The sequence below is a fragment of the Dipteris shenzhenensis genome, chromosome 8 (genome assembly GCF_047967505.1).
Source record: "Dipteris shenzhenensis isolate YYH24624 ecotype China chromosome 8, Dip_SZ_1.0, whole genome shotgun sequence".
Taxonomy (NCBI): domain Eukaryota; kingdom Viridiplantae; phylum Streptophyta; class Polypodiopsida; order Gleicheniales; family Dipteridaceae; genus Dipteris; species Dipteris shenzhenensis.
In genome coordinates, this window is record NC_141603.1 from 56,104,304 (window position 1) to 56,159,505 (window position 55,202).

The 55,202-nt window shown below is 43.2% G+C and overlaps 2 protein-coding genes and 1 pseudogene across 3 annotated transcripts; 1 reads left to right on the forward strand and 2 right to left on the reverse strand.

Moving 5' to 3' along the window:
• The first annotated feature begins 942 nt into the window (after positions 1-942).
• LOC147899704 (uncharacterized) lies at positions 943-2,349 on the forward strand (annotated as a pseudogene).
• Positions 2,350-4,544: 2,195 nt separating this feature from the next.
• LOC147899705 (septum-promoting GTP-binding protein 1-like) lies at positions 4,545-8,480 on the reverse strand. Its single transcript, XM_087378348.1, has 5 exons — positions 6,948-8,480; positions 6,592-6,712; positions 6,371-6,467; positions 6,056-6,095; positions 4,545-5,106 (listed from the first exon to the last, which is right to left on the reverse strand). The coding sequence occupies exons 1-5, from the start codon at positions 7,380-7,382 to the stop codon at positions 4,858-4,860; spliced, it is 942 nt and encodes a 313-aa protein (XP_087234474.1). The 5' UTR covers positions 7,383-8,480; the 3' UTR covers positions 4,545-4,857.
• Positions 8,481-9,125: 645 nt separating this feature from the next.
• Positions 9,126-53,792, reverse strand: LOC147899706 (pentatricopeptide repeat-containing protein At2g33680-like). 2 transcript variants are annotated; one of them, XM_087378231.1, is made up of 4 exons: positions 53,527-53,792; positions 50,401-53,445; positions 50,226-50,297; positions 9,126-9,297 (listed from the first exon to the last, which is right to left on the reverse strand). In XM_087378231.1, exons 1-2 carry the CDS (start codon positions 53,780-53,782, stop codon positions 50,843-50,845), a joined length of 2,859 nt encoding a protein of 952 aa, XP_087234357.1. In that variant the 5' UTR covers positions 53,783-53,792; the 3' UTR covers positions 9,126-9,297; positions 50,226-50,297; positions 50,401-50,842. The 2 variants fall into 2 exon arrangements, with proteins under 2 accessions (XP_087234357.1, XP_087234356.1); XM_087378230.1 differs by lacking the exon at positions 9,126-9,297 and adding an exon at positions 17,291-17,641.
• Between the last annotated feature and the right edge of the window lie 1,410 nt (positions 53,793-55,202).

Sequence of the window (55,202 nt, forward strand, 5' to 3'; positions counted from 1 at the left end):
TCTCTCTCTCTCTTCACAGAGGCCCTCTCTCTATCCCCCCCACCTCTCTCTCTCTCTCTCTCTCTCTCTCTCTCTCTCTCTCTCTCTCTCTCCCCTCAGCATTTTTAGTATAAACATGAGTAATTCTTTTTCTAAATAGGAACCTTTGCATAAAACATTTGTCAAAGTGAGCACCCGAAAGGGGGCCGGGTCCCTCTTTCGGGCACTCGGTTGGAAAATTTTTTTTGGCCATCTCCACCTCTTCCCCACTTTTCTGTCTCTCTATCTTGTCCCCCGCTCTCTCTCTCTCTCTCTCTCTCTCTCTCTCTCTCTCATCATTTTTGCTACCACCCATCTCTCTCTCATGTAATGATGGGTTTTTTTGTCGTGAATGCAAGCGTTAGAGTCTTGTGCTTTCAAACTATTGACCATACCCTAAATCTGCATCCTTGCAAGAATGGAATCACACTCATTTAAGCGAGATGATATCGTCCTCTTGTATGATGACAAACACAATCCTGTTACTCAAGAGCGAGTATGACAGACACTCGATTTGGATTGCCTTCTCACCGGATGGGTTTTATCATTTCTTGCATGCATGAGAAATCCCCCCTAAAAGGACTGAACAAGGAGGGGAATGAAGTAGATGTCAAAGAGAACACGGTACTCGTGTGGCCCATTCACAAAGTGGTGAGTTGTTCTATTATGATGTTCTTCCTTTGCATCTGCTTAATGTGTTCACTATTTCTTGTAGGATTTTTCTCACCCCATTGGACCAATTTATGTGAACAATTAATTGATGACAAAGCCCATCTCGGAGACAAGGACATGCCTCCGAGTAGGGATGCTGCCTTTGCGAGAGGGAGAGGGCATGCTCCTAAGGGTGCTACTTCCACGAGAGGTGAGAGAGGAAGGACGATTGAGCTTGACCTCGCCGATGTCTAGGCTCTTCTTGGAATGGGAATGGAGGGAAGTATGTCCACAGAACTTCTCGAAGCCTTGGCATCCTCTGTAGAGGCCAGCACAAGGCCTTCAAGGTGGCCTTCAAAAGGCAAGAGAAAAATAATATTGCCACAGAGTATAGTCGAAGAGGAAGGAGACACGATAGATGTAAAGGCCTAAGGACTACAAAACAACATGCATTAGAGGAGTTAGAGGAGGACAACAAGGAGGGTCTGGTTGTGGAGACCACATTGATAGTCTCATGTGACAAGACAATCGTACTAGAGTGCATTGAGTACCAGCTGGAACCATTCATGGTGAGTGGTTAGGTCTTTTGAAGTTGTATAATTTCAAACTAGCGATTGTGAATGATTGTTTAAGTGCCTAACAAAATTTGTCTCATTGAAGTTGAAAAAAGGTGATGCTCTGCCCTCGATACCCTTGTGTCGAATGCTGCCAATGCCCACCATCCGTTAGATCACATCCCGCACCCAAGAGATGGTGCAAACATTCTTCTCACATGGGTATGTGCCAAGAATGGGTGTCTTCAATGTGTCCATGACTACATCAAAGATGCCAAAGCGAGATGTGGACGAGGGTGTGATAAAGGAGTTGAATTTGCACTGGCTCAGGAAATATGAAGAGTTCGAGGAGGACATCAAGAACATAAAGTGGGCATTCTTGTCGAATTCCATGTTCTACATTTGGGATGGGAACCATTGCCACGTAGTGTGGATGATCGAGATCGAAACCTGTAAGTAAAATAGTCTACTGATTTGGTTGACTCTAAATTAATAGCCATGTTACATTTTTGAGCAACTCATGTATTCTGTCTTGACTGTTGCCTAGCAACTTTTTCTCATGACGAGAGATGACATATTCATGTCCAATGCCGTTTAGTAGAAGTGCCCTCAGAAGACGAAAGAGAGTTGTTGTCTATGTTATCAAGATCAAATAGGTGATTTTGATGATTAACGATCAACACACTATTTCTTTAGAATCACTCGTCGTGTTGGCTCCCCTTACTAAAGGAACATTTCATAAGTTGCTTTCGATGTCAGGCTAGCACAAAAAGGAGTCATCACCACCACTTATGCATACCTTATTTGCAAGGCCAAAGTTCTAGGTGACGCACCTAAGGTGTCAATCTATCGAAGATTGTCACCCAAGCAAAAAGAGTGGTTGGATGCCCACAAGAAGAAGGCATCTATAGTCCCGCATTGGTACAAGTCCTCTCTTCTAGTCATTGCAAAGGTGACTAGAAGAGAAGGTAAGGACTCGGTAAGGAGCGAGAAGGGCACGCTTTTACATTGCCTTTTCTTATTTTCATATTATGTTTCATCACACGGCTTTGAATGCACGTGCAGGACACGTATGATAGGACATTTGCCCGATCATGCACAAGCGCAACAAGTTCTCGGACTCTAACTTTTGGAGAAAGTGGGGCGAAGCATATTACAGTGTTAACGACAAGCTCGTGAAGCAAAATGTGGACTCTTGATGCTGTGTGACCTTGCCCTAGGGCCAAGAAGGTACAAGTAAGTGAAGAGTGGGGATAGTGCCAGGCATGGAAATGATTCGATGAAATGCGATCGTACGAAGTGATTGCTTATTCTAACAATCACCATGCAAAGAGTCAAGCAATCAATAAATCACATGTATGCTTGTCTTTCTAAGTAAAAAAGATTTGATCATGATGTATAATGAAATGTACAACCATCATAAGACTATTTCAACTCAGAGACTTAAAACATCCATGCATTATCATGATAAAAAGAAATGTGAATCATCACCAAATGTATTTTCATTGTATACTAACAATTTTCCTTGCACATAAGGCCTTAGAAAAGGATAATTTAGTTTGGAAAGTTAACATAAATATTAGATCAATCATGAATGCGGAATCTAAAACATATTTAATACTCATAAAGTAGTTATGTTAACGAGGAATATTGTCCAATAGCTGCACTAGGAGGGTTGGATAATGGGCCCTTTATCTTCAAAGCGTGCTTCTAATATGTTTTAACCGTAAGATAGAGAAAGAGGGCAATCCTTCCCTTGCACCATTCAAACTTACAATTGTGATGTAAGCTATAGGTCCATGGGGACCATCGTAAGAGTTCAATGCAACCAATCCTTTACAAACAAGCAAACAAAGAAAGGTCCCAAGTAACTTTGATGTTATGTCCCTCACAATGGTGGAGCACTTACCCTCATCATCACACAGCCTCTTAAAAAAGGTCTCATTTATGGCACTAACTATGACCTTGGGTAACAAGGGGAGATACTAAATGCATTCCTTAAATTGGCATTTGTTGCTTATCTCTTATTGTTAAAGCAATGAGTGTAAGGATAAGACTAAGCCTTGCTTTTAAGCACTTATCATGTGAAGATCCCCTTTACTCATACTAGAGTTTTCACATCAACATCATAAAGCTCATTTATGAGTTGTTATGGGAACCACCACTTATCATAAAGTGCTACAAGTTGCCAACAATGCTGTGCACTCTCAACAAAGTGAAAGAGGAGCTTTAGAATAATAGTGCAACCGACTGATCAGACTGTAAATAAATTCTTGGAAATAGAACTAAAGTAAACCAGTTGCCTCTCTATATTCAACAATTTTCCAACACATGGAAGCACCAAGTATGCATCCAACAGTACTGCCACATAGAATCATCCATTAGAATGTAGAAATATTTGTCAAAATCGATTCCTAGAACACGTAAGACTCTTGAAAAGGGTACTGAAATCCACTTTATCATAATATACATCCAATGATGCAAAAAAATAGGCGATCCCATCATCCACTTCTCGAATACAAAGATCGTTTAGTAAATCGCAACAAAATGAAGATACTACACTCAAAGACAATGAACCTCCATGTCACAAAAATCTTAGAGCCATAACATAAGATGGATGCCCCACTCGAATGGAAGATCTAATCAATCAATGCTAAACATGCAACATCTAGGAGCCTGGTGGCTAGCAGAAGCTTAGAATCCTAAGCTTGAAAACTATGATGGCATTAACAAGCGAAAGGGAAGAAAATCTCATCCTAAGCTTGAAAACTATGATGCCATTAACAAGCGAAAGGGAAGAAAATCTCAGCGCATGGACACCATGTAGTCTGTAGAAGACTCAAGTGAAACTGTAGTCTTAGAGTGAAATGAGTTCTATAACTGCCACTTGTCCATCCACCCGAATTCAAAGGAAAAACCAAATCATTGCTATAGCTTGCCCTACATGTATGTTTAAATAGAAAATAAGGATTCTAGTAGAGAGAGAGAGAGAGAGAGAGAGAGAGAGAGAGAGAGAGAGAGAGTTTTTTAAAGACCAAAGGCTCTATGAGAGGAACTCAACATCATAAAGCCTTGTATCTAAAGGTTGCTTTTAACATTTATGAGTTGTTACTGGAACCACCACTTATCATATATGAGTGAGGCAAAGAGCTAGAGAAACAAACACATGATCATCTACGATACATTAAAAATTTGTTGGGAAGTGATTGAAACAAATGAAATCCCTAAATGTATGTAACAAAATGTTTTAAAAGAAAACGAAAGTTTATTAAGACCAAAGGCTCGCTAAAGAGCAAAGGGTCTATGAGAGTGAGACTAAAGTAACCGAAAGAAAACCTTTGCTCATTGGTCACAACTGCGTGCACCTCCAAAATTGAAGGTTGGACAAGAACCTCTTACGCACTACCAAAACAATTGACCGGGGGATTGGATTCCTCCCCTCTCAGCACACCACATTTCATGATGCAATGCAACGGGAAAGTACACAAGAATGGTGCGTCTGTGCGCTCTCCACTTGAAATGTGGATAAAGCCTCCCTCAAAAACGGAGGACCTGATCGTGAGCGAACCACAATTTGTGGTGGATGTGGGTGGTTTATCTATGAGAAAGGGGGAGAGAAAGAGTCAAGAGAGAGTCAATAGTCGATGATGGGCTCTCCGAAATTGAGGTTTCTGGAGATATTGCAAGGCAGATCGAAGAGCTTGGCGACGATGACCTTGAAGATCTTGTGGACGTTGATGTTGTGGGTGACGCTCGAGAAGAAGAGCGAGGCGCCCATGGCCTGCGCGTAGAATCGGGCCTGCCGGATGATTGTCAGCTGGATATCTTGAGGCAGCTGGATGAATCGATCGTATTTGGTTCCGATGATCACCGGAATGGCGCTCTGCACGCACCAATAAACCACCACCACCACCACCATCAATCAATCAAAATCAAAATCAGACACAGAGTCTACATCACCTAAAATTTCGATTTCACAACTTGTGCAGAAATCTATGGTGCCTAACCAATTACTCCCCTGTCCTTGAGATCAAATTACGCTTTTGCATAGCGCAGATTCGATTTCAATATTGGTTTTTAATAGCAAGGATTGTTTCAAATACTTCCAACTTCCAAGAGTCAATGTATTCTCCAACCACGTGAAATTCTATGCCAAATTAGTGTTTCGAGCATTCCCCTCACTTCAGGAATTCTAAAGATTTTAAAGCTAAATTTGCAAGTTTTTGGCCAACTGCATGCAGCAACCTCAAAGTTTTTGGGCAAGAGAACTTAGGCTCTAACACAAATTTGGAGGTTACATGATCTCCAACATTCTTGGGATCAAGTCGACACCAAAACAATTTGCAATTCAACTTGACCTTAAAACTGGAGGCTGGAATGTCGTGAACATTATGTGTACTTGCATGCTTATTTCAAATGTGTCTGTGTTGTTGATAGTGCAGTGCAGACTTCACGAGGGGAGTGCCCGTGTGTCCTGTACATCAAAGCGCTGTAACTTTCGCACAGATCCAAATTCGTGTTTCAAAAGGTGCTCGTTTTTCAAGATGCTTCTTTCCATGGCTCTTCTTGGCTTGTGTGTCACATGATTTATCACTCTGCGCAATGGAGGGAAAAAGAACAAGAGAGAGCAAATGCACATTTCAAATGTCGCTAATTCCATACTGCTTAGTACTGTGCTAGTTCCATACTGTGTTGAGAAAAATCACCATGTCCAGTCTGTTTTTGAAAAACATAATCATCTACATAGTCTCTAGTGTTTGTTGTGTGTTCACTTACTAGTGAATCTTAATAGACAGAAAGGCAAAGGGAGAGAGAAAGCAAGATAAGTTTACCTTATTGCATTCCCTTGCTTGCAAGAACCAGTCCTTGACACTGCCAGGATCATGCAAGAAAAGTTGTGAGACTGCATACATTTGTTGTTTCAACATCACGATTCACAGCCAGCAAACGAATTTCTGAAAAAGATCAGACTACCAGCAACGAAATTTTCAACATCATGAGAATTTCTGAAAACGATCAGACGACAAAACAGCAACGAAATTTTCGACATTACGATTCACAACCAGCAAACGAATTGTCCGAAAACGATCACACAACCAGCAACGAAAATTTCACACGAAAATCCTCCCAACACATACAGAACGCACCTGTGCAACGTGGACCTCCTTGTAAGATCGAACATGATGAGAATTGCAGCCGCATCTCTGCACACCATCGGCAACATGTTTGCACACTTCCAGTGCCCTGTCATGATCATCATCGTCGTCGTATTAGGATGTCCCCTGTTAATCTAAATTTTGATAGCGAGCTACTCGTCTTTCCACTCATCTCTTTCGCATTTGCTGCAGAAATTTCACTGCATACTCACCTCCCAGATCCCAAATGCTGAACGCAATGTTGGCGTTCTGCACTCTCAACACCTTCTCCGCCAACGCAACGCCTATGGTCTCCACGTACTCTTCGCTTTTCTCCGCGGAAACATACTTCGCCTGCATCAATCGAATTGCGAACGAGCTGATGATGCACGGAACAAAGAAAGAACTGGATACATTGATGATGCACGGAGCAAAGAAAAAACTGGATGCATTGATGATCATTTTGCGCAAAGAAAGAACTGGATACATTCATGATGCACGGAGCAAATAGTTGCTTGTCATCATCTAACTGCCGCAAGCTGAGAGCAGCAATGCAACGAAGGTGCGATCCCGAGAGCAGGGAATTCACCATGAAACTCGTCTTTCCGGTCTCCGAATCACCGAGAATGCTCACTTTCAACACCACAGTGTCTTCTGCGTTGGCTAGAGCACAAGCTCCGGTCTCCGTCGGTTCTACCTCACAATCAAACCCGAATTCCTCCACCGACGGAGCCATGAGCACAATCGCAGGAGGTGTCGATGATCCCGCGTCCGTGTTGCTGGCGCTGGATCTTGTGCGTTTGAGACGTTGATAAGGGGCAAAGCCGTCCGAATTCACACAGCAATTAGCCAGAGACACCATAACCTGCCGCCAAAGAGAGTCGCTCAATCGCTTCAACGCCCGCTTGAAAACCCGGACCTGCGTTCCGAGGACCTCTGCCGCCTTCCTGGGCCTCGGCCTCGCTCTCCCCACCAGGGACCTCACATTCATGATCTGAAAGGGGATTGCTGCAAGCAGCAACATCGCGTGGCATTCATCTTCTCGTCTTTAGGGACTCGATTTCAGCGGAGGAAAGGGGAGGAATTCTTGCGTTCGGCAGCACGCAAAGCTGCGCAAAGCAGAGGAGAGGCGTGCAAGCGACGGAAAACTCGAGGACGGTGAATGAACGCAACCACCGGTGAAGGATTTGTTTGCATCAAAGACTTGCACCCCTCGCTACAGATGTTTGCAGAACGTGGGAAGTCAAAGCCGGCGCATTCGATTTCGATTCGACGGATCGAATTGCAATCTATTGCAGCGAATTCTAGCTGCAAATCGGCATTCCGGGGCACATCGATCACACAGTAGCAGTACTACTTCGCCGACATGGACATATCTCGAGCTGCTTGAATGAATCAAAGGAAAATCAGCGATGATGAATCAAGAAGATGCGGATTGCAACGGAGTTCGGGCAGCAGCAGATCGATCACAAAATTGCAGGGATCTGAGAGTTGGAGTTTGTGATGCAGGCAAGGCTTGCGACAAGCGAGATGGTGTGCAGATTGCGATTGGAGCTGATGAGCTGACAATGTAGTGCAGGAAGTGATTGAATCGTTACAGATGAGAACGTTGAACAATTTCTGTCGCGCTTGCTCACGTCTGAAGCTGTTTGCTGAGAGGTGCATTCAATGCGAACTCACCTCGCGATGGAAGATGAGCTCTTGGTCTTCGCTTTCGTCTTCGCTGCTCCTGCTGCTCAGTGCTGCTTCTGCTCCTGCATTCAATTCCACTCCATGCCGTTTCAACCACGCACTTTCACCGCTCCAAGATTCGCTCGCCTCATAACTTCCTCAAAATTCTTTCACAATTCTGGCTATCCCGTCTTCCCCGCCATAGCTCCCTCTTCTGGCTATTTCCTCCTCACCGCCATAGCTCACTCTTCACCACCTTCGTAACTTCTTCAGAAGTTTTCTCAACTCTGCCTATTTCATCTTCTGCAGCCCCTGACTCCGCCTGTTACACACCTTCGTTAATATTTGTAGACCGCCATCGCTCTTCTCATCAAGGCATCAAAACACACATTCACAACTTTCCTGCGCACCTCTGATCGAAAGGAACTTATTCAGCACTCCCTTTAACCTTGCTGAGCGCCGTACTTCTTCCCTCAACCAACACACGCACATTCACATTTCACATTTTACAAAGCGCCATAGCGCTCTCCAATTTCCCATCCACAAAACCCGCGCGAGACACACACACACACACATTCACAACTCCCTTACGATTTCACGCACTAATTTCACCCTTTCTTCCTGACGATTTCACGAGTGTTCGGCATTGATTATTAATACTCACCACCGCCTCTCCACCAGCGACGAATCACGACACGCTTGCTCGGCGATTTCAACAACTGGTTCTCCGCCACGGTGCGAGTTCAGAATTGAACACCTACAGGAGTCGGAACAGTGTCGAGGCTGCGATTGATGACGGATGGCATCCTGTGATCGGAATTACGAAGGCTTGAACAGTGCGGATACTTCACAGTTTCATGGCAATTTGCCGGGTGGTTTGTGCAATCAAGTTGATTTTCCATGGCTTTTTGACGAGAGGCCAATCTCATCTCCATTACCCGTATTTGTTCTCATATTCTTTGAACATCTCAGAATGGAGTAGATAACCTCACCCGGTTTGTGTGTTCCCCCCGCCGTCGTCGAAGCGGCTCCCCCACGCATGGTAGCAGGTCCCACCAGCAGCGAAAATCCATGCCCCCGTTGACTCATAGCAATGCTGGAGATCAGTTTTTCTAGCATTGCACTGCTAGCCCAGCAAGGTCGTTTGCATACATGCATGCTGGTTCAACATTGCAATGCCCAAAGAGATCCTTCCATCCTCCATGCCATTCGTTGAAGAAGTCTCCCAAGCAGCCTCCTCCAGAAGACACGCAAGTGTGACTAGTGGGCTGCAGAGCACTGGGCTACATGCACAGCACTACATGTGATTAGTGGGCTGCAAAGGGTGTTCACACACAATAGTGTGGCCCAATGTTAAAAAAATTCTTCTCTTCACTACTGTGTATATAGTCTCATCTTGGCCAACATTTTTGCCACTCTTGGTGAGCAGGCTTGTTGCTTACGACAGTGACTCTTATTGTTGGTTGTGTTGAGTTACATCCTTAGGATCGACATCTGACAACCCCATGAGGGCCCTGCCTTGTGGCGTGACGTTAAAAAAATTCTTCTTCTTCCTAGCAAATGAAAGTGCTAAAAAGCTTTGAATGCTCCGCAAATATGAGATGACCCAACAAGACACAGCTCACAACTAATTGCCAATTTAGCAATCGTATGTGTAGCATGAAGTCATGTGGCCTCAAAAGTTTTTTAACTAGCTACCAATTTTCCTTTTACATATAGCTTAGCACTAATATGTGATAGTATGTATTGAGTATCCTTAGACCCCCTCATAGGGTTAAACAAATTGGGGATTATCACATCACACATCCTCAAAAACTAGGAGCATGAGGAGCATTGGCACTTTACCACTCACTTATCCTCCATAGTGATGTTTATGCTCAAGTCACAAACATGCAAATAGTGTTTATTGCTCACTAGTGATCTCTTTAGTATGCATTTCCATCCAGCCCCCCAAAGTTTAAGCAAGATACTTTTGTAAGCCACCGTAGTGAAGTACTCCTAAAGTGGCAAAGCCTGAACTAGCAACGGTCCACGCCCTTCTATTACATTTTGGCACCTTGTCTATACAATTGAAGACCTCCAATGACATCAACAACTAGTACTTATCATAGGATCAGAGGCACTACTATGCACAGGTGTTGAAATTTGGAAAAGATACATGCTTCCTCAAATTGGAAACCATCTCCCAAAAATTATGTAGCTAGTCTAATAGAGCTATAATGTTGGCTTCTTTATCCTAGACAGCAACATCTTCTTCCTTAACAATGAACAAGTACATATTGAAAAAATGCCCTACTATTGTTCTCCCTAAATCTCTCCTTATCTTAGTTTTCCACCCTTCATCTTAGTTTCTTTTTGGGAACATTTGGGTCCCTATTTCTATTTTCTTGACCTGAACACGGGTTAGTATCAACAATAGACATGGCTCAACATCAAGGATCATGATCCCTAACCAACCCTGGAATCATCACAATCCCACTAGTGTTATCATGCATTACACATTGAGGTGAGTGCATGCACCACAAGCACAATGGGACACATCCTTTAACCCAAAAACATATTATTTTGTATACATAGTATGTCTTATTTATAAGTACTATCTTATTATACGTACTATCCTATTAATATAAAACTATTATAATTAACAATGGCAACCCAGTGTATTGCAAACCTTATATCGTATAGACATTCTTTTCATTGTGAATCATTTATGAACTTAGCTCCATCATGAAAATTCTTATGAGCACCTCAAAACATTGGTACTTTAACATTCGTGGTCAAACACACATAAAAGCCTATGTCAACACTGGGGGGAACAATCCAAAGGGGATTTTTGTGTATGTGTATGCTTGTCCCATGCTCATGCATCCACACGTGCACGTGTGTGTGTGTGTGTGTGTGTGTGTGTGTGTGTGTGTGTGTGTGCATGCACGTGTGCGTGCGTACAAACGTAAAGCTTTCTATCAAGATCGGAACGAGTTAAATCATACTCTCTATTACTAAGGTATTAAGAAGACACATTGATGTAGGAGCATGTCAAAGTTATGCAAGTTTCAGTAGAGAACCCCATGTGTGCCTATGCATATGCATGTGTGTGTGTGTGTGTTGCTATCGTTATTATTGGGGTGGGATTGCTAATCGATCGGGAGGGGGGGGTTCCCCTCACACTTGGAAGAGAGGTGAGGCCTTGAAATACCTATTGTCAAAGCACTACTGAGATAATTTGAACTCTTGTTTTTTAATGTAACATAATAATGCAAATTTATCCATCATTTGATTCTCATGTTAACACTCACATTCATATAATAAACTAAAAGAGATTGTCTAATATTAAAGTGACAATAATAATATTTGAATATGATGTTGGAATGCAATATAAGTTTACTATACATACACAAATATTCTGATCTCTTCTACACAAATTGTTTCGTACCTCTAAAAAACCACAACAGTAATTTTTATATTAAAAAACAAATGATTTTTTCCTTTGCTTTTAGGGCCAGTGCACACAAACAACAAAAAGTAAGTTGGTGTGTTACCTTCTTTCTGTCCACATGACTAATTGCCAAACTTACCTCAAGCATTGAATACAACATTCAATATAGCTCTGATTACTTGTAGGGAGCTTTGCTTGTGAGAGCTGGGGGTTTGATTGGCTTGCCCACCCAAGTCTGTACCTTTTCCAAAGCATTGAAAGCAATCATATGCAATGCTAGTGCCACATTACCATTCCCATTGACTGATGAGACGATTGCGCTCTCATGCTTGAAATGGAACCTCCAAAAATTGAGGTCCCAACTTGGAGTCTAAGGATGCTTCCCTTCATCTCATTAATTGTGCAAACAACCACCATTGTCTCATTTCAGCATTGTATGCACTAAGACTTATAAGGGCCTTCAATGTGATGTTATGATTGGATCTTATGATTGGTGGGCCAGCCACAATAGCAACCCATAGCCACCTTTAAACTATTCTTTTGGGGTTGTTCAATGGTTGTACTTCTAGATAATTCAACACCTTGTCTTGAAGCTTTCAAAATAGCACACATAAGATACCATGTCACGGATGCAAGTGAAGAGATGCTCTTAACATGCCAACACATCTAGCTCATTTTTAGTAGAAAATTATATCATACATATTAAAGAGAAGGATCATATATATCATACATATTGAAGAGAAGGATCGTAGCCCAAGATTAGACGTGTTATCTCTTTGACCTTCCCAAAACACATAAGTACAAGAAAGAAAAATAAAACTAAGATGAGGGATAAGAACAATGGAAGGAACCATACTATAATCCTCTAATTTTAAATAACAAAAATACTAGAGACTAGGTGCATGCATCAATCAAACTCTGGCGCATAATTTTTTTTGGTGACTGCATCAAATGAATAAGAAAATCTATGGCATGCTTATCATATAGTTGATGGTGTTTCTATTGTTGGGCACATCGAATGCAAGCTTTATATTTATCATTGAGTGACAACAATGAGGTTAGTCTACTCCATCAAAAAAATTAGAAATGAATATTTCTCAAATGGAAATCTTGAAGGTTGTAGATTTGGCCTAGGTGAACGACCCTTTCTCTCAACCTTTTCGCCCTTTTATCAAAAAATGGCCTTTAACCCTTAACACTTTTATAAACCCTCAACCCTTTTCTACATTATAAATGCCCAATGGAAATGCAATCCTCTATCCAAATCCAATGAAGAAACATTCTCCTCCCGAGCTTGAGTCTACACCTCTCAATGGAATACAACCTAAGGCCTTATGCTACATACTAAACTTCTAAGCTACCCTAGGTCATATTTGATGCTTTGTAGGTGACAAAAGCCTTGATACATAGCAAAGAGAATAAGGGCCAATAGCCAATGATAAGCCAAGCCCATTTTGTTTTACAGGGGTGAAAAGATTTCTTGTGTTAATGCAAACTCTCTTTTTTAATGTGACGTAATAACAAAAATTTATCCATCATTCGACTTTAAGATCAATACTTACATGTCTATATATCACAACACGAAAAGCAATTGGTTTGATTATTGAAGTGACAATAATAACCTTTAGAGATGATGTTGGAATGCACTTAAGTTTACTATACATATACAAATATTCTAATCTTTCCTATACAAATATTTTCCTTCCTCTAAGAAACCAAAATGATTAAAAAAATTATTTGAAAACAATATGATTCTTTACATTGGTTTATAAGGGCCTTCAATGTGATGTTATAATTGGATCTCATGATTGGTGGACCAACTAAGCCATCAACCCATAGCCACCTTCAGACTTTTCTTTTGTGGTTGCACTATGGTTGTAATCCTAGCTAATTAGACACCTTGTCTTGAAGCTTTCAAAATAGCACACATAAGATACCATGTCATGTATGCTAGTGCATAGATACTCTTACAATGGCAACACATCTAACTCATTCTTGATAAGAGGATTATATTGAAGACATTTAAGAGGAGGATCATAGCCTTAGAGTGCACGTGTTACCTCTTTGAAATTCTCAAAATACATAAGTACAAGCAAGAAAAATAAAACTAAGCTAAGGGATAATAACAATGGAAGAAAACACACAATAATTATTCAAATTTTTATAATAATAAAAATTGAGACTAGTTGGTACATGTATCAATCAAATTTTGACACAATTTTTGTTCGGTGATTTTGCATCAAATGAATAAGAAAATCTATAACATGCCTATCATATAGTTTTCGAAGACTTAGTTTATGGTGTTTCCATTGTTGGGCATACTAAATATAAGCTTTATATTATTACTAGAGGCCAACAATGAGGTTCGTCCAAAGACTCCTACATTAAAATATTTCAGAATTAATTTTTGCCAAATGGGAAATCTAAAAAAGTGTAGATTTGGCCCAGGTGAATTATATTCTATGGTGAATTACCCAAAAGAATCCAAACTTAATAAGTGCACAACTTTTGACATATATGGTCGTGTAATATATTAAATCAAATGGTAAGGTCTCATTTAGATGGATTACTTTTTTGGCCTCTCACAACTATTCTAGATCATAAATTGCTGTCAAATTTAGACATTTTTATGAATATATGCATGATTGTAGTGTACATCTTATATCACATAAAAGCATACAAACAATCAAATTATTGCTAAAAAATACTCTATATCAATCTAACCTTAGAAAATAAAAGTTTTTCTTTAAATAACTTGCATATACATACAATCATATTGGGTTGAAGAGTTTTTTTAAAATTCACCCCCACTTCTTTTCTTGGGTTCCTACAAACCCCAAATACCAAAAATGGCCTATTTGGTATGTTTAGTCTCCTCATAAATCTTAAAGTGTACAAATGTACTATATAAAATTGAAAAATGTGCATTGTAATGTAAAATATATAAGAATCCAAAAAGTAGATGCTACTGGGATTATTGCATCCTAGGCTCCCTTTGAAATATTCTCAAATTACATATTAATTCAATATGAAGTGTCCTTGAAGCCCTTTAAAATTTTCTTGAACCACGTATTGAGTGAACATGAAATCTCATTTCATTGCATTTTATGATGCTCCTTATATTGAATATTCTTAATTCACGTATCACGTCAACTTGAAATACCCTCTATTCACACTCCTACAAGTACAACTATGTAGAAAATCCTTAGAATGAATTACATGCATATATATAGTTTTTAGCCCAATCAAGTCTAATGATGTTTTCATCATTCTCTTGGGAACTTAGAGGAGCATGTGCTTGCATTCCTTGATTGAGGTTTCAGAGCACGATTGGCTCAAGGCTAAGTGTTGTGGCCACAAAACTAGAATTCCAATAGAGCAACACTATTTACTTCAACAAACGTCCTTCTAGTCCCTAAAGCATCATATTCAAAGGGAAAAGGTTCCTATTCTTTCCACCTCCTCCTATTACAAAGGAGCCAAAAGTGGACTCTCACTTCTGGAGGGCTGCGAGTGAGAATTTTTGCTCTCTTCATTGAACTTCTATACTTTGAATGTTAAATTGCTATGAGTGAGAATTCCGATTTCAACACTAAGCATATCTTTCAACAAGAAGGAGAAGCTTGCATGGGAGGTCTCTTCATCAAATGCATGTCTTTCAAGTCCACTCGAGAAATGAAGATTCCATGCCATTGTGGCGTTGCTCATTTTGCATCTCACATCACTGGTACTTTTGGCTAGTACTTGCGAATCAAGCCCGAGAAATTAGAACATAAAATGTGCCACCCCACTAGTCGCATCCCCTTTCTCCTTCGGTACTATACACCTCGGGTGCCTTTGCATCCATCCAAACGATGAACCATCCTTTTCATGATTAATTTATTACTAATTTAGTAATGATATATCAAGGTTGATTTAGTAAGGATATATCACTATTAATTTACTAATGATATATTAGTATTAATTTAGTACTAATTTAGTACTAAGCTAACGTTGATATATCAGTACTAAATTAACACTAATTTAGTACTAAATTAGTACTAAATCAACATATTAGCATTAGAACTAATCAGCATCTCAGCATTAGTACTAATGAGCATATTAGTGTTGATTTAGCACTTCATTAGTTTTACAATAGTACTAAATTAGCATATTAGCATTAGTAATAGTTAACATGTCAATAATTAGTACTATGTTAGTATCAATACTATATTAACATACTATGTTTGTCAATATAGCCCCTGAGGGGTCCCCTTTAGGGGTAAGGGCCATATTGACAAACACCTTAACAAGGATTGCATAGTTTTTCTCTCTATATTTTGTGAAAATTGCTTTGAGTAAGCAAAAAAGGTTATGTGCCTTAATTAAGCTGAAAGCTTTGACAAGTTCTTGGGTGCTTGCATTGCTACTTGGATTGTTCCTCTTCCTTAACTTATGAAGTCACTATACTGCCTTAATGGTTCCTCTTTGCACCCTTGAATACAACCAATAGTTTTAGTAGAACTCCCCTCCTTTTCCCTCTCCTTTCTACTTTATACTACAACAATAATAGATAAACAAGAATATTGTGATTCACAACTCCTTTTTACTTGATACTACAGCACTAATAAAAAAATAGTACTTGATATTGCAACGCTATTAGATAAACAAGAAAGTTGTATTTGATACTACAACACTATAAAAAGATTGCAGGGAGAGAGAGAGCACAAGAAACAACATGAATAAATGAAATTGATTCGTTATATATAATTGGTGACCCATGTTCATTACACCATGTAATAATATATCCATGTACAAGCTATCTTCAAGTCCCATAAAATGGGGGATAGTGTTTAGCCAAAATGGGTGTTGATCAGAATCATATGCTATGATATCGATGACATGGACCTCATAGGGAAACCTTGAAATAAACTCTGAGATACTTTCCTTGGAATTTGCTAGCTTCCCCAAGTATGGCAACAAGAACTTACATAGCTCCTCATCATGAGGATCTCCATCATATTGGGATGGAGCGATGCAAGTTTCAGGTGGGTTCACAGCACTGGCTTTAGAGGCATGTCATCTCTTAGCACTATGTGCTCTGAATCATTATCAATGCCATGCCTACATATTGCATTAAAGAGCTTCAGGTAACATAAGTCATCCGATCGCGTTGGATGGTGATATTCTTCAGAAGTATGACATTCTTCTTGCGAAAAATTGAACTTAAGCTTGAAAGAACTCCATCCACCATCCCACACCATATTTCTCTGTATCAAAGCCACCAAGAGCTCTACATTCCTCTTGGTCATGCTACTCCATGTAGCGATCAGGTCCACAAATCTACCAAAAACTTTGTCAAGCCGGGCCACAAATACACAATGTGTGATCCAAAGTGGTGAATGTCACCTCCCTCGGCCACTCGAGGAGATTTCTTCCACCACCTCTTTAGTGAGATTCCATTCATATAAAAAATAACCGACTTCTTTGGAGGGGCGACATTTTCAATAGCACCTATAAGGAAGGACAGAAACAAAAAGCTAAATATATGGCAAACTAACAAAAAACAATATTACGATATTGTAGATAAATTCATGAAAATTAACAAGGTGCAAATACATAAAAGGTAACCACTTTAAATACATGAGAAGTAACGAAAAACTAACTAAAAACAATAAGAGTGTAGATAAAAATGGATTGTGCACAATAAGCACAATACAAGCTCTTTTTGCACAATAAGCATAATACCAGCTCAAAGAGCATTTCATTCACGAATAGGAGAATCAGCTCAAATACAATGTATCACTGCTTTGAGGATCGTGTCCTACACAATGGGGTTGGGCATTTTGCAATCTCAATCACAAGATCCCTAGGATTCTTTAGGAAACTAAATTTCCATTTCATTGAGCTTGCTGGGAGATAGCTACCAAATGGCATGTCATCTAGCGTGTTTTCATCTTCATAGGTTAAGCTTGAAATAGCAAAAATAATTTCAATAGCCTCTACCACCTTCTCGCAACTAGTCTTCTCATTGTCCTTCATCTCTTTTGGGACATCCTTCTGGCTGTCCATCATCCCTTCTGAAATGTTCTCTACTAAAACATCCTTGCCCAGAAGCTTCCGAGCTTGGTCTGCAATGGTATCCAATATCTGTACTTCCTCTTTAAAACCGTCTGAGTCAAGTTGGTTTCCCATGTCTGTAGTGTCAATTAAAATCCAATTAGCATACATCAACTACAATTGAAATTACGCATATATAAACATAACCACATACCCTTGTTATCTTTTATCTTCTTGCTGCTGTACAATAATCTTACAGCAGTTCTTTTTTTTTGTTCTATTCCTCCCTTCATCGAACTAGCAGCCACATCTTTTGAGGTGATTTTATCTTGTGAAATAGATAACAAATTACAACTTCGTCAACACATTTAGTCTATATGTAATGCAATATGAAAAACATTGAAAAAAATGAAGAAAATGCCAAAGACACATCATCCCCTCCCTCTCCATCTTTTGGGGTTGAGCCCCCCTTTGCTCTATCTCAATTGCTTCCTTCTCCCTTCTTACCCTTTCCAACACCTCGTCATCACTATCCTCCTCACCGATTTACCACATGAGGCCTATGCAGATCTATGCTGCTCTTGCTTCATGTTGGGATTCAAAATTGTACTGCTAGGAGTTTCAAAAATCTCATCTTGGACATGTACACTCCTAGACTTCTCCGTGGTTTGAGTAACATAAAATCCAGTTGCATTCCATTTTAGTGCTACAGGGAAACATTTTAGTAATAAACCAACAATACCACCTTAGTTCTAACAATTAGACCAGTTGTAATATAGAAACATATAGTACTACAATAGTCGCAGATTGCACTATAGTAGTACTACATTAGTACTCTACTTTGAAAACTACATTAGTAATATTAGTGCTCTACTGTATTAGTATTATAAAGAAACAAATAGTACTATATTAGTATTCTACTACATTAGTATTAATATAGTACTATATGAGTACTATATTAGTACTCTAATATATTAGTACTCGAATAGAAACAAATAGTGCTATGTTAGTACTGTGATAGTACTATTTTAGTACTATATTAGTAGGCATTAGTAGTCTACTATAATAATACTGCTATATTAGTACTATATCAATACTATATAGAAACAAATAGTACTATATCAGTACTATATAAAAACAGATAGTACTATATCAGTACTGTATTATTGCTCTAATATATTAATACTAGAATTTAAATAAATAGTGCTATATTAGTAGTATATTAGTAGGCGTTATAGTCCACAATATTAGTATTGAATAGAAACAAATAGTACTATATTAGTATTAATATAGTACTGTATGAGTACTATATTAGTACTAAAATAAAAATAAATAGCACTATGTTAGTACAATAATAGTAGTATGTTAGTATGCATTATAGTCTACTATATTAATATTCCATTAGTACTATATTAGTATCAAATTTAGATCTAACACATCACCATTAGTATTCATAGTACTAAAACTAATATATTAGTACTAAAATAAAAATAAATGCTACTATGTTAGTACAATAATAGTACTATGTTAGTAGTATGTTAGTATGCATTATAGTCTACTATATTAATGCTGGAATAGTGTTACATTAGTACTATATTAGTGTCAAATTTAGATCTAACACATCACCATTAGAATTCTTAGTACTAAAACTAGTACAATCCGCATAAGGCTACTGAATTCAATCAGCATCTGTAGTATTGAATGATACAATTAGCCTATAATGCTAACATAGCACTATGTTAGTATGATCAGCAGAAGGCGTACTAAAGAGTACATCCATCTACCTATAATGCTAACATAGTACTTTTTAAGCTTTATAATATAATGTTTTCTATGGTACCAAGTATTATATTGGTATTCTTCAATATCATAGATTTTAAACATTACTTAAAAAAGTGAAATTTGAACACACATGTTGCACTGCCCGCCTCTTCCAGTGCCTCAACCACCCTTCCCCTCCCCCGTCACTCGCCTCCACCTCCGCCCATCTCCTCCTACTACGCCGCCATCAATCGCCTCCTCTCCTCCTTACCTTTCTTCCCTCTTAACCTCCCGCCACCCACCGGCCACACCTCCTCCCCTCCTTACCTCCCTCCACCCCCCACCTCCCCCACAGCCAGCAGTGCCGCTGGTGACCCCTCCCACAAAAAAAAAAAACTAATTAACTAAACCTTAAACTAACCCTAGTTAACGATTAGGTTAGGTTATACTAATTGTAGTTAATTAATGATTAGGTTAAGGAGAATCAAGTTAGGTTGGCTAGATTAACTGTGGTTAGTAGGGTAGGGTAGGTCTAGATAAACTAACTAAACCAATGTAACTGCTGCGCTAATAACTGTTGCAAGGCATCCTCAAGCAATGCAATCCTGCCAGATAAGGTATGAGCTACTGGGCGCGACACCTGCTGGGTTGGCCGGACTCCTGACTCACCAGGGTCCCTCCTGGAAGCCCCTTCTTCTGCTTCCATTCAGTTCAATGGGTGTTTTGTTTTGTTTTGTTTTTTTTTAAAACACCGCTAGAAAACTGTATTTACAACTGACACAATTCAGGGTACTGACACTCTGACACAATTCCCTATACTAGGGAATTCCTGCAATCCCACATGCACACTGACTAGGCATTTGACACAGGCATATATCCCAAATAGCGCTTTTCCCTATACTAGGGAAGCTCCTGCACACTAACTCTAACTGAAGCACATAGGCATAATCTCAAGCATAATCTGTCCCTACTATAGCATCGAACCCTCATGCAGACTAATTACTAACGAGACCCTCTTCATGCAAGCCGAGCATCACCACAGACTAAGATCGAAAAAAAAAACACAGAATTGACGAAGGCCAAAGAAAGCTCCCTGGTCTAAATTTGTCTGAGGGAATCTGTCTCAGCTCCACGTTGTTCAAGCCCCTACGCTCCTGCGACAAGTCTGCAACCAAGAGCCTTACTTGAGCGTCGATCCAGTCTCAGCTTACGAGTTGGCTGCGTGGCGTTGGAGGGCTTTGACCGTAAGTGCGCCAGGGAAGCAGATCAAAAACTATTACGGGCCAACCAAACCCGTAGCCAAATAGCGGGAGATATGACGAAGTGACGAAGCATATATTTACAGGCTCCCCATAACCTCCGTAATCCTGCCTGCGCGTCGCTCATCCATGAATCACCGAAGGCCTCCCGTCATACTATCACTGTTTTCGTCGTAGACCACGGGCAGCACCAACCAAATTCGTCGTCACCCGTCGCAGGTCAGCGTCGATCCCGTCTGTCCGTCGCGTGGAGGTCACGAGTAACCGAATCGCTCCACTCCTAGTACCTGACCACTTCAGATCACTTGCGCTCCAAGCTTCGTCGTCGCATATGACGTTAGCAGCTTCTCTGCATAATCCACGTCCAGACCTCCGCTGACGCCTACGAGGTACACACATAGATATCCAAGGCAGAGGCAGAAATTTGAGCACCAAAAGGCCAGGCCCCGCATGGACTCTCCGTTTGGTCTGGCGCTCTGGTCCTTCGATGACCGTCCCTTGATCTCTGGTCTTCCGTCACCCAGATCGTCTCTCTCACCTAGCAACCTTTTTTTTGGCTCTGATACCAATTGTTATGCACTACATGTATTTCCTACTGCAGATCACGGGAGCAGCACCAATTCTTTCCTTCCAGCCAACCTTGCTGAAGCACACGAGCTGATAGAGAATTTCAGTCCGAAAAAAACATACGTGAATACTTCATTCTCTTCTCTCTCTAGCTTCAACAAGCCCCATCTCCCTAGATGGATCTAGATGCCACATGTCATCATCATAGAGCCTTCCTAATGCAACCTTTCACCCCTCTCTTGTGTTGGAAAGGTCACCTCCCCATCTGTAAGCCCCCATATGAGGAGAGCATGGGGGAGGGAGACCTAGGGCAGTACCCAACAGAAAAAGAGAGAAAGGGGCTGCCACATAGACAGCATCATGGCTGTCATGTGGGCAGCACATCTAAAGCTGTTATGGGCAGGACAGAGGGCCAGGATAGTGCGGAAGCATGGCAGATCTGTACGGATTACAGATGCCTGCTATACGGCTGGTTTCAGGGACATGTATGGAGCTCAGGCAGGAGCCCTAGAGCTGGAACAAGCCTGGAGCAGAGGCAAGATAGTCTGGGACAGATTGCGATGGATCTGTTGGGGTAAAGGCACATTGCCACTCCTTTATTAAAGATATGACACCTATGACTGTCTTAAGACAGTCATAGGGTGAAAAACCTAATCCTAATAAAACTTAAGAGTTTGTGGTGTGGCTCATCACTTCACACCCGCATCTTTAGTGTCACTCCTCTCTCTCACTCTCTCCCGATTGTTCTTCTCCCTCTTCCCTTCTCCCTTCAACTGGTATCAGAGCCTCACTCCCTCCCTACCCCTGCCTACCCCCTCCCCTCGGGCTTCATGCCCTCAGCATTGCGTAGGCAGCGCGGGCCAACGGGACAGCAAGGGCAGCAGCCAGGGTGTAGCGCGGGCAGCTGCAGCAGCAGCGCAGCGCGGGCCAGCGGGACAGCGCGGGCAAGAGCGCAGGGCGCATCGCGGGCTGCAGCAGGGCGGCGTTGAGCAGCGCCAGCAGCTGCACAGCAGCAGCTAGCTGCTACAGCCTCCGGGCTTCGTACAGGGCGGCAAAGAGAGAGCATTCCCGGCTGTTCAGTCCTTCAAACTGTGTTTTTTTTTTTTTTGGAGGTACAGCAAGTACACTCTTGTCCCTCGTGCTTGAGGTGACTAGTACCATAGTGTGTGGTGGTTGCACAGTTATCTTGTTTCGGGAAGGTAATGCCTTGATTTTGCAAAGGATTTTTATGCTTTTGCTGAGTGCAAATCTCAGCTTTTGGGTGACATTTTCAAAGGGCTTTTGCCTGGAAGCTTATGCAGTGTATGCCTTGAGGCAGTGTGGAGCCAGGGAGCCCACATTGGTCTTGTTTCCGCAGTGTATTCAGTGACATTTCTATAGGTCACATTTTGTGTACGACACCTTGGAAAATCTCAGTTGAGCCACGTTTGGCCAGGGCGCATCGAGTTTACTCGGTCCCTAACTGTCCATCGTTGACAGTGCTCAAAAGATTTTCTCTTCAGTGTTTGTACGTTGGGATCTGTGTTGTTATTGTGTACACAGGGCTGTTTATGCATTGCATTGTCAGGTGAAAGTGCCAGGAGAGCGCTGTATTTTCTTTGCTACCTCAGTGTTGAGGTGTTTTTCACTTGGTACAGGTGTTAAATCAAGGGGCTTTTGCCCAGGTTTTGCTTGAGAGCACTTGGGTTACTGTCAGAGATCTTCAGATGCCTTTTATCCCCTTGGCAGAAGGGTGATTGCTTGGGATTTATCCCATTTTCTGTTGCAGGTTTGTGACAGGCTGAAGTGTCTGGAGCCTCTTTTTCAGTGAACAAAACAGTGTATGCCAAGTGGTTTATGCATATTAAATCAGTGCAATACCTCATCTGAGGTGGGAGAAGTGATCAGGACAGCAGTGTTTTGTGCTTTGTCAGCTGATGATGCACTGTTAAAGCACTTGTGGAGCAGCTGCAGCATTCTGAAATTACTGTTTTTATGCCTATTTGAGCACGGTACAGTGTGTCAGAAGGTACAGTAACTGGAGGGAATTTTCTGTTTTGCTGCAGATTTTCTGACAGTAAAAAACAGCACTATTGTGAGTGCTCCTGGCTCTTGATAGAGCAGGTTTTTTCTGAACTTACAGGGAGTCAGGTACTTTCCTTATCTAATATGGCATCAGGGGGAAGTGAATCATCAATTCTGAACATAAAGAAATTGGAAGGGGCACACAATTATGCATTATGGGCAGAACAGTGTTTGAATGTACTTCTGCTTAAGAAGATTTCTAAGCCCATAAGGGTGAAGGGTGTCAAGCCATCTGGGATGTCAGATGATGAGTGGGAGGAGCTAGATTTGTCCGCGAGCGCTGCTATCATGCTTACTCTCAGTGATTCTCTTGTGTATAATGTTCAGGCTGAAAAGACCTCTTATGGCGTATGGCAGAGGCTAACAGAGTTGTATGCCCAAAAGAGTTCAGCCAGTAAGGTGTACTGGTTGAAGAAGCTGGTTGATCTTCGCATGAAGGAAGGTACAGCTATGACCTCACACTTGAGTGAGTTCAATGCCATCTTTACACAACTGATTGCACAGGGGTTGAACCTTGATGAGGAGTTCAAGGCTACTTTCTTGTTGTGTACCCTCCCTGAGAGTTGGGACACTTTCAAGACCACCCTGTCTAATTCAAATGTCACTCTTATATATGCTGATGTAGAGAGCTCTCTCCTCATGGAGGAGAGATGAGCAGGAAAAATAATGCGGGCAGCAAGTCTTCAAATGCTTTGCAGGTACAGGAAAGAGGCAGGACTCAGCAAAAGGGGAGATCTGCTAGTAAGTCCAAATCCCGTAGTCAGTCCCGTGGTAAAAAGGATATTGAATGCTTTTATTGTGGCAAGAAGGGACATGTGAAGTCTAAGTGCTTCAAGTTTATACGGGATCAGAAAGCCAAGAAGGCTGAAGCAAAGGATGCAGGCAGTGGAAGTAAAGGCAAAGGCAAGGCCAAGGTAGATGACTTGGATGCAGTGAATGTTGCAGCAGAGGACAGTGACAGTGACAGACATGATGTTTTATGCTCTTCTGCTGTAATTGCACATACTTTGGTTATTGATGGCCATGACATGCACACCTGGCTCTTGGATTCGGTGCTTCTTTTCATGTTACTCCTCATAGGGAGTGGTTTACTTCCTACACACGTACTCATGGAGTTGTTCACCTTGGGAACAACTATGCATGTCAGATTGCAGGGATTGGCAGTATACAGATAGTATTCCCTGATGGACGCACATTTATGCTTGATGGTGTTCGCCATGTGCCGCAAATCAAGAAAAATCTGATTAGCATTGGCTTATTGGATGACAGTGGTTACCACACCACATTTGGGGATTCCAAATGGGTGATTACTGATGGCCAGGTTGTAGTGGCTGAGGGTTTTAATAGTGATACCTTGTACCCTCTTTATGTTTCCAGTGTAGGTAATCATGTTGTTGCCATAACCGAGCTGCCAAAGATTTCATTGTGGCATAGCCGGTTGGGACATATGTCCGTTAAAGGAATGCAAGAACTGTCACGTTTGGGTTATCTTCCGTCTCTTTCATTTTCAGATTTGCCTACTTGTGATCATTGCATATTTGGCAAGCATTCTATGACTCCTCATAAGAGGAGAACTCCCCAAAATAGAGCACCGCTTGATCTAGTGCACACTGATTTGTGTGAAATGCCACAGTTATCACTAGGGGGTGCAAAATATTTCATTACTTTTATTGATGATGCCACACGCAAAGTGTGGGTCTATTTCTTGAAGCATAAAAGCGATGCCTTAGATGCTTTCAAGAAGTTTGTCACTCAGGTTGAAAATCGGACAGGTCGTAGGCTGAAATGCCTCAGATCCGATAATGGGGGTGAGTATGTGTCACATGCTTTTGTGCAGTTTTGCGAAGCTAAGGGTATTAAACAGGAACTCACAGCCCCTCATAATGCATCTCAAAATGGTGTAAGTGAGCGGCTATTTAGGAGAAAGTTCGATGTATGTTGTCTTATGCTGCATTGCCCCATGGCTTTTGGGTAGAAGCCGTGCAAACAGCAGTTCACATTATTAACAGGTCGCCAAACAAGGCTTTGGAGTTGAAAGTGCCAGAGGAGGTGTGGTCTGGCAAGCCACCCTCATATAAGCACTTACATGTGTTTGGCTGCGAGTGCTTTGCTCATGTACGCAAAGAACTGCGCACCAAACTGGAGCCGAAGTCTTTCAGATGCATCTTTATGGGTTATGGTGACGAAGGTGAAATGGGGTACAGGTTATGGGATCCCGTCAAACAGAAGATTATACGCAGCAATGATGTCATCTTTAAAGAGGATAGTGTACACAAAGAACCCGTGCAACCTGTGGAATACAGGAGGGTTGTTTATGATGATGTCGGACAGCAAAGAATGCCCATTAATATGCAGCAGCAGGCAGCTGCAGATAACCCTGTTCAAGAGGTTATACAGGCTGAAAATCAGCCAAATAATTTTGCCAATGATGCACCACAGGATATGCCAGCAAATGGGGCTGTAGAACAGCCAAATATGGTGGTACAGCCACCCGTCATGCATGACGAACAGGCTGGACAGCAGCATAATCCGGAACATTTTGTTAGGAGGAGCACCCGTGTACAACGGCCTCCTGATAGGTTTGTCCCAGGAGCCAATAATGTGGCTGATTTTATTATGCTGACAGATTGTGGTGAGCCTTCCAGCTTCAAGGAAGCTATGGGAAGAAAAGAGAAAAGGAAGTGGGAGAAAGCCATGCAGTCAGAAATGGACTCCCTACTTCAAAATGATACATGGGACTTGGTGCATCTACCTGCAGGCAGAAAGGTTTTGCCATGCAAGTGGGTTTACAAAGTCAAAGTGGATTCAAATGCTTTACCGAGGTATAAGGCCAGATTGGTTGCCAAGGGATTTAAGCAGGAGAAGGGCATTGATTTTGATGAGATCTTTTCCCCTGTAGTCAAGATGACTACTTTGAGAGCAGTGTTAGCTCTTGTTGCTCATGAGGACATGGATTTATGTCAAATGGATGTGAAGACTGCTTTTCTTCACGGAGATCTCCATGATGAGATCTATATGAGTCAGTCAGAGGGATATGCTGTTAAAGGGAAAGAGCAGCTTGTGTGTAAGCTCAAGATGAGCTTGTATGGACTCAAGCAGGCACCAAGAGAATGGTACAAGAAGTTTGATGCCTTCATGCAGTCCCAAGGGTATCATAGGTGTGAGACCGATCATTGCTTGTACACCAAACGGGCAAAGGATGGCAGTTTGATGCTACTCATTCTATATGTGGATGACATGCTAATTGCGAGTAAATCTCAGCAGGAGATTAGTACTTTGAAGAAACAACTGCATAAGTCTTTTGACATGAAAGACTTGGGTGATGCAAATCATATTCTTGGCATGCGGATTACTCGTGACAGGTCCAAGGGACTTTTGTTTCTGTCACAGAAAGAGTACATTGACAAAGTACTGCAGAGGTTTAAAATGGAGGGGGGGAAGTCTATTAGTACCCCGTTGCCTCCACATTTAAAACTCAGCTGTAAGGACAGCCCCAGATCAGATGATGATAAGGCTGAAATGGCCAAGGTTCCTTATGCATCTGCAGTTGGTTCTTTGATGTATGCCATGGTTGCCACTCGTCCGGATATTGCTTTTGCGGTGGGAGTCATCAACAGGTATATGGCAAATCCAGGCAAGCGGCACTGGGAAGCAGTGAAAAGTGTCTTGAGGTATCTCAAGGGTACCAAAGACTTGTGCATATGCTATGGTAGGCAGGATGCATTGGTGCATGGTTTTACAGATTCAGACTATGCAGGGAATGCAGATAACCGGAAGTCTACTACCGGTTATATTTTCACATTTGCAGGAGGTGCTATATCATGGGTGTCTCGGTTGCAGAAATGTGTTGCACTGTCAACTACTGAAGCTGAATATGTTGCAGCCACTGAAGCTTGCAAGGAAGCAATATGGCTTACTCGGCTGGTGGGAGATTTGGGCATTACAGGAGATATGCCAGTTTTGCATTGTGATAGTCAGAGTGCTATCATGTTGGCAAAGAATCCGGTCTTTCATCAAAAGACCAAGCACATAGATGTGAAATATCATTTCATCAGAGAGGTACTGGAAGACAAGCGACTTGAGCTTGTGAAGGTGCATACTGATGATAATCCTGCAGATTTGCTCACTAAGAGCTTGCCTACAGAGCGGTTTGCACATTGCCGCCACATCATGGGATTAGGATGAGACCATTCTTATTTTATGGTCTTGTATACAGTAACTGTATATTGCTGTAATTTTTATTCTTTTCTCCCCTTTAGGCACATTGGCCTTTAGGTGGGAGGTTGTTGGGGTAAAGGCACATTGCCACCCCTTTATTAAAGATATGACACCTATGACTGTCTTAAGTCTTAAGACAGTCATAGGGTGAAAAACCTAATCCTAATAAAACTTAAGAGTTTGTGGTGTGGCTCATCACTTCACACCCGCATCTTTAGTGTCACTCCTCTCTCTCACTCTCTCCCGATTGTTCTTCTCCCTCTTCCCTTCTCCCTTCAGGATCTAGGACATGGAGGCGCACTGTTTGCAGTAGGTTTGGGGGGGCTGGACCAGCAGCAGACTGGTCGGCCAGTATGAAGCTGGCTGGTCGGTTTTCTACAGCAGGCCTCAGGGCCTATAAAAGGAGAGGCTCAGGCCTCATTTCATCATCCAGCCTAGCAGCACTTCAGGGAGCAGGAAGGAGCAGCAGAGCAGCAGCAGTTGGGCCTATGACCAGGAGGTGAACTGTGCTGAGGTGCTGCAGACTTAGCTCCAGATAGAGTCTGAACCTAGACTATCTTCTAGGGCAGAAGGTTGCTGAGATCATCATCACTTGGTGCAGCAGTTCAAGGAGCAGAAGGAGCAGCAGATCAGCCACTTGTGGGTCTCTATCTAGAAGGTGACAAGAGAGCTGTAGAGCTGCAGACCTAGCTCAAAGTGCTGCCCACCTAGGCTGGTGCAAAGACAGCAAGGTGTTGTGATCTGGACGGAAAGTCTACAGAAGCTCGAGGTGGAGCACGCGGACTCGAGTCTAGAGATAGCCAGCAGATAGGAGAAGGACCTTGTGGTAAGATCAGAGGACCACACCATTGGTGGGACTCTGGATCTGTCTCTTTTGTATTGTGTCCATAGTTATGGACGGAAATATATATTTTGGTGGTTTCTCTATCTAGTTGGTTCATTGTCTATTGATGAGTGTGCACACCTATTGTATGCACATAAGTAAAGAAGTCTGTGATTCCACACCCACACCGCACACTATGTGAGCTCCTGGGCATTACTATAAGTCTTCCGCTGCGTGTACCCTCTGTTGGGTATTTTCTAACATCTTGGGATGCTTAAAAATTCTTTGCCCCTAGGCACATTCCTTGCATTAGGCCCTTAGCCTTAGATCCACCTAGTCTGGTGCTATCAACCCTCACCTAGGACCTTGACATTAATTCCCTCCCGATCATTTACATGAAGCGCAAACAAATAATTACAAACATAGATCCTTTAAGGGAAATGTCGACTGATTCTTCCGAGGTCATGCTACCTCGGCTAGAGCGTAACACCGATTTAAGATGTAGTTGGCACACATTAGACCTTCAAGCCAGAATTTGTGAGGCATGTGTTTGCTTTTCAGCATACATCTGTCCATCTCCATAAGAGTTCTATTTTTCCTCTCAGCTTTGCCATTTTGCTGAGGGGTCAGCCTCACTGTGAGCTGATGCACAATACCCTTGCCTTTCAGAAAAGCATCAAAATCTGCAGACAAGTATTCCCCACCTCTATCTATGCGCAATGTCTGTATCTTGAGTCCAGATTCATTTTCAACCATGGCTGAAAAGTGTTTAAACACCATGAACACTTATGATTTGCGCTTCAGCCCAAAGACCCAAGTGAAATTGGAGTAATCATCAATAAAGTTAACAAAGTAGAGATGACCACCCAATGATGGAGTCCTCATGGGACCATAGACATCACTGTGTATAAGCTGTAATTTTCGGACAGTTTTAACTGAACCATCCTTTTTGAAGGGGAATCTGTGCATCTTGCCTAAAATGCACCCTTCACAGGCATGTGGAGGAGGTATCTCAAGAGGTGGCAATGCATCAACCATAGAGTGCTTCTAAAGTGTCATCAAGCTGTTGTAATGCATGTGGCCATATCTGGCATGCCATAACTCTGCATTCTGCATGGCAGCAGTAAGAGTAGAAACTGCAAGAGCATGGGCTGCTCTTTTCTCAAAAAGATCAAGCTGAAAAAGCCCACGCAGCAGAGTACTAGATAATCTCAAGGCATAATCATTTTCTCTGTCTCGGACAGCACATTTGTCATCCTCAAAGATGACCTCAAATCCAGCCCTGTTAAGAGTGGACACTGAAAGGAGATTCTTGGTGATACCAGGCACATACAAGACATCTGAAAGTCTGAAAACTGAGCCATCAATGGCGGTAAGCTCAACTTCTCCTGTACCACGTACTGAATATGACGAGTTGTTGGCACAAGTGACTTTCTTACCAACGGGAGGTGGATGCAAGGAAGTGAAGAGACACTTCCTAGAAGTGATATGCTTGGTGGCACCGCTGTCAAAATACCAAGTATTCAGTGTTTCATTGACACTGAAAGCTGATGCATCCGTGGAAGGATCATAACTGCAAGTCAAAAAAGCATATGTATCATCATTACAAGTGGCTGTACTATCCCGAGCATCTGGAGCAGCCAGCCTTGAATCTGAAATGCAAGATAAAAAGGCATAATCCTGTCCAACAAAGTTGGCTGCAGCATCCCCACTGTCAGATGCATGAGGAGCTGAATCTGAAACAGCCATACCGGAGCTGTTTTTCTTCTCTTTTGCAAGCCTTTTCCTGCATTCTGCAATGTGATGACCTGGCTTTTTGCAGTAATGACAAAGACCCTTCTTCTTGGGCTTGCATCATTCTTAGCCTTTTGTGAAGGCTGTCCTGACCCACTGGAAGGCTGATTTACTGATGTCTTTGCCTGTCCCTTTCCTTTTGACTTGAACTTTGAGAGCATGTTCACCTGCACGTGAAGCCAAGTTTTTCCTGGTCTGCTCTTCCTGAAGCAGAAGTCCTATCAACTCATGAAAAGTGAGAGGATTTGCACCTCCCCTCAATGATAAGTTCAGCGAGGTATGAAAGCTGAGATAAGTCTCAGGAAGAGAATTCAGAGTGGTGGTAATCATCTCTGAATCAGGAATAATCTCATCAATGTTCAATAATTGCTCTCTGAGATCCTGTAGCTTTATGAGGTGGACTGACTTGGAGTCACCCTCTTCCATATGTGTTACTTAACTCTCTTTTCAAGAAAGATGCCCTTGCATCATTCCGGGCTGCATACATGCTTTCTAAGATATCCCACGCTGCCTTCGAGGTCTTACACGACCGGATATGCGGAATGATAAATCTTTTCACTGAAAGAGAGATACATGACAAAGCTAAGGCATCCCGTGAATCCCATCTCTTTTGTTCTGGAGTGGTGGCTACAGCTGCACCAACAACCTGTCCTGCAACTGCACCCTGTGCACGACCTCTTCCACCTCCTTGCTGGGGAGGGATATTAGGTGCCATACCTGCTGGTCGGATCTCATCCCCATTCACATAATCCCACAAATTACGAGAAATCAGAATATTGCGTACCATAAAACTCCAGAGGGAGTAGTTGGTACCATCCAACTTGTCTTCCTGTGAAAGACCACCGAACTGGAAATCATTCTGATTTTGTTGGGCCATGTCTGAGAAAGAAAATACAGCAAATGCAAATCTGAATTCCCTTGCTGGGAATGGAGTGCACAAATCCCAAAAAACACAGCCAAACATTGGCTAAAAATGCAACTCAAATCTCTGTAATGTCTCTATCAGAAATCTGCCAGAGCATCCAATCTCTCCCAAAACCTGCCAAAAGCGCTTCAAAGCACTCACAGAAAGGCAGTATGAACTGAAATCTCCAAAATTGCTCTCCCAACACAAAAGCCCCAATTTGTGGCTTGAAATTGCAACCAGAAAGGGGCAAATTTACTAAAAGCCCCAAATCTGCAATTTCTAAAGAAAAGCCCCAAATTTTACTGCAAAATTACAGTGTAATTGCAAAAGCCTCAAATTTCTTCAACACTTCAAGATTTACTGCAATGTTTGCCCAAAAAATCCAACTGTGCTCCCACAAAACTGAGCCAAACAATGGCTATATGCAAATAATGCCCCTACCAAAGAACCTTGCAAGTAGAACCCTGCTCAAAAGTCCTGCAAAACTGTAAATTTCCAAGCCCACCTGCAAACAGTACGGCAGTTTGTACGGAGCTGTGCAACTCAGCCTGTACTGTCAGAATCCGTACGGCTGTACAGATATGTACGGCAAGCTGGCACAGATGTACGACGAACGTACGGACTAGCTGCAGGTGTACGACCTGACAGATTGCACGAACTACGAGGCACCACACGTGTGGGTAGTACTGACGAAGGTTAGCGACGATGTACCAAATTTGGTGCAGGAGCCATACGATCTGTACGGCGAGGATAGCGATGGAGCTGTACGGAAGGCAGCGCAAGTACAGTACAGGTTGCAGGCTGTACGGCAACGAGCTGTACGGCCGTACGATGAAGCAGGCGGTGTTGTTCGGAATTAGTACAGGAGCTGTACGATGACGATGACGAATGGTAGGGCGTCGCAGGTATAGTACAGACTGTACGAAATCAGTCTGTACAGATCTGTACGGACGATACGGCAAGCTGTATGGGTTGCTTTGAGATTGGGCTGGAGGCAAGAGCTCAATGAGGCTCTGATACCAAATGTGAGAGCGAGAGAGAGAGCAAATGAGAGAACAGAAAGTAAGAGTGATACAACTGAAGGAGTGAGATAAGGTTTTGTCCTAGTGACAAAACCTTAGTAGTCACTAACCATAGTTAGTGGACTAACTGCGGTTAGGGGGAAAAACCTCTTAAAGAGGGAAAAGTGCCCCTAACTAGCTTATTAAATTACATTGGTCACTGCTGAATTATATCTATAATTCTAACAATTCATTGAACATGTCTTTAAGCATCATGGTTTCCCTCAGGATATTGTCAATGACAGAGATGCAAAGTTTATGGGTCACTTTTGGCAGGAGATATTTACAGCGGTGGATACTTTACTCACACCTAGCACTGCTTACCATCCTGAGACTGGTGGACAGTCGAAAAGGGTAAACAAATGGGTGGAGGAATATTTGAGGCATTTTTGTCATGATACTCAGAAGTCTTGGGATAAATGGTTGTCACTTGCTGAATTTTGCTACAACAGTACCAAGCATCTCTCCATTGGCATGAGCCCGTTTGAGGCAATGTACGGATGTAAGGTCGGGATGCCTTCTTCAATTGGTGACATGGCTATGAAAAATCAACAAGCACGGAATGACTTGGAGAGGATGGATGCCCTTCTATAGTTGGCAAAAAGGAATATGCACGATGCCCAAGCCAAGAAGAAGAAATATGCGGATGAACGCAGGAGATATTTGTCTTTCAAAGAGGGAGATTATGTGCATTTGTATCTCCACAAGAACCGTTATGCCTCGCTGAAAGGTAATACCAACACAAAGCTTGCTCATAGGTACTACGGTCCTTTCAGGATCATCCGCAAGGTTGGAGAGATAGCATATCAGTTGGAGCTACCCAATACCTCCAAGATCCATGATGTTTTCCATGTGTCTTTGCTGAAACCACATGTTGGACAGCATGTCCATGTTCTTCCAGAGTTGCCACCTATGGATGAAGAGAGCCACATCCTCTATGTCCCGGAGCGCATCGTGGGTTTCAGAGACCATGTACTCCGAAACAAGTACCTTGTTTGTTATGTGTGTCTGTTGCTAAGCTAGTAACGAGTGCACCTGATAACATCCTATCTAAGCCCGCAGCAATGGGGTATACAGCCTTTAATGATACGGAGTTAATTAAAATGAAAGCGCAAGTGGCCAATCATGATGTCATTGTGTTGTTTGACTCGGCGTCAACTCACAATGTGATTAACTCCAAGCTCATGAAGAGGCTGAAATTAAAGACAAGTCCATCTGACTATGCGTATACAGTCAGGATGGCAAATGGAAGTTCAACAGAAGTATGGGACCAAAGGGTTACCCAGTTGCAGCTTCGTATTCAGGACTATGCTGAGAAGCTTGATTTTATAATGACCAAGCTTGCTCATGCAGATATAGCCCTGGCTATGGCGTGGCATTCTAGGAAGAATCTAGCCATTGATTGGAAAAAGCACGTATATCAATTCAAGATGAATGATGTGCTTTATGTCTTGCGAGGTGAGAAAGATATACCTTAGGGACCGTTGGTTTCCGTGATGGAAATCCGAAAAGCTCAAGAAGAGTTTTTATTCCTTTGCACAGCATCGGTAGAGCCGGTTGATGATTCTTCGGCTAGCACTGATGTTACGCAAAGTGGTGAGATGGCCAAGCCAGTGCCGAATGTTCAGCATAAAATTGAACTGATTCCGGGGGTAGAATCTGTAAATAGACCTCCCTATAGAATGAGTTTTACTGAAGAGGCGGAGGTGCGTAGACAACTGGAAGAATACCTCAAGTTGGGGCGGATTCGACCAAGTTTCTCACCTTTTGCTTCGCCAGTGATATTAAAGAAGAAAAAGGATGATACGTTTCGCCTCTGTATAGATTACAGAGCAATGAATAATATCACTGTTAAGCACAGGTATCCGATGGCTCGGATTGATGATTTGCTAGATGCATTACATGGAGCCGTGATTTTCAGCAAGATAGATCTTAAGTGTGGCTACCATCAGATCCGGATTAGAGCCGAGGATGTGCATAAAACTGCTTTCAGAAGCAGGTTTGGTCATTATGAGTTTTTGGTAATGTCCTTCGGACTTACCAATGCTCCAGTGACATTCATCATGCTTATGAACGATTTACTACGTCTGTATATCGGAAAGTTTGTAGTACATTTTATTGACGATATTCTAGTGTTCAGTAAAAGTATTACTGAGCATCGTGAACACTTGAAAATAGTGTTCAGTACTTTGAGGAAAGCCAGTCTTTATGTAAATAAAAAGAAAACTATACTGTGTATGGTTAGGCTTGAATATTTAGGATTCATAATTACTCCACAGGGGGTAGAAATGGATCCGAAGAAAGTGGCTGCGATACTAACTTGGCCAATCCCTCAGAGTCTGATCGCGTTGTGATCATTCGTTGTGATCATTCTTGGGGTTTGTCCAATTTTATAAAAGGGATATCAAAGGATATTCCGAAATAGTATCGCCATTGACTGATCTGACCTCACATAAAGTACCTTTTATATGGGGACAGAATCAACAAGAAAGTTTTAAAACCATAAAACAAGCTGTGGTCACAGGACCGTTGTTCCTGGAAACCGATGCAAGTGGCATTGCGGTGGGAGCAGTTCTCCTTCAAGAGGGAAGGCCAGTAGCCTTTGAAAGCAAGAAGCTTTCTCCCTCTCAAAGGAATTGGCCAACTCATGAATTGGAGTTGTATGCTGTTATCCATGCTTTGAAAACATGGCGGCATTATTTGTATGGTTCAGAGTTTTATGTGGATGTGGATCATGATACTCTGAAACATTTTTGTAAACAACCTGACTTGAGGGGCCGCCAAGCTAGGTGGGCAGAGCTTATGCAGGAGTTTAATTTAACGATTCGGTACCGAAGAGGAAAAGATAACAAGGTTGTTGATGCATTGTCTCGCATAATGCACAACCTGAGTTTCACGGTATTAGAGAGTGCTCTAATGACCGAGATCAGAGAAACTCAAAAGGTGGACGAGTTTGTCCAGAGCTTATGGCCTAAGGCTCATGTGTTAAAACCCGGGGAAAATGAAAAGGATGACCTGGCATCCAGAAAAGGCCACACTTATGCAAGATATACCATAAGGGATGGTATGCTAAAAAGAAATGGCAAGGTTGTAGTACCTAATCAGAATGATCTCAGGCAGAGAGTCATTCGACAGTGCCATGATAGCCCATGTGCGGGACACCCAGGGGTCGAGAAGACATATGATCTCGTGAAGTTAGATTTCTTTTGGCCAAAGATGAAAAAGCATATTCATGAATATGTGACACGGTGTTTCTCGTGTCAGGTAAGCAAGGCCGAGCGGGTGAAGCCACTCGGACTTTACAGCCCTTGGAAGTATCACTAAGTAAGTGGGAAAGTATTTCCATGGACTTTATTGTAGGGCTGCCTACAACACAAGGAGGGCATGATTCTATCCTTGTGGTGATTGATCGTCTAACCAAGATGGCTCACTTCATTCCGACTAGAGAGTCTGTTAGTGCCCCGCAAGTGGCGGATTTGTTCATTAGACATATATTTCGTCTGCATGGATTGCCTAGATCCATAGTGTCAGACAGAGATGTCAGATTTACCGGTCATTTTTGGACAGCGGTATTTGAGACACTACGGACTGAGTTGGGAATGAGTAGTGGGGATCATCCTGAGACGGATGGTCAGACGGAGAGAGTAAACCAGACTTTAGAGGATATGCTGAGAGCATATGTGTCATTGAGGCAACATACATGGGACAAGTGGTTGCCATTGTTAGAGTTTGCCTACAATGATCGAAAACATTCCTCTACAGGGTTCAGTCCGTTTGAGCTGAACCATGGTTATAGACCAGCAAATCCAACTATAGTTGGAGTACCTCAGAAAGTACCTAGTGCCGCAAACTTTGTAGTTCAGATGCGGGAGATGCTAGCACTTGCGAGAGCTAATATCCGCCAGGCTATGGATAGAGCCAAGGTGTATGCGGATGAAGACCGGTCTATAAGAGTATTTAAGGAAGGAGAAAAAGTTTTTCTCAGAGTTCCTTCGCACTCGAAGTCGTTAACTTCAGGAGAGTGTGCTAAGTTATCACCTCAATACTGTGGGCCGTGGTTAATTCTAAAGAGAATAGGCAAGGTAGCCTATAAATTAGAATTGCCACAGGGGTGTAAGGTGCACCCGGTTTTTCATGTTTCGCGCTTAAAGAAATTTTTACATACAGGTGACTCACTAATTGAAGGTGTGGTTTTGTTTCAGGAGATAGAGAATAATGCGAGGCCCAAACCAACAACAATCCTAGACCGAGGAACAATGCAAATACGAAATCGGAAGATACCCACGCTGTTGGTTGCATGGCATGGTCAGCCTCTATCCGAAGCTACCTGGGAATCCGTATACTAGTTGCGGAGAGTGTTCCCAGATTTTATCATCGAGGACGCTGATGTCTGAAGAGGGAAGGAATGTTACGCTCTAGCCGAGGTAGCATGACCTCGGAAGAATCAGTCGACATTTCCCTTAAAGGATCTATGTTTGTAATTAATTGTTTGCGCTTCATGTAAATGATCGGGAGGGAATTAATGTCAAGGTCCTAGGTGAGGGTTGATAGCACCAGACTAGGTGGATCTAAGGCTAAGGGCCTAATGCAAGGAATGTGCCTAGGGGCAAAGAATTTTAAAGCATCCCAAGAGAGGGGTGAAAGGTTGCATTAGGAAGGCTCTATGATGATGACATGTGGCATCTAGATCCATCTAGGGAGATGGGGCTTGTTGAAGCTAGAGAGAGAAGAGAATGAAGTATTCACGTATGTTTTTTTCGGACTGAAATTCTCTATCAGCTCGTGTGCTTCAGCAAGGTTGGCTGGGAGGAAAGAATTGGTGCTGCTCCCGTGATCTGCAGTAGGAAATACATGTAGTGCATAACAATCGGTCTCCCACTAAGGCTTTGAAAACAAAAACTCCCTATGAAGTCTGGAATGGGAGAAAGCCTTCAGTGGATCATTTCCGCATCTTTGGATGCCTTGCATATGCTCATGTGCCAGTTGAATTTCGGCATAAGTTGTCAGATAAGACAATTAAGTGCATATTTGTTGGGTACAATGCAGAAAGCAAGGGGTACTGTCTCTACAATCTTGCTACACGCAAGATCATTGTCAGTAGAGATGTGATATTTGCAGAAAATTCAGCTCATACTCAGGCTGAATTTCATATGCCTTTTTCTTCAGAGGATGTTTTTGAGGGGTTAGTACCCATTGCCTTGGGTTCCCTTGCTGATATTTCTGATGCAAATCAAAATTTACAGCCACCTCCCGATGCTCCAGTTCAGCCACAAGATGTCTTGCCACCTCCACAGGCAGTAGAACAAGTGGTTCAGCAAGAAATTGCAGACATACATGCAGCAAAAACAGTCCCAAACTGGCTGTTACAGACTCTCAGGGAGAGTAAGATTGATGCTCCATTACCTGGCAGGACTCGCAGTGCAGTAAGGCACATGGAAGGTGCTAATTCAGTGGAATCAGCATATGCAGGTACTCTTCTCGATGAGGAGGAGCCTGCAACATTCAAAGAAGCAAAGGACAATGTGTATTGGATGAATGCCATGCACGATGAATTGCAGTCCATTCAGAAAAATCAGACTTGGGATGTCGTAGACTTGCCACCAGGTAAACATGCCATTGGTACACGATGGGTTTTCAAGGTGAAATGGAAGCCAGATGGCTCCATTGACAGATTCAAGGCAAGGCTGGTTGCCAAAGGCTATGCTCAGAAAAAGGGCATAGATTATGAGGAGACTTTTGCTCCTACATCCTGGATGACCACCATCCGATCTGTTATTGCAATGGCTGCACATTTTGAGTGGAATGTTCATCAGTTGGACATTAAAACAGCCTTCCTAAATGGAGACTTATTGGAAGAGGTTTATGCCAAACAACCTCCAGGCTTTGAAATTTCAGGAAATGCACTTCAGGTATGCAAGCTAAATAAAGCTTTGTATGGGCTGAAACAGGCCCCTCGTGCATGGTATGCCAAGATTCATGCCTTTTTGACCAGCAAGGGGCTGCACAATAGTCCTACTGAGAGCACCCTCTACATCAAGAAGGATTGGGGGGAGATTTTAGTCATCATTCTTTATGTCGATGACTTACTGCTCACAGGGTCCAATGAAGATAATATTGCAGATTTCAAAGCTGATTTGCAGACCAACTTTGACATGTCAGATTTGGGGCTGCTTCACTTTTATTTGGGGATCCAGTTCTCTCAAGAGAGACGTGGCACTGTTATGTCTCAATCCAAGTATGTGCAGAAACTCTTGGACATATTTAACATGCATGATTGTAAGCCCATAGCCACTCCCATGGAGCCGGGGCTGAAACTCACAATGCATGATGCAGGAGAATTAGTTGATGCCACATTTTACAGTCAGGCTGTTGGATGCCTCATTTATCTCTGCAACACTAAACCTGATATTCAGTTTGCAATATCTCAGGTGAGCAAGTATATGCACAGCCCAAAAACTATGCATTGGCAGGCAGTTAAGCGCATCTTCCGTTATTTGCAGGGCACAAAGTCTTTTGGCTTGTTATTTCCCAGGGGGGGTGACTTGCAGATGCATGCCTACAGTGATTCAAATTGGGCTGGTGATTATGACACTAGGCAGTCCACTAGTGGCAATTGTTTCTTTTTAGGTAAAGCTTGCATTTCCTCGCTGAGCAAGAAACAATCTACAGTGGCTACCTCATCATGTGAAGCTGAGTACAGGGCAGCTTTCACAGCAACAGTTGAATGTGTCTGGCTGCGTCGTCTATTTGCTGATCTTCATCTGTCATTGGAGGGTCCTTCTCCAATTCTCCCTGATAGTCAGAGTGCCATTGCAGTGGCAAAGAATCCAATGTTTCATGCTCGCACGAAGCACATTGAGGTTCACTATCACTACGTCAGAGAGAAGTTGCATGCAGGCGAGATTAGTATGATCTTTGTGTCCACACATGACAATGTTGCATATATTTTCACCAAAGCACTTCCACGTGAAAAGTTTGAGGCATTTCGCAGTGCCCTGAACTTATATCCGTTTGGTAATTAATCATCCTTGTACATGACATTGGCACTGCAGGGGGGTGTTAGAATTATAGATATAATTCAGCAGTGACCAATGTAATTTAATAAGCTAGTTAGGGGCACTTTTCCCTCTTTAAGAGGTTTTTCCCCCTAACCGTAGTTAGTCCACTAACTATGGTTAGTGACTACTAAGGTTTTGTCACTAGGACAAAACCTTATCTCACTCCTTCAGTTGTATCACTCTAACACTCATCTATTTTGCAACTAAGCTTTCAGCTCTCTCTCTCTCCCGTTTTCCGTTCTCTCATTTGCTCTCTCTCGCTCTCACATGAATTGCCAAGCAACCTACGATGCTGAATACTGGGTCTTAGTGGGTATGAAATGGGCATGTTTTGTCATTCTATCCACCACAACAAAGATGTTATCCCATCCCCTCTCTATAGAAGGCAATCCCGTGATGAAATCCATTGCTATGTGCGTCCATTTGCCCTCTGGAATGGGTAATGGCTGCAAGAGGCCTGCAGGTAACTTGCTGTCCACTTTATTATGTTGGCAAGGCAAGCATTCAGCCACGTATTTAACCACATCTCTCCACATGCCTTCCTAGGTAAAGCTCTGCTTGATTCTTTCATATGTTTTAGTGATACCTGAATGTCCAGCCATGGGAGAGGAATGCATTTCTTGCAAAACCAACTGGCGGTATTTTGAGTCTAACACTAAATAAATCCTGTCTTGGCACCACAACAGCCCATTATGCAATTTGAAATCCAAATGACCCTGCATAGCCATGGTTGTGGTAAGCTGCTGGCTGAACTCCAGTCCTATTTAGCAGAAAGCACCCTGGAGCATAGAGGAAAAGGCATCCAGAAACTACGTTTGCACTGCCAGCGCGTTCCGGGATGCAAGAGAGAGAGGCAGAGTGGAAGGAACCTCTGTACCACCAGTGGATGCAGCCACTGTGGCAGGCACTTGCTCATATTGAGCAAGTATCACGAGGGGCACGCTTCAGTGGCATGGTGACCGGCCTTGGAGAGAGGAGCTCGAATGTAGGCAAGGAGAAATGGATAGCAAAACCCTGCGTAATGAACACCTGAGATAATGCGTGGAAACACAAAAATGTCGATGGAGAGGCTCAAAAGAAGGGTCGTCGAAGAAGCTTCAAAACGGAGCCAAAATGACTCTAAACGGGTTGTGAAAGGCCCCTGAAAAGAGGCTGAAAAGTGAATTGTTTACCCTCTTTCTCTTTTTCTTTTTTTTGGGGGGGGGGAGAGGGGGGTTTCCTAAGTCACCTAGGACAGTTAGTGCAGCACTAACCTAAGACCTCTAGGACAATTAGGACACTCAGTTAGTCTAACCTAACCCTAGTTGACCTAGCCCAACCAAGTCTAGCTAACTAACCCTAACCAGATTAACTAACTACACCTAACCTACAAACCTAACTAGTCTCAACTAACCTAACCAACAACCCAAGCTAGCTAACCTAACCTAACCTATTAACGTTAGTTAAACTAACCAACCATTGGATTGGAAGCCTAGGTAAGGCCGGCAACGTAGAGCGACGTCAGGGACAAGAAGCCATCACGAGCCGACGACGTCAAGCAAGGAGCGGCGTCAGGGGCATCGCACGAGGTGTTGTTGGGGCATCACACAAGAGCCGTCTGGGCAGACTTGTAGGCGAGCAAGGTCTACCGATGGTAGTCGCCCTTCATCTGGAGGCAGAAGACCTTGGACTCACTGGCAATGGCGGTGGGGACGAGATGCTCCACGATGTTGTCACAGGATTTTGAGGCGACATAATTTTCCCGATTCAATGGACACGAGCGTGATAATCACAAGCGTGAATCGAGGTGGTGGTGTGCTTGTTGGCGATGGAGGCCCTACGCTTAGATGTTGGAGCAACGCTCAGGATTTCAGGCTATAGCTTGTAGAGTGTTTCCCAATCAAGCCCTCTTCAGAGCACCACCAAGGATCATCGCTGGCACAATCTCTTCTAGAAATACTTTTGCAGTCACCTTGTCGTTCGGATGTTGGCGTAGCTTGTTTGTAGCTTGCAAGTTCGGGATAGGTGTTGGCGTAGCAATTGCTAGAATTCAAAGTGAAGGGTGTAAAGGGCGGAAACAAAGGTGCCAGAGAGCGGAGCTCTGATACCAATGTAGAAGAGGGGTAGGGACAGATTTGGAGAAAGGGGGATAGAGGAGCAGAAGGGAGAGAGAGAGGGAGGGAAAGAGGGAGAGGAAGGGGGAGAGAGAGAGAGAGAGAGAGAGAGACTGAGAGAGAGAGTAGGCAACACGTAGGAGGAAGGAGGAGGTAGTAGATAGGAGTAGATGCCACATCAAAAAGGTACATAATAGGGGGTGGATGGAGACTTATATAGTCCCTCCACGTAGTAGGGGGTGGATGGAGACTTATATAGTCCCTCCACATAGCACGTAGGAGAAGGAGGAGGTAGTAGATAGGATTAGATGTCACATAAAAAAGGTACATAGTAGGGGGTGGATGGAGACTTATATAGTCCCTCCACATTTTGCACCTAAAGGACCTCTAACTTAGCCCCTTTTTCCCCTTCATTACACATATTCATGAATATGCTTTTTTATATTTGGCCAAAAGAAATTACGCTTTAAAGCTTGTATATCTTTTCGACACTTGGATGTCTTGCACATGGGCTGTCATTGCACCGATGGATGATCTTTTGCAGGAGATCATTCCAATTAGGTACTAATACCTTGCCATTTCTTTAAGCATATCATCATCAATGGTATTTCTTGTATATTTATGGCCTTCCCTCGAAGCCACGCCATCTATAACCCTGGGTTTTATCACAACAGCCTTAGGAGACAAAGACTCTAGTCTAAGTTTCTCTAATCTCAATCATTAGAGCACTTTCTAATACTATGAAACTCATATTATGCATAATGCATGACAACAGATCAGTAACTTATTATCCTTCCTTCTTCAGCACCGAATTTCCTATGGAATTCTTGCATGAGTTCCGTCCACCTAGCTTAGTGGCCACTCAAATTAGGTTGCTTACAAAAGTATTTCAGAGTCTCATGATTGATATCAACATAAAACTTTTCACCAAATATTAGAGTCTCATGCTTTCAAATCATGAATACAACTCTTGGTCATGAGTTGGCCAATTCTTCTGAGAAGGTGGAAGCTTATTGCTTTCAAAGGCAACTGGCATTCTATGCTATGTATGGTTAAGCGAGAATATCTTGGCTTCATTTTAACTCATGAAGGATCGGAAGAAGGTGGTTGCAATTTTGGTGTGGCCATTGCCTAAGAATCTGATAGCTTTACGGTCCTTCTTAGGCTTTTGTTCAATTCTATAGAAGACATATTAGAGCATACATTGTCTCTTCATTGACCGGTTTGACGTCAGGCAAAGTATGTTTCTAAATTTGTACGATTGGATATATTCTAATCTTATAAAGGTATACGTTTGGGAAAATAATCAAGAAATCTTTGACGTAATTAAGAGAGCAGTGGCTCAAGGACTTGTGTTCAGGATTGTTGATCCTCGGAAACTGTTTTTCCTAGAGACCGATGCAAGTGGCATTGCAGAAGGAGCGGTTTTATTACAAGAGGCACTTTTCTCAAATAATCTCTATTAGGGTACTGAACACTATTCTCAAATAATCTCTATGCTCAACAAGGCTTTTCTGTAAACCAATACGTCATCAATAAAATTACTACAACCTTTCCAATATGTGGGCATAGTAAGTCATTCATCAACATGATAACTGTAGCTGGAGCATTGGTAAGTCCAAATGGCATTACTAAAAACTATAGTGACCAAATCTACTTCTAAAAGCTGTTTTGTGTACATCTTGAGAGCAAATTCTGATCCAATGGTAACCGCATTACAAATCTATCTTACTAAAAATCATTGCACCATGCAATGCATCCAACAGATTATCATTAGTAATATTGTTCAATCCCTGATAGTCGATACACAACCGAAAGGTACCGTATTTCATTTTGTTCAATATTATTAGTGAAGCAAAAGATGGCTCGTGCACCTCAAGACGACGTAGACTACCGTGATTGGCCCTATCTTCCTCCATGACCTTAGCATTTAAGGGTAATCACATAGATGTTGGTATGTGGAGTCTGGACACACGCAGGTAGATGAGAGTTTGGGACTCCACATGGATAGATTATCACTTTCCAGTATAGCACTGAGGCTCCTTCGATCCCGCTCATGTATCATGAGATCAACCAGGTCATTCGAGAGGACATCCTACAGCTATATACACTCAATACTTGGTTGACACCCAAAGAGCTGCTAGTGAAGCTCATCTTTCCCATCGTTTAGGAATTTCGTAGGAGAGTCCACCAGGATAAACCCGAATCCACCTCCCAGATTCATTAAGGTTATCGATCGCATAGTTCCGTGTCTTATCGCACCAACTCAGCATTGAGAGTGGACCAGCTGAGGGCATACCTCGAGAGAGCCACATATGTACCCTGTGTGATTGCCATGAGATTGAGTAAGAGGAGCATTTTGCTTTCAAGTGCCATGTGTACTAGGAGATCTCTATATAGGAGTTGATCTCTCTCTATAGTACTAACCCATAAATCTTGGCTAGTGTATGATCAATCGTGAGAGTGCGGTAGTTCCCAGTATCCATGGAATCCCCTACTTTGTATATCGGCACAATGGTGGTGGTACTCCAAGCAGGGGGGGAAGCCGTGGCATATAGCATGATTGAACATCTATGCTAGGAGAGACTAGGCAAGAAGGAGGAAGAAGGAAGCCTTGTTAGAAAGTCACTATCCCACCTGTGAGCCCCCGATTTGAGGGGACAAGGGAGCAGAAGACTATAGGGGAGTAGGGGAAGAAAAGGGCACAGCACCTACCTGGCCTCAAAGCCAAAAGATATGTTGGACAGCAAGGGGAAGATTCTCATTCCAGTAGATGGAGAGGAGCCTGAGAATTGGGAACACAGAGATGCCCACTCCCTAGCATTAATCATCGGGACCACGGCGGACTCTGTTCTTCCGCACATCCAAATGGCCGAGACGTCTGTAGAGGCATGGGCTATTCTGAAGAATCTGTATGAAACAGATAACACATCTTGTATTTTGCGTCTTCAACATCAATTGTACAACCTAGATATGAATAAGGCAGACAATGTTCATGAAAAGTCAAGGTGGTAAGGGACCAGCTCGCAGCAGTTGGGGTCAGAAGGTAGACTCAAGTCATCTAGCATTGTTGACATTACACAAGCTACCTCGTAGTTTCAAGAGTTTCGTGACTATGGTCACTGCAAGACAGAGAACCAAGCCTCTCACCTTCGAGGAGCTTGGCCCTTTACTATTGCAGGAAGAGGCTCGGGAAAAGCTATTTACTCAATCGGAAGCCCGGCAAGGGTAAGTTCAAAGACTCCAAGAACAACAACAAGACCGAGGATGTAGAGAAAAAGAGGCAGATGAAGTGCTTCTATTGTGAGAAGCTTGGTCATTCTGCTAAAGAGTGCCGCAAGAAGCGCGGGGGGGTCACCTCCAAAAATTTTAGTATACCACGTGCATTCAAAAGCAGGGGTATTTTAATCCCATGTTTGAAAAAAATTAACAGGGTTACAATAACATAAGGGGTTTTTAATTTGAACTTTAGAAAAAAATCTGTTAGTTCATATATAAAAAGGGATGGTTTTATTGGGGGGGGGGGGGGGATTAGTTGAGGGGTTTTTTAAATACCCCTCTAACGCACGTGATACCTAGGATTTCTTAGTAGTGCACCCCCCGAGGCAACGGACCTCAAGCGAAAGAAGGAGTTCATGTCCAAGAAGGAGCCAAAGACCGAATCGGCAAACGTCACAACTGGCCCTCTCTTCATCATCACTGAATATTGCTCCACTTATGCAATCAGTGAAGGAAAGGAAGGTTGGTACGTGGACAGTGGAGCTTCAAAGCACATGTCCAACAAGGAGTGGTTCAAATCCATGGAAGCTACACATCCCGATTCCAAGATCACTGTGGGGGATAACCGGACATGCCCTGTGAAGGGTGTTGGTAGTATTCCATTCATCACGACTGCAGAAAACGAGGAGCTGATTTCCGGTGTACTGTATGTACCGAACTTGTGCAAGAATCTTTTGTCTGTCTGTCAGATGGACAAGCACAATATGTCGGTTTTATTCAACAACGGCAAAGTCACTACATCCAAGGCAAATGGAAAGGTGGTAGCCCAAGGAGTCGAGGAGCATTGAGCTATATTGGCTCAATGCTCTGTTGGTGCACGGGGACCACGGTGGATCCAAATTGTGGCATGAGCGGCTCGATCACGTCAATTATGACACTCTTGCCAAGATGCAAAAGTCAAAGATGGTGGATGGACTTCCACCGATTACAGGCAATGATTGTGTTTGCAGGGCTTTCTTAGAGGGCAAGCAACACAGGGACAAGTTCCCACAGGAGGCCTCATCACAGGCTAAGCAGCCGCTCGAGTTGGTTCACGCCGACATCTGCGGCCCAATATTCGCAGGTTCGCGGTATTCTCTTTTATTTGTGGATGATTTTAGTCACATGACATGGGTATTCTGCCTGGCCAAGAAGTCTCACGCTTATGAAAAATTCAAAGACTGGAAGGTCCAGGTAGAGAAGGAGAGTGGGAAGGTAATCAAAGCTTTCTGCACCGACAGAGGGAGAAAGTTCACTTCTACCGAGTTCAATGGATTTTGCAAGAAGCACCGGATCAAGAGACAGCTCGCACATCTCAACAGAACGGAGTTGCTGAGAGGAAGCACAAGACCGTCACAGAACAGGTGTTGCAAGGGAGGAATCTCTCGAAAGTTTAATGGGGTGAAGCCGCGAACACTGCCGTTCACATCCTCAACAGAACCAAGACCAAGGCTGTTGATGATAAGACTCCATATGAAGCTTACTAAGATAAGAAGCCCACAATATCTCATTTACGGGTTTTTGGTTCTAATGCATTTGTTCATGTGCATAAAGATGAGCGGACAAAGCTTGATTTACATAGCTGAAGATGTATCTTTGTGGGAAACAGTGAAGAATCCAAGGCCTATCGCCTTTTTGACCCGGAAAAGAAGAAGATCCTTATCAGCAAGGACGTGATCTTTGAGTCACAGCCACAGCATGCAGAAGAGGTTCCTGAACTTACGTCATTACTCCCACCCAAGGTCACCATCCAAGAGGTGGAGACGATTGAAGACCCCGCGGAGGAGGAGGAGGAAGAACATGCTGTTCTAGAACCGGCTCTCAAGGCGATTGCAGCAAAGGCACCTCCATCAAAGAAGAAGCTATCTCAATGGTATTTGAAAACTTTAGCAGACTCACGGGTCACGGACATTCCCGAGAGCAATTTCGGAGTGCGGCAGTCTCAACGCAACATGAAGACTCCCTCCATGAACTACGCTATGGTGGCTCAGCTTGAGGATCCCCGTTCCTTACAAGAAGCAAAGGATATTCCTGAATGGCAGGAAGCCATGCAGGCAAAGATGGATGCCATTTTGAAAAATGACATCTAGGATTTAGTGCCCAAACCAACCAAGCGGAAGGTCATTGGGACTAAATGGGTGTACAAGCTTAAGTTCAACTCAGATGGGAGCTTAGACAAGTACAAAGCGACATTGGTGGTGAAAGGCTATGCACATCTAAGGACTTGACTTCGATGAGACCGTCGCCCCCACACCTAGGATGGTGATCATTCGGACAGTCATTGCCTTGGCTGCTCATCACAGTTGGTTGCTCATCACAGTTGGCCTATTTTTCAGATGGACGTCAAGAAGCATTTTTGAATGGAACCCTGGAGGAGGAGGTATATGTGGCACAGCCACCAGGATTTCAGATTCCAGGATCCCCATCAAAAGTCTGCAAACAGAAGAAGGCCTTGTACAGGCTGAAACAGGCCCCCAAAGCTAGGTACCAGCAGATAGATGTTTTCTTTCAAAAGATCGGGCTTCAGCAGAGTCTATCAGAGGCAAATCTTTATCTCAACACAGAGGGCGATTTGCGGCTAGTATTGATTCTATATGTGGATGACCTCAACATTATAGGGGATCCTACGAAGAAGATTGCTCAGGTCAAGAGACTTCTCATGGAGGAGTTCGAGATGACTGACTTAGGCATACTTCACTACTTTCTTGAGATTGAGATGAAGCAAGAAAAGAGCTGTATCTTTATTTCACAGGATAAATATTATAGGGCACTGCTCAAACGCTTTCAGATGGAAAATTGCAAAGCAGCAGTGACTCCCATGGAAACTGGTCTTAAGTTGAGTGTGTGTGATCCATCTCAGTTGATTGATTCATCACTGTATCGACGCATGGTGGGGAATTTTCTATACCTCACCAATACCAAACAGGATATTTCCTACGCAGTTGGATTGCTCTGTCAGTTCTCAGCCACACCCAAGAAGGCCCATTGGGACGCACGTATGAGGGTGCTAAGGTACTTGAAGGGTACCTGCACCTACGGCATCACTTATACGAGAGGCATTGAGTTGGGAGGTTTCTGCGATAGTGATTGGGTAGGTAATATTGATACTCGGAGATCGACTTCTGGATATGGTTTCTTACTCTCATCAGGAGCAGTGTCATGCCTAAGTAAGAAACAGCCTACCATCGTCCTTTCATCTATAGAGACGGAGTACAGGGCTGCTTGTACAACGGCATGCGAAGCATTGTGGCTCAGGTGGATCTTGGAGGACATGAATGTGGCCCAAGAAGATGTGACGGTGGTTATGTGCGACAACCAAAGTTGCATAGCAATCGCCAACAACCCCGTGTTTCATGCACGGACGAAGCACATTGAGGTTCACTACCACTTTGTTCGTGAACTCATCGACGAAGAAGTCATAGAGTTGATGTACTGCCTCACCAACGACGACGTCTCAGATGTCTTCACAAAGGCGCTTCCCAGGGAGCAGATGGAACACCTCATTCGACGCATGGGGATCAGCCCACAGTTGTGTCATTAAGAGGGGGTGTTAGAAAGTCATTGCCCCAAATGTGAGACCCCGATTTGAGGGGACAAGGGGGCAGAAGACTATAGGGGTAGGGGAAGAAAAGGGCAGAGCACCTACCTGGCCTGGAACCCGCGCAGCAAGGGTTGATGGTGCCGCATCCTAGGTGTCTCCTGGAGCAGTAAAAGGCAGGGACTGCGGACTGCATCAGCAGCACATGGGCCTTTACATAGGCCTGGCCCAAGCCGGCCAGATCAGCCTACAAGAGGCCGACCCGCCTGGTTGGTGGTGGAGCCCAGCAGGTCGGTACTGCAGCAGGGGCCAACCCCCTGCTGGTTGGTTTTCAGAGCCCAGAAATGGGCCTATAAAAGGCCCCCATTCCCCCCCTCATTCCTCATCACTTGCACAAGCAAGCACACAGGGAGAGGATTAGCTTCAAATATTGGGACAGCATCTCCTTGCTGTTTTGTATGCTCATCTCTTGAGCTTTTGTCAGCCCACTGTTGTGGAAGAATATGTCAGAGTTTTGCTATCTCTCTCTCCCCATCTCTTTGAGTGTTGTTTGAGCTGCGATCGGGAGTGTGAGGTGTGAGTGATTCTATCCTCTATTTTCAACAAGCCTAAGATAGGATTAGATGTCACATCAAATGGTCCCTACAATGGGGGTGAGGTGGGTTTATTTAGTCCCTTCACTACTTTGTTCTAACCTACACTAACTTAGGCTACTTTTGGCCTTCATTACAGAATGTGTCAAGAAGAGGTGACTGTGGTTGGTCCCATACAAGTGATAGAATTAAGTCCAGATCCTCAACAGGTTGTGGTGACATTGATAATGCCTTTTTGTGGATACATTCCTAAAGTAAATAGCAAAGCTTACAACCTTTAACCTTCCATCGCCCCATAACTTTCCACAGGTATCAGATCACTCTTCTTTAAAAAGAAAATATCCTCAAAATTTGAAGCTCTACGCAATGATACCCACAGCATGGCCTGATTTGTTTTTGAATTCGTTGTTTGATCAAAAAACATAAAATCCCAAGCTAGTAGCTGAAGGTTTTATTGCGTTTTGTTATAGTTGGATATATTTTGGCTATCCTAGCCCTTAAGTGGTATGATAGTCATAGTTCACTTAAATCTTGTTCTCCACATGCATGCTTACGCATGTCTACTTTCACTTAAGACACTAGTCTTTATGGACGCGCCACCTGAGTCGATCCCACGAGATGAGATCAACCATATCATACGGTTAGATCTCCTCCAGCTCCATACATCTCAAACTTGGGGGGAGACCCAAAGCTCCCCGCCTAGATCCAGTTCTATCGCGATCGCTTCTTGAGAGTATCGGAGAGGGATTCATCATCAGACCCCCAACATCTGGAGGGCAGAGGAGTTTCACATGCACTGAGGATCGCCATTGGACAGATGCGGGTTTCATCCTATCAGCTGCGGATTAAGGCAGGGAGAGCCGCTAGTATACCCAAAGAGCAACGGATCTGCATGCTATGCACATTGGGGTTGGTTGAGATAGAGGAGCAATTTCTTTGTGCCTGCCCATCCTACTATGAGATCCGGGGACGCTACCATTGTCTCTACCTGGAGGAGAGCAGCTTCGGTTCACTCTCACGACTGATCCACTTCTATGATCGGATCTACATTGGGCTCTATCTGATGGAGATGCACCGACACAAGTGGACACTACTACAACAAATCAGAGAGCAGCAAGAGGCGACCAGGCCACAAGAGACAGAGGTTGACCAAGCACGACGACGCATCACAGGCTTCTATGTATTTGAGTCAGCTCCTGGACACAGTGGAGTAGAGGAGGAGCTAGCTGATATGAGAGCAGTCTGAATCAGCATAGAGAGCCGACACCATGCCGCCGATAGAGGGATGCAAAGACCACGTGCAAGGCGGAGAACGAACAGAGCACACTCTATTAAGGTCCAGCCTCAAGGGAGAACGACAGAGACAAGGGGTCACTCATGAAATAGCTTAGTGGGTTCAAAGATCAAGGAGACCACGCCCCCCACCACAGCAGGAGACAGCTCGCGACAGACACAGATCTGAGATATCTTCACAGCTCACCGGATAGTCACCACAGTGCGCGGCTTCGATTTCTCAGTCCCAGCTCTCAGTTTGTATTTGTTTTTTTAAATTTTGCTTAAGCTCTTGCACACGTCCAATAAATAGCTTTATGTAATGTGCCTTCTATAGCCAAGCGCACACCTTCAAATGTACTGGCCTAACCAAAATGAAAGCTTACACAGGGTACTCTTGGATTCACAAAATTTATTCTTATCTCCTTTTTTTGAATTGAGCAGAGAATATATACCTTGACATCTGGCCCCAGTCAACAGCTTGAACTTATAAATAGCAATAAAGACCCTTCACTTTCTCCCCAATGCTGCCACCAACAATCCACAGACTGCTTTTATGAATTTGAAAAGGCACACTCACAACGAAATCTTGCAAGGCCACTTTACACCATTTCACCACAAGATAAATACCTGGATTATCAAGAGTTTCTTTATGTTGCAAATGAAAAGTGACTTTTCGTGGATGCCTGGTTTACTCGACCTCACCAATCATCTCAATGAAAAAACAACGTCCCAGCGACAGCAACATGCTTCGCAAGTAGATCCCTGTTGCATAATTTAAGAGATACGTCTAGGATAGTGGCCCTGTACACAATCTGAGCTTTATTTAGTAGAGATGGGTATATATAAAAGGATGACAATGAGCCCAGCAGACATGGCCATGTGTCACCAAGGTGGAACACTGTTTCTTCCTTTGAGCATTCTCAAATTCCTTGAGCCACCATAATCCCAGCCTTCATGCACCTGGTCAGTTTCTTTGACTCAGCGAAGATGTTTCTTCCTTACGGGTACGATAGCTCATATGTCTGCAAGGAGTTGCTCATTTCAAGCTGCTAGCCACATGAAAAGAGTCTCACCCCTCATTCAAGAATGTATCTTCTACGACACAGCTATTTACCTGAACACTCTCTCCCTTCATTGCCCTTCGTACTTTTGCTAGATCATCCCACCGACCAGCAGAAGCATATGTGTTCGATAAAAGCACATATCCTGCTGAATCTTTTGGCTGCAGCTTAAGAAGGGATTTTGAGGCCTGCTCTGCCAGCTCCACACTCAGATTATTTCTGCAAGCACCGAGCAAAGTCCTCCACACCATAGCACCAGGCTGAAATGGCATCTTACTGATAAACTTCTCTGCCTCACCTAGGCATCCTGCTCGGCTGAAAAGGTCAACCATGCAGGCGAAATGCTCATCTGTGGGAATAATGCCATGATCTTGAGTCATAGTATAAAACAACTCTAGACCTTTGTCCACTAGACCTACATGACTACATGCAGAAAGAATACTCACAAAACTAACACCATCTGGCTTTACTCCTTCCTGTCGCATCTGCTCCCAAAGCCCAAAAACCTCATGATGGTGCCCATGTTGAGCATATCCTGCAATCATCACAGTCCACGAGATCAGGTCATGTTCAGGCATTCTGTTGAATAGCTGTCGTGCATATTCTATACGCCCACACTTGGCATACATATCAATCAGGGCACCTCCCACAAAAACATCCAACCCGTATCCAGTATTGATGATCTCACGATGTATACACTTGCCCTGTTGCAGATCAGATAGGCTGGCACAAGCAATCGATACACTGACAAAGGTGAACTCATCTGATATCACACCTTCAAGTTGCATACAAGTGTAGAGCTTCAAAGCTTCCTCCCCATGCCCATTCTTTGCATATCCTGCAATAATTGCATTCCATGCAACAATGCCTCTTTTAGGCATTTTGTCAAATACATCCCGTGCATCATGAATACTCCCACATTTCACATACATGTCAACAATGGTGCTTCCAACGAAAACATTTGATTCATACCCAGCATCAAATGCATCAGCGTGAATAAGCTTACCCTGTTCCAAATATGCCATGCTGGCACAAGCATTAAGAGCATTGATAAAAGTGATCTCATTTGGCTTTAAACATTCCTGCCGCATCTGTTGCAACAGGTTTATAGCATCCTCACAATACCCTTGCTGCACATATCCTGTGATCACTGCATTCCAGGAGACAACATCTCGTTCAGGCATATTGTCGAACACCTGCCGTGCATCTTGTACACTTCCACATTTCGCATACATGTCTACAAGGGTGTTTCCCACAAAGATGTTTGCATCATGTCCGGTCTCAATAATCTGTGCATGGATACTTTTGCCCTGCTCTGCTGCAGCCAAATTGGCACACGCATGGAGGACACTTACGAATGTGACCTCATTTGGAGTCACATGTTCCCTTTGCATGAGCTCGAATAACTCAACAGCATCCTCACTGTGCCCAGTCTGAGTATAGCCTGTTATCATTGTATTCCAAGAAACTGCATTTCGTGTGGGCATTTTGTCAAAGCTTATAGCTGCATCCTCTAAGCTATGGGATTTGGTATACATATCAATAAGAGAGTTTCCAACAAAGACATCTGCATCTGTTCCAAGCCCGATGATATGAGCATGAATCTGCCAGCCTTTTTCCCGAAACACTGGATCAATGCATACATTGAGAATGCTCATAAAGGTAACCCTATCTGGATTCACACATTCATCTTGCATTTTTCTGAAGGCACTGAAAGCACCTTGTTCATGGCCATGCTTGGCATATCCTGCAATGATTGCATTCCATGCTACAACATCATGTTTTAACATTTTATGAAACACTTTACATGCATTATCCATGCACCCACATTTTGCATACAAATCAACGAGTGTACTTCCAATGAATGTATTTGACTCATATCCATACTCAATGATGCGAACATGGATCTGCTTGCCCTCTTCCAAAGCCAAAAGTTTGCCGCAGGACTTGAGGATGCAAACAAACGTTACCTCGTCTGGCTTCAGACCTTCACCTTCCATTTGCTGGAGCAATTGGAAGGCCATCTTATCCAGTCCACATTGTATGCATCCTGTTATCAGTGAATTCCATGACACAACATCTCTTTCCTGCATTTTGTCGAACACTTGGCCTGCATCCACTATGCTTCCGCATTTGGCATACATATCCACCAGTGCATTCCACAAAAATATGTTTGGCTGGATTCCACATTCAATTATCTTCGCATGGATCCGTTTGCCTGGTTCAAGACTGGCGACTCTGCTAGATGCCTTGAGAATGCATACAAACGTGACATTATCAGGGTCAACCCCTCCTAGTTCCATCTGCCAAAAGAGTTTGAGAGCTTCCTCAGCATGGCCATGCCTTTCATAACCTGATATTATCAGTGTCCATGAGAACACATTTCGTTCTGGCATGCGATCAAAGACCTGGTGAGCATCCATCATGCTACCGCACTTCACGTACATCTTAATCAGAGTGTTCCCCAGGAAGATATCCGGGATGAGTTCACTTTTGACAAGGTGCTCGTGGATGTTCTTTGCCTGTGTTAGAGAAATCACGCTGTTGCACGTTTCAGCAAAACAATTGAAGATTCTTCCACGCCCGTACCGTACCAGAAGAGTTGGTTGCGCTGCAGGACAAAGAAAGCCACATGTATTTAATTGTTTATGGCCCTAATCAGGGAGTTAAGGTGAAATCCAGTTATACTCACCGTCCATGTTGGCTCTATTGAAAGCGTGCTCAGCACTTGGTACATGACTTCCAACTGCACCCAAATTGTAAACAGGAAAAGGCATATTAAAGGGAACAACTGCATTGTGGACGGCTTGGCTCATTGAAGCTGCTCTCGAGCACACACAGGTACCGAAAAGACACACCGAGTAATGATACCCTCTGCTAAAGGTGAAGAGAGGTATTTGATCATGGCTCATGTGAAAGTTGTCGATTGCCATGCAGCAGCAGGTCATGTTTCGTAGGGCTTCCACGTTAGAGCCGAAATTTCAGCATTGTTTCTTACATCTTATTAATGTTTTGCTTAAATATGAATAGTGAGTAAAAGACCCAACGAGCAACCTCGCTTTCGCTCTCTCACACGCACAGTCCTCGGGCTAGCACACAAGTTAACTAAGCAAATACTCACAAATTAACAACGTAGCAAGCTTTTTGTAAATAATTCTTTTCAAATGGGGATTCATACCATACCACCCACGGAGTGCTCACAGAAAACCTGCAAACTATATACAACGACCTTGCAATATTTTCATTTTCACTTGTAAAAAATGTTTTCTCAATTTTGTAAAATCTGTAAAATTTTAGGCAATTTAGTTATCTGTTAGCTAAAAATTCACAAAATTCTCGAAAGCCTTCAAATTTTGACACCCCAAGTTTTGTGATTTGTTGAGAAAAATGTTTTTTGTGAACACTCCACCCGCCCCCCATCCTCCAAAAGTGGAGAAGCCCAATAGGAAGGCTACGGAGGTCTTGACACGAAACGAAATGCATCGTTGGGTGTCCCACCATCCCACTGAACCTATCAAATTTGCAGCTTTTTAGCCTGCCACGTGTCACGAGGAAGTCTAACTGATGGCAAGCTTGGAGAAGCGAAAATATTTTCGCGTATTTTTTTTGACACCTAATGTGATTTTCCACGCACTCTAACCCAACAGGCGAATGTTGTTATCGTCGATACTCTCCACGTGGCTCCTCGCATGGCTTTCCTTCGTGCTCCGCCCCCGCTTTCCTACTCAACCAATCCATTTTGCATGGACGTTGGTGCATTTAGCTGCCTCATCGCTAGCCCTCTACTACTGCTATGTTGCCTTCCCTCCACTCTAGACGTGCTCTCCAACACTCTAAATCTTTGTGCCGGAACGCCTGCCTCACCTACACCCGACGCCTTGGATTAATCCCAACTTCATGGGAGCGCAGGGTGTCGCAGAAATTCAACTCTTCCCTAACTCTTCAACCGAAAATCGAGCTCTAGTTTAGTCTATTCAACGACTATGAAGGTTATTGTCGCTCCCTCTACAGTGGACTTGCCTACAAAGCACTGCTTGTGGACGTAGCTAGTACTTTGATATTGCCCGCACAGCTTGTGGCAAAGGTTTGGAGTACATGAAAACTTATCGCGTAGTTTGTCCCGCTTAGTCAGTGTTACTGTTTGCACCCCTCCCCTGATACAATTCACAGCATAAACGAGAATACGAAAGATAGAGTTCAGAGTTTTTCATGTTTTACGTAGAATGTATACATGCTCTTATAGAGCTTGATCTCTCAATCATCGCCTATGATTTAGGCAGCAGGCTTGTGCAATCTTTGAATGCTCAACCTCCCTCCATGTGATACAGGGTGGTGCTTGCAATAAATACGTGCACGATATCATCACGT

Coding starts and splice junctions, on each gene's coding strand:
- LOC147899705 (XM_087378348.1), bottom strand. CDS start 7,382: ATGTTGCTGCTTGCAGCAATCCCCTTTCAGATCATGAATGTGAGGTCC. Junction 6,713..6,947: donor CCGGAAAGACGAGTTTCATG/GTGAATTCCCTG, acceptor CGATTGATGCAG/GCGAAGTATGTTTCCGCGGA. Junction 5,107..6,055: donor AAGCAAGGGAATGCAATAAG/GTAAACTTATCT, acceptor TGGTGCGTGCAG/AGCGCCATTCCGGTGATCAT.
- LOC147899706 (XM_087378231.1), bottom strand. CDS start 53,782: ATGACCTGCTGCTGCATGGCAATCGACAACTTTCACATGAGCCATGAT. Junction 53,446..53,526: donor CAATAGAGCCAACATGGACG/GTGAGTATAACT, acceptor TTTGTCCTGCAG/CGCAACCAACTCTTCTGGTA.